Source organism: Beta vulgaris, chromosome 6, assembly GCF_026745355.1.
Source record: "Beta vulgaris subsp. vulgaris cultivar EL10 chromosome 6, EL10.2, whole genome shotgun sequence".
Classification (NCBI taxonomy): Eukaryota; Viridiplantae; Streptophyta; class Magnoliopsida; order Caryophyllales; family Amaranthaceae; genus Beta; species Beta vulgaris.
In genome coordinates, this window is record NC_079207.1 from 26,130,204 (window position 1) to 26,181,746 (window position 51,543).

General features: G+C 38.9%; 2 protein-coding genes and 1 long non-coding RNA gene across 4 annotated transcripts; 1 reads left to right on the forward strand and 2 right to left on the reverse strand.

Moving 5' to 3' along the window:
* Positions 1-5,509: 5,509 nt before the first annotated feature.
* Positions 5,510-15,210, reverse strand: LOC104896344 (phosphoenolpyruvate carboxylase 4). Of its 2 annotated transcripts, XM_010683086.3 has the most exons (20): positions 14,879-15,209; positions 13,728-13,891; positions 13,327-13,441; positions 13,122-13,199; positions 12,956-13,024; positions 12,798-12,876; positions 12,641-12,717; positions 12,460-12,555; positions 11,836-11,977; positions 11,438-11,545; positions 10,491-10,564; positions 10,063-10,290; positions 9,009-9,134; positions 8,804-8,905; positions 8,579-8,725; positions 8,173-8,271; positions 7,959-8,047; positions 7,623-7,749; positions 7,331-7,537; positions 5,510-6,572 (listed from the first exon to the last, which is right to left on the reverse strand). In XM_010683086.3, exons 1-20 carry the CDS (start codon positions 15,029-15,031, stop codon positions 5,748-5,750), a joined length of 3,105 nt encoding a protein of 1,034 aa, XP_010681388.2. In that variant the 5' UTR covers positions 15,032-15,209; the 3' UTR covers positions 5,510-5,747. The 2 variants fall into 2 exon arrangements, with proteins under 2 accessions (XP_010681388.2, XP_048503415.1); XM_048647458.2 differs by lacking the exon at positions 13,122-13,199 and having other exon boundaries at positions 14,879-15,210.
* Positions 15,211-21,400: 6,190 nt separating this feature from the next.
* Positions 21,401-25,306, forward strand: LOC104896345 (nudix hydrolase 1). Its single transcript, XM_010683087.4, has 2 exons — positions 21,401-21,747; positions 24,857-25,306. The coding sequence occupies exons 1-2, from the start codon at positions 21,597-21,599 to the stop codon at positions 25,150-25,152; spliced, it is 447 nt and encodes a 148-aa protein (XP_010681389.2). The 5' UTR covers positions 21,401-21,596; the 3' UTR covers positions 25,153-25,306.
* A 1,700-nt stretch (positions 25,307-27,006) lies between these two features.
* Positions 27,007-29,213, reverse strand: LOC125498992 (uncharacterized). The gene is made up of 3 exons (XR_007275646.2): positions 28,964-29,213; positions 28,805-28,873; positions 27,007-27,506 (listed from the first exon to the last, which is right to left on the reverse strand). It is a non-coding gene; the product is annotated as an uncharacterized LOC125498992 (long non-coding RNA).
* Positions 29,214-51,543: the final 22,330 nt, after the last annotated feature.

Below are 51,543 nucleotides of genomic sequence, written 5' to 3' on the forward strand. Positions count from 1 at the left end.
TCTTGCATGATCGTGTAGGCATCCTTGGTTTCGAACCTCTTTTGGAGGTTCGGCTCCATGGCTGCTACCATCAAAACAAGTGATTGGTATAGACTTATCACTAGCCTTTTTGCACGACGTTTTTCAGCGTCAGTTGATTCATCAGTTACAGGAAGGGGGTATCTAAGATGTCCTCTCGACCCTCAAACCTCAGAACGAGTCTTAAGGTCCTTTCCCAATTAAGGAAATTTTCACCATTCAGTCTGTCCTTTTCCAGAAAAGGACGAATGTTGAAACCGAGAATTGTTGTTGTTATTAGACATGATATCTACAGACAGAAAAATAAGGCAAAGTTCAATTTTATGTTTATAAAGCAACCTAAAACATGTAAAAGGTTTCTAGGTTGACCACCTATTCAAAATTAAAGTCCCCTATGAATAAGTGTTTACAAGATCCTATCAACATGAACACTAAGCAGACGGAGGCCTTATCTTAACGTTACATTATCAAGGTAAGTAAACTCTTTTACTAATTATAACATTTATAACTCTTGTTTAGATGGATAAACATCGCATGTTTAACTATCTCTTGCTTCAAAATTCAAAACGCTTTTGATAATTTTGTTAAGGACAACCAAACTAAGTTGTAAAATTCGCAATTTTACCTTATATCCCAAAATTAATGATAACACCTGCGGAGGCATGACCTATTACTATTAATTAAGGGTTTTATAAGTACTTTATGTTTGGAAAAGCAAACCTTAATATTTACGGGGCCTAAGTTTATTATGTTGTTATGAATTAGTGAACTCTAGCGCATCAACAACCAACATACAATAAACTTATAAGCATTTTAAAGAATAATAAAATGCAAAATAAAATGATCTAGTATGGCCCCTAATCCTAAGAACTAAGCATCAATGGCTCCTTCTTGGACTCTTCATGGATCTCCATCCACCTTTTCCATGGGCCTTCTCTTAATGGCTCTTCTTTGGATTACATAAGTATCAAAATAATTTAAATAATAACTAAATTAAATAAATTACAAAAATACTTAACGATACGCAGATCGTATTTAAAATTACAAGAATACATCACGATACGCAGATCGTATTTTCTATCTTAATTTGGGCCATACTAGTCATACATAGCAAATATATCATAATATAAAAGCCACATAATAATATCACATATTATACTTGCCAATCAATTAAAATATAAAATATTCTTAATTAAAGCAAGAACATAAATAATTTAAGTAATTCCTAACCACCTAAAGATTCTATCCCTTAAAACTAGCCTAATTAATATTAATTAGATTAAAAAAATTAAATTATGGATTGAATTTGTGACTAAGTCAAAAATTAACATAATTGAAATTTACTTAACTTTCTCAAAATCTGTTTTAAAATTTTCCAAAATAATAATAAAAAAAAAAATGCATGTGCCCAAAACTCAGCAGATTATTGTGCACGTTTTTCTTTTATCAAATAAATTTTTTTTTTAAAAGAACCCGTGAATGAACAGCAGGAAGGGCTGCTTTCACGCAAGCCTCTCCCAGAAGCTTTTCAGCCAAAAAATCTGGCGACTCGCCGACCATGTCAGGCCGCCTCTGCCGGAATCGCCGGCAACCCACCGCGAGCCTATACCGGCGTTTTACTACCGGCAGCGAGCAGCGCACTACTTCACACGTCAAACGTGCGTCGCGCGTGGCTGCGCCACCTCCCCTTTTCCGCCGCGGCTGCTCGCCGGCAGTCAGCGTGTCTCTCCCCGGCTTTTGTCGGCAGACCACCGGAGCATCCACCGGCACGTGGCTGCTCCTCTTCCTCCTTCCTTCAATTTTTTTCTTTTCTTTTTTCATTATTTTATCTGAAAGAATTAAAATTACAACCTATTGTAAAATTAATTTAGTGATCTTGATTAAATTAAACATAAACTCTTATATGCCTAATTCATAAAATTAAATTAAAATCTCTATTCTAATTAAATTTTATGTTATTCATATAAATTAATCTCTAATTCATATAAAACATTTTTCACATGAATTGATTTTCATACATAAAATTAAATTAGTAATATGAATTTACTATTCGAAATTTAGAGATCTAAAATCATATTTTTAAATTTCGAAAAAATTAGGGTTTAAAGGGTGAATTATTTCGGCCACTAGTAATTGAAAAAGTAAGTAATTAAATCTCCATTTGATCAATTCCAATTAATTATTCAATTCATAATTCAATTCCTCCCCTTAATCAAATTAAAATTAGTCATACATAAACTAAACTTTATGACCAAAATTCTATATGCATGAGGCTAAAATTGATACCACTGTAGGATTCTATAAGTACTATAAGTGGAATTTCATGAATCTAATTCATAAGCACTTAAAACAGGATCACATGCATATACAATCAAGGATCACATAAAAGTTTAAAATTAACCTTTGTAGCGTGATCAATTTTACAAAACTTGTATAACCCGGATAAAGAACTCCAATTGCGATTCCTCTACTTGGTCTACCAACCCGGATCAACACTCCACCAATGCTAGTTGGAAGGAAGAAATTCTTCTTCTACTTTGATGGAGTTTTATGTGACTTTATGAAGAATATGAGACAAAAGAATAATAAGAGATATCAAGTATATTTTCTTCTATTGCTTAACCCAATATATTATATATAAATATATTTAGGTTAGAAATAGTTCCCTTCTCTACTCCTCTTGGTCGGCCACCCCTAGGGCCCTTATGGGCTCCAGGTTTCTTTTGTTGATCCAAGTATAATGTGTGACATAATAGGATCCATTATATTGGGCTTCGGGTTTATAATTTCCGAACCCAAAGTTCTATAGCATTCTCTAGCAAAACGTATAGACGACCCAATAGAACGAATTTATTATCTCCATAATATGATCCATAACATAATTAGTAATTGCATTTAAGTCGATGACATAAATCCTTCATTATATATAATTAATTCCACAAGTTATGCAGAATTATTGACTTATTGTAACTTTTATTTTTCTCCTAATACATCATCACCTTGTCTTTAGTATGTATTCCAGATTTTTTTTAATAGATTGGCAAGATCATAATCTTTGGATTGCTCTCACACCTTGCCCGATTCAGAGGCCCTAGCATAATGGCGATCATGTACTAAATATAAATATCAAGTCTCCGAAAAATAAAATTGCACAATTAATAGTAAAAAGATCAATCTCATGATTATCAAACAAGTATATATTACACATATTAACAACGTGCAACTCTTATTGTTCTAAACTTGAATTTGGATACTAGAAGACAGACCTAACAAATATGTAGCGTAATCAAAATTGAAATTTCAAAAAGGATAGGAGTTAGCTTAAGTGGGTAGAGCGCTTCTCCTTGGCCTCTGAGGTTAGGGGTTCGATCCTTACTCCTAGCATTATGTTGGGGTATTTCCTTAACATGCTATGCATGTCTTACCAGCCTAATCAAAAATAAAATTGAAATTTTAAAATTTTTGAGACCCCTTATAATTGGGGTCCCCTCTGATGTAGTACACCTTTCACTTGATAATAGATGGCCCTCTAATTATACTAGTAGATGTTAATATTAAAAAGAAATTTCGCTTCAATTGATAGTAAAACACTTGCGAGACTTTTAAACCCTCTTTCTCCTCTATTTATCCTTTTTTTGGTGAACTGTAGCATAAAACTTAAACAGTTGCGGCAAATAGCCGATTATAATCTCCTCTATTTTCATAACATCAACTTTTTATAGATCTTTCCTTATAAATTATTAAAGATAATGATATGTTAGTATCAACTTGTTGTGAGTCTAAGTCCATGTTATTTTGATGATGATAAACACTTTGTGCTGTAACATGTGTGTATGTAACAGTAATCTAAGAAAGCTATCAAGATTGGATGTTCATGAAAGCTCAAGAACTTGAAGATATAGAAGCTTAAGTCTAGTTATATTTTTAGTCATGTTTATGCAATGTAATTAACTTATTAGAATTTTGTGTTAAACTATAAATATGAAATTAGGATGATTAACTATTTACTTGAGTTAAGAAAATAGGTAATTATATTAATTTCATGTTTCTATATAAAAAGGGAGTTTCTAATTTCGAAAATTAGTTTTGAAAGGAAAATATTTTTATAAAGATTTTCGGATAAAGAGTTTTGCAAAAACTGATTTTAAAGAAACGTTTCTTTAAAAGTATTTTCGGAAAAAAAAAAAGGAGTTTTAAAATATCTGATTTTTAAGAAAAAAGATTTTGATAAAGAATTTCGAAAAAAGAAAAAGAAGAGTTGTAAGAAAAACTGATTTTTAAAGAAAAAGATTTTGATAAAGATTTTTGTATAAAATTTGATTAATAGTTGGCATAAGATGTGGAGGAATCCTTATCTTATAAGGAAAGAAAAAAAATCAGTTCTTATAAAAGATACATTTGATATTGGAAAGGAAAAGGTTTTATCCCTTAATGTTAGGAATAAGAATTATTCAATAAGATAATAATATCTTGGAGAATAAATTTTATTCAGTTCATAAGCTATATAAGATATAGAAATCAGAAGAACAGCTTACATTTTCATATTTAATTTCGGAGATTTTGAGAGCTGAAAACTGATTCCCAAAGCACAGAGTGTGGCACAGAGTTCTAGTCAGTTTAGGTTACTATACAACGTTTGTAACAGTCCTCTGTTTTGCTTGAATAAGAAGCACGCTTTTGAGGATTTATTCTTTGTGTAATTTCAATCATCATAGAGAGTTGCAACACTTACGATTAAGTGTTGGGGGAGCACTACTCGAGTTAGTAGTTGGTGGATCATATTCTATCAAGAGTTTGATATTTTAGGATTCAAATAATAAAAGAAGTTGTTTGTATGGACATAGATCTCAGAGGTGAGATAAACCACGTTATTTCCTGTGTCTATTATTTGAATTCGTTGTTTTTGTGTTGTGATACAAGTTAGTTTTCGCAAAAACATAAATCGGAGAGTTTACGAGTGAACAACACAATGTAAGGCATTGTGCCATAGCAGTGTTTTTGCGAAAAACGATTAGATATGTCACTCAATTCAAACCCCCCCTTGAGTGTCACCTTGTACTCCAACACATCTTTTTATAGACACGTTGTAAACATAGGGACGGAGTATTGCTTGTTAGTTAATAAGTGTGGTAATTAGGAGCATAGCTCCTTTGCACCTTGTATATTCTACCATTAAAGGAGGACTTTTTACAGCATGCTCTCTACATGCCGTATGACTACCTTAGTTTTCTGAAGAGATTTTTGAATTGATTTGTTTGTCAGAAGACTTAGCTTGTGGGAAGAACGATGCGGAGTTAATTTTGTAACTCAAATCTCTCGAGGAAAAAACGCCATGTATAAGTACACAAGATCAAATAGACAACGTGTTAGCAGTGCCCCCAAAATGGTGCTCCCACTCCATTGACGGAGTCACGCCTTGTATGTTCGTAGGGCTTGTAATTGATGGTCCAAGTAAGACTTAACGATCATCCAATGCCAAGCAACAGACTACTAGATCTTAAGCTTGCGCATGATGGCATCTCCTGGTGTCAGTAATATTGAAGACATTTCATGCTACAAGTGGCACTTAGAGATGCATAAATTTCATTCCCTGGCAGCTTAAGTGATCTCTCAAGTATCTGATCTACGACAGCTATATCTATCTCATAATGACAATGTCAACCTTATGCTAGTACCTTAGACAAACAAAAAAACGAGTTTCATCTGGTTCTTCAGAGCTGTGGGTGGTACTAACCGGTGTTCCTCATCCCAGCAGCGATCCCATTTATGGTAATGAGCAATGCATCTCTGAGTTTATGATTATCATCATCACGTCTTAACCTCTTTAGTATCTCCACCTGCAGCATATTGATTGGGTTTAGATATGGAAGTCTGTTCTCGATCAGCTTCTTCAAGGTCCGGTTACCTTCCAACGGCTTCTCATGCCCACTCACAACCAGCACATACATCTCAGTAGTCATTAGCTCCTTTCTTAACTGCGAACCAAGTTCTCTCCTACTTTCAGATACAAGCACATCATTATAAAGCTTGGCTATAGGTAAATCAGCCTTCCCCAAAACCATTTCTATAAGGTCTATTGTGCTCTGGAAAAATGGCCATTCCTGATACATTGCTCGCAGATCATCTGCATGCCCCTTTTCACAAGCACTTTTCAAGCCTGCTCCTACACCAAGCCAAGCAGGAAGAACAAATCTTGTTTGTGTCCATGCAAATACCCAAGGAATTGCTCGAAGATGTCCAATTGCTGTTGAGCTCTTTCTTCTTGTGGGTCGGCTTCCAATGTTAAGGTGCCCGAGCTCAGCTTGGGGAGTAGCTTCATGGAAGTAGGACAAGAACTCAGGGTTTTCGTACACAGTGCTACGATAATTCTGGCAACTAACCTTCGAAATCTCCTCCATAAGGTTCCGCCATTTTTCTTCTCTGGGTGGGAGAGGAGGCCGCATTGTTGCAAGAAGCACAGCTGTGGTATAGATTTCTAGTTGCCGAACTGCAATTTGTGGTCGTCCAAATTTAGCTTGCACCATTTCTCCTTGCTCAGTGGACCTCAACGTACCCTGCAAGTTCCATGTACAAATCATTTGATGGCTGTTAATGATGGATTTCCTTCTTGGAAGTATTACATGCAAATACATCAGATTTTGGGACTCTCTTGCATTGTGAGACCAACTTTGAAATTCAAACAAAACTAAGAGCTGACCATTGGGATGAAAGGAAGTCGTAAATGCTTCAACTGATCAAAAAAATGACACTGCGTATCCAGCAACTCAATCATGATTAACTAATTCAAGAACATCATAATCTAGGTCTACAGTTGATAGCAAGGGAGTGGGTAAGTCCAGATGTACCCCGCTAACATTAAACTAGTTCATGTTAGTAGAAAGGTTTTTTTAAAGACTCAAAAAAACTAACATGGATTTCGAATCATGATTAACTAATTCAAGAACATCATAATCTAGGTCTACAGTTGATAGCAAGGGAGTGGGTAAGTCCAGATATACCCTGCTAACACTAAACTAGTTCATATTAGTAGAAAGGTTTTTTTAAAGACTCAAAAAAACTAACATGGATTTCGAAGCTGATGTTGTCCTTGGGGAGGAGCCATGCTTGACTTAGAAAGAACAAGTTCCCCCTTTTAAATTTGGCGTTTTTGAAAGGAAGGAAAAAAAAAAGAACCTTATAAATTTTGGGAATTCGGAGATTATTTCTAGTAAAATTGACATTGCCCCAACAGGACCTTTTTTATTGTTTTACCCCCGTGTCTTACAGTAGGATGGACAGAAAGTAGCTACATGCTAAGCTGTTGAATACATACCATAACAGAACCAGGAGGCTGTGATTGAATGGCAAGATATGTCGGACCACCACCCCTACCAATACTCCCTCCACGGCCATGAAAGAGAGTAACTTTGATATTGAACTCATTGCATGCAGCCACAACATCCTCTTGGGCTTTGTAAAGCTCCCATGCAGCTGTAAAACGACCAGCATCCTTGCCAGAATCAGAATATCCAACCATGACCTGTTCATGAATAATATCAAGCTCCAAAATTTTAGTGACTTCTACAGAATGAAGTATTACATAATTAAATTATGACAAGGTATACCTCCTGATGTCCATTGTGATTCTTAATGACGTGCTCCCTATACCAATCAATTGACAATAACTTCCGGATAACTGCTCCAGCACCCCTCAAATCCTTCACAGTCTCAAATAATGGAACCACCCGCAACCTATTTCAACATATAAGGCATTTACTTGTTAAGAATGCAGAGGTCAATGATAACAAAACTCGCCTCAAGGCATGAACTGATTAAACCAAAGAATAAACTCATGTCTGCTTAAAATGCCAGCAACAAAACACTGCTTGGTTGTGCTAAATCATCAGTTCATGACCAAGTTGAGCAGGGTAAAACTAAAGGCATTCAATAGTTCAACTCACGTTCCACCAATGCATGGTCTGCCCTGCTCCCCACTGTGAGCAAGTCGGGCATCTTTCTGTAGAAGCTCAACAGCCAGTACATCACTTGCCTATAACATAACAAACACAGGATCATGTTAGCAGTTGACTTCATAGTGACACAGGTGGTAATTTCTGGATGCTTTGATATGAATTCAGCACCAAAATCATAGAAATTGTTAATGGTTTGACATACATTCGATGCCATTGAAATTACATAAGCTCCAAGTGAATCACTCCCTAGCTCAGCAGCAACACGGAAAGTGTCTAAGACCTCCTTCACATCAGGAGCAACCTGACAATATCAAAGAGAGTAATGTAGCTGATGATTCCAGGTTTTAAAGAATAAAGCACTAGTTTGTCTATGCACAGAACCAAGAAAATACAGCATCTGATCAGCAGTTAAAATTGACATAATTTTTCCTTCTCTTCTTCCTGGAGCTTCTAGTGCATATATATGTTATCATGCTTGCTGGGTGATCTAGAGTAGGTGGCCTATATTGATTAGTGCTTGTCTGCTTTCTTATGGAACATGCACCAAAATGTATTAACAATTATCAACTAAAATCTCATAGGAATGCAACAAGATATAATGATGACACCTCTATACTTGTTGGAACTAGAGGCCTCTTCCCTTTCAGCTCTTTAGTAAGGAACTCCAATTTTTTGTCTTCATCCCACTCACTGTATGTGCCCATGTCCAAGTAATTTGTAATTGCATCCAGTGCTTCAGAATGTCGGCCAGATTCCTAGAATTATTAAAGAGAAAAATAGACTGATTAATGTAAGTAGGTAGAACTCTTGAAGTTGAAGCTGTGCAATATTACCTGGCGTAGATCTAGTTTCATTAACACCATGCCGAATGTACTGACTCTTCGTATCAAGTCAGCTAGTCGGCCATCAGCTAGCACTCCAGATCCGCATGATTGCTGAATTAGTGACATCATTAAGGCACTAATTATAGAATGAGCAATGGCATGGTGAAAGACCACAAAGAACCACAGAAGAAAGGTGATCGAAGACATGAGTTACCAGAGAATCATAGCATAAAAGCAAGGGTTCCAAAAGTTGTTGAGAGGTCTCGTAGTAATCAGAAAGATCTGCATCACAAGGAAGCTCTTCTAAACGAAGCTCCAAGTGCTGCTGGGTCTTCAGAAGCTGGATTGTAACATCAACACATATACAGCTCAAATAAACCCTGACATATATCATGGACAAGAAAACTAAAACTTCAAACAAAAAATCATAGAACACGACATCAATCTGGTCATATTGATTATATATTGTGACTAATGAATAAGAAAATCTGCCTCTTTTCAATTGTTTTCCATGTATTCCAAAGTTCACCTTGGCGCCGCAACTTGGCCTTCCATTCCACAAGTTTTTAAGCAGATCAAAAGTCAGGAAACGCAAAACAGACGCACAGATATTTTTTTTAATTCTCTATAATGTTTTAATTGAACAAAATAAAGGAATCAATTTAGACATCCTACTCCTTGCTTTATGACACCACCAATCAGTAGCCAATGAGATCACCTTTTTGATTTATTTATTTAATAACTTTTCTTCCTTCCACATTGATGATCCATAGACCTAATTAGGTTGCCATCCAGTACTGGTGAAATTTTTATTAAGGATCTAAAGTTTTACATTTTGTTTCTTCAGTCTACTACTCTACCACATGCAAATGCAAACCAAATATCAAGATTTCAAAGATACTAAGAGTTTGTTCTCTTCGACATAAAACAACTGACTGAATTGAAGTGAACTGAATTGAATTGAAGTGATTGCAACTGAACTGATTGCAACTGAATTGAACTGAAATGAATTAAATTATAACTAATAGAAACGATAATTGGAGCTAAACTGAACTGAACTGATTGCAACTAAACTGAATTGAACTGAGCTGAAAATAAGCAGGAGAGAACAGGCCTTAATATCTTGCCGAGTGACTCCATGAATGTTTCAGCAAGTAAGTGTTAACACTAGCACACAATCACCAAAAAAATATGAGACTATAGATTTCCTACCTCAACAGACTAATTTATAAATTGACCCTAATTCCTACCAGAAGCAAATTCACTACCTTGTCCTTCACATTACCAAGAACAACCCTGTAGGGAGCAATTCCAGGTTTCTGTGGTTGACTTGGCTCCAGAAGTTTCTGGAAACTTGCTCTTCCTACAGAAGACTCTGCAAATAGCTTTCTCTGAGCCAGCAGCTGACTTGAAGAGTTTCGAGGAATTCCTGATGAAGGAGCATTTGAAGATCCAATTCCCTCCTCAGAAGACTTGTGGGGCTTTTTTGCACTGTCCTGATAAATTACAACTATATTATAAATTGTGGTCTTAATAATGGGAAACGTTGGGACACTGCATAAGCAGTATCTTGGTACTAGAAGGTATCTACAGCTAAGACAGGACAGTGATGATTCCTTTTGAAACAGATTTGGAGACTGCAAGCGACATGATATAATCAAATAGCAGTTATCACCCATTTTAGTAATAATAGTACCTGTCGGTTCAGTGGCATGTAATCAGTGCCAGGAAGTTCCAGTTTTGGATGCTGAGAATCCCCATTATTGCAATCTACATAGTAAGTCAAATAATAGTTTTTTATTGACATGAGGGTTAACAATGATAATGATATGCTGAGATAAGAGGCAGATCGTCCATACACAGCAAACAAGGAAAAGGAAGCAACCTCTTTTGTTCATCTGCTAGTAGGGACTAAAGATTACAGTATTTACAGGAAAAGACTGCAGGATGTATATTACAATTTTGTAAATGCAAATCACGCTCAGTAGATATAATTTATACAGAAGACGAGATACAATGGGGAAAAGCAAGTCCGTGGAAACTAGAAACTAATTGTCCAGAGTTCTAATTTGGTACGCCGTACAAGTAAAGCATTAGACAGGGACGAATAGAATTACTAAACAACACTAGATAATAATTGGAGGTTCTTGCACTTGCTCCCATCAAAACAGTGAAAGGCAACCACGCTGTTAAATGCAAAAACAAAACAAAAATTCCTTGAGAATCATTAATTATCCTTTGAGTTTCTAGTGCCTCTAGCTTGATCGGTGCCAGCTGCATATTGCAACTACTGTTATCGAAATATCCCAATTCCTTTCTTGCACTTAATGGAAATATTTGCAATATAGCAGCAGCTATAGATATAATTATATCCCCATTGCCAAATAGAAAAACACAACTGTTGTTCCCCATGGAACTAGTTAGTCACAGTATATAGAAGCAGCACATAGAGACCGTATTGTTTTACAGAAGTACATACATAATAGAAGTTCGACAAAATATAGGATCTACACAGCTTGGATAAGATTCGTGCAACAAAACCAGGGTAAATAGTGAGATTACAATGACATCATTAAACTTAAAGAAAAGCCCAAAAGGGAGCAGTCAAATTTTCTGTTCGAATTGTAAATTTTGCCATTCTACCTGTGTAGGAAGGAAGATTAACTCCAGTGGGTAGATTTGATTGAAACTTTGACTGACTCCTCTGTGTAGGTTGATTCCAACTTTCATACTTATCCTTTGCTGCATTTTCTGAGAGCCAATCAAACGCAGCACATAAATTGTCTAAAGATGGCATTAGCTAGGATGTATAACTCTGCGAAGTTGCCTGATTTCAATGTTCGCTATCCAAAGTAATCTCTAAAATAAGCAACTTATGTAATACAATATTCGCATTACAAACAGCGCGAACAACCTAATTTTTCAGATGGCATATAAGAATATTAAACCAAATCCTCCAACTTTGCTACTCTCGAGCACTAGTATGTGCATATTATGCTTATATCATAAACAAATTCATGCAGAAGCTTGGCAATGCTGACCTTTTTTGAGTATTTCATGTGTAAGCTTTAGCAATTCGTCACTGCAACGGTTCATGGAAAGCTCAAATCTAAGACCATCAACTTCACGAATGTAAAGGTCTACAGCCATCCATCTAGACAACAGAGACACATCTCTTGTGACCTGGAGTCACGTAAATCATTTCAATCAGTGCATGAGAGGCTGTATATTTTGAAGGACGCAATCTATACAAATTCTGCAACAAGTTCACCATCAAATTAAGAAGTAGCAGACCTGCTTAAGAAACATAGTTGCATACAGTTTCAGTTGAACACGTAGGAAAGAGTAGATAGAGATAGACCATAGTCATTACTATAGGGGAACAGTGGTACTTGGTACAATTGATGGAGATTATGATTTGGAGCCTTATATGTTCAGTAATCATAAAAAATCTACGGATACCTATGATCTCTATAAGAGTGTAAAAGTAAAATCTAAGGTACAAACCTATATTAATCCAACTTTGCGACTACATGGTGTACAATCAAAACCAGTATTTTTATCAAGATCGCCTAAATGAGTACAGCAACAGATGATATTCTGAAAACCGGGGATGTTTTCTAGCTGTGCAGACTAATATCACTATCAAGATAATGTAACCTTACCTTGGCAGTCACATTAGGATTTCCATCTCGATCACCTCCCATCCAAGAACCAAACTTTATGGGTGTACATGTCAAGGGAAGTGCCTGACCAGTGTGCTACAGGAACATTACATATAGGATTGAACATCAGAAATCTGTTAGATAAGTCAGAAAGGTAGAGCCAATTCACAGGGGAACGCACCTTCTTTAAAGCATTACTGACACGGCGCAAATAGTGAGGAACAGCTCTCCAGAGTGATTGCTCAACAATATGTAAACCTGCAAGAGATATATCCTGCTTCAGAAAACACAACCCTGAAATACATGCTTCAATGCATCTGAAGGTCCAGAAAAATCACCGGCCCTAGCTTCATCAACTGGAGTCGGTTTGTGCCTTCTAAGCTCATCAGTTTGCCACACTGAAGTTATTTCTCTAACCTTAAGAAAAAAAAATTCCAGATATCAACTAATCAGTTGCAAAAATTTAAACTATGCAGAATTCATTGCAATATAGTACCAGATCTTCAATCAGCATCTCTCTATCTTCATGACCAAGGTCAGGTCTATCATTGTACTCTAAAAGATGCTGCAAGGAACATTTACAGTTGCAAAACTTGTCACAAACTCCGAGACAGGCAACAACATCAAATTTGCAGCCAAAACATCAAGCACCGGAAACTTACAGCAATTCTAATATGCTTATATTGCAAAGTACGCCTATTAATTTGCGTGGGATGCGCAGTTAGAACAATTTCTACCTCCTACAATTACAGGGCCAGTGAATTTTGTCAACAAAATTACATCCATGGAAGAGATCATCAAAAAGAGGTAACTTGCAGAAGGTCATCGAACTTCCCATACTGCATAAGATAACTGCTGAAAACACACCTGCTGACAAACATGGTTGTAAAGGTCATCTGAAGAAACTCCTTCTTGAATCAGCTTACTAAAGATATCATCACATGATTTAGATAGTTGTGGAACATTTTTTTGTTTACGTAACCTGCATTCGATAAGTTCATGTAAAGTTGTTTAGAAAAAATATTCATAGAAAGTCAAGCTTCACATAGTCCTAAGAGGAGATACGAAAACAACCATTTATCTGCTCAAACTCCAATTCAAGTAAAAGCATAAAATAGGAATCACATCTTACCCAAAGAAGTATGTCCTTGAATAATAAGAATAACAATATAATCATGACAACAAGACTTTCTAATGCAACCTCAATAAATATCTCGGCATTTTGTCTCAGTAAACTAGGACCACAAGTCTACAGAAGCATTTCATACCTGTGATGAGTTTCAGCAATTCCCATCAAATTAAGATAATGACTGAATGCTCGACCAAGCATCAAAGCTTCCTCTAAACCCATTTTGGACAACTCTGATATAAGCTGCTTCTCAAGCAACTCAGCTGTATCCTCAATGTCCGCGCTTCTCATGTTACATGCACTCTACAAACAATCAAAACCCAACATGAGCATAGCAATATTTCACACTCAACAAAGACATTAACACATCAATAGCATGTCATTCACATAGAAAAGGCAAAAGGTAATCCATATATATATTTTCCATTATTCCCAGTCCTATACAAGCAGCTAACATACATATTCTCATGCTATCAAAACCTTATTCAAGTACCTTGCGGTATGAGTATGGCTACTTTGCTAAATTTTACTCTAGTTAGCTAAATTTTTGTATCACAAGTCTATTGAGGGTATTTTAGTAACTTCATTTTGTGACGGACCCACAACTCTTATACCTCTTGTTTTAGCTAATTAGAGTATAACCAAAACCCAAATTTTCCTGTAGAATATTCCTTTTTTTTGTTCACCTAAAAACAGAGTCCCACTATCCCATCTCAATTATGCTTAAAATTGATACATAAATTAGTTATTCATTCTTTTACAGAAATAGTAATCAGATACAGAACTTCCAACATGGATCAGGGTAGACAAGGGTCCCATTATGGGGTCCACAAAACATCAACCTCCACCTCGTTGCGTGCTAAAACACCCCTAAAAACATCAGTTTTCACTGTTTATCACGCAGCATGATCATAATTCATAATCTTTTGAGCCAGATCAAGGTGGGAAATTAACTTCCATTCAATATCAATTTACACACATCATAGCAAATGTCAGACGTAAAATTGCAAATATTTTGCCTCATGTAAAATTACGTGATTTTTCTTGCCTCATTATCATTGATATTAGTAACATTTCTCAATCTCTACATCTTTGCTTCCGCTTACACTCATAACCCTAAAACGATCATAAAACTACAAACATAACATTACTTATGAAACCTCAACATAAAATTCATGAAATGTACAAAAAATAAACAGCATTAATCTCATCTGCGGACTGAAATTTAACCTAATAACAATGAATTTCAGATGAAAACGTATACGTATATAAAATAAAATAAAAAAGAACCTCAGCGAGAATTCTGATACGTTCAAGTTTGTGAACGAAATCAGAACCAACTTCTCTGAGAAGAACATCATTAAAAAGACTACGAAGAATTCTGCAATCATCTTCAAAGCTCTGGAAAGAAATTTCTTCAGCAATGTCGTCGGTAGTGTCCATTTGTGGAGCAAAAATGATCAGGAAAAGATTAACAACGAAGGAGAGAGAAAGCAGAGGAAGGGAAAGATCACGGGTTTATGAATGAATGAGGAGAGAGAGAGACAGAGAGAGAAAGGGGAAGAAGTAACAAGTAAGTGAGAGAATGAGAGAGAGTCAGAAGGGAGAAATTTGAGGGGGGGATCTGTTGTGCATCTCTGAATTTATTTTCCCGTGCTTACTGGTAAGGAGCCGTAGAGAGAGGAGCAAGTGTCATGTGTGTTATTGGCGCAAATATTTTGAGTTATGCTGGGAAATATTTTCAACTTTGGTATATATCCAATCCACCATCAATATGATTCCCTGAATATGCTATCCTAATTTCTAGTATCTACTACCTTGTTTTTTAGTGTTTTTCGGCGACTTTTCTAATTTGGTGAATGGAACTCGCAATTGGTGCCAATGGCAATGGCAATGGCAATGGCAATGGCAATGGCAATCAATGAATTGAAATGTTTCCTAGCACACTCAGCATTATGTCTAAGAAAAAGTCTCTAATATGAAATTAACTTTGCTGGTGAGTTTTCGCTTATCGTCGGTTAGAGATGGTCAACAGTGTGGGTCAATTCAACCCAGCCCGCCTCTTGGGCCGTGTGGGCTGAGTCCGCAAATGTCTGGTTCAACCCAACTCGAATCGTGAAATTGGTGGGTGGATCGTGAGCCAGATTTTTGAGCCCCATCAACAAAAGCCCACTACTAAAACCGCTTAGCCCGGTCCATGAAAGCGGTTCAGCCTAACGCAACCCATGAGCCAGACCAACCCAGCCTAAGTAATTATTCAACCAAATTGCGTATATTTTAATTAAATTGTATATAGATATATATTTTAATCAAATTGCATATATAATAATTCAATCAAATTCAAAAATAATGAAATTCTTCATTAATATCAATAATTGCATATATATATATATTAATTAATATTAAAGGTTTTATGTAACAGTAATAAATGATTATACAACTTAGAAAAAAAAAGGGCCTGCCAACCTGCTAGGCCCACGAACCATCAGACTCACTTTTCGAACCGTGAAAACTGGTAACAGACCAGTATGGGCTAAGATGTTTCAGCACATGGACCAACCCACCCAAACCGTGAATTTCACAGTCCGGTCCTAGGCCGTTAAATCTCGGCCTGGTCCACTAAGGTCCATGGACCAGCCCGACCAGCCCGCACCAGTGGCCATCTCTATCATCGGTCTTGATTACTAATTAAATAGGAGGATTTGGTATATCGTAGATGACAAATAACGAAAAGTTAGTCGTAATCACTACAAATTTATGGGACTATAGTAGGGCCAAACACTCAGCGTAAAACACGAGAGATATAATCACTAAATAAATCAAGCATCGAAAACAATCTCAAACAAAGCCACATAGCACGTTATGTAACGCAGTCGACTCTCCAATCATACCACAAATCATCTCTCCCAAACTGGACTTAATCAAACCTAACAACCCTCACTATAATCATGTGCACTCAAATCTCTTATATGTTTAAGGATAAATAATGAGACTCAACCTAAGTCAAGTCGACTCGGATAAAGCATATACTCTTTAAATTTGACTTTTTGACTCACTTTTTATTCAACAATAAAATACATAATGATCAAGAGGACTTTGTAATAGGGTTGAGATTAACGATATGGAAAATAATTTGGAAATTGCGGTGGAAAAATCAAGAAGGAGAAGTATCTTATAATTCAAAACATGATTAAGAAGGATCAAAACAACTCCACGAAACAATCAACCAACAATCTCCAAATATATAAACAACAACGCTTGTCCTAAAGAAATTCAAAATAAACCATTTTCTTTCAATTTATCAACAAATCTTTTTTCACTTTTTTAAAAATTTTTGATTTTCGATGCGCACATCCACATAACATATTTATCTTTTCAACTACACCATAAATTGAGCTTTATCATTTAATACAACCAAACCAAAACTAATAGTCACTCCTGCAAGTTAGGCCTAAGAAAAGAATGAAATGATGTCATAGGCTTGTAATTTAGGATTCAATCAAACAGGGTCAGAAAGGCGCAACGAAGCTAGAGAGGGGATAATATGAAAACAAAAACAGCTCTGGAGCTAAGAAAATATGATAAAGTGTTAAAATAATTATACTCAACTAAAAAGACTTAAACAAGTATTTACATCTCCAGCACTCTTATTACGATACTAATATACTATTTGATGATATACTCGCTTACCCCAATTCTTTTTTAGCTATTATACCTTTAATATTTTTTTCATTTATCACGTTATGACGTTAATTTTCCACTAGACAAAATATACGAAAAGTAACTAAATAAATTATAACATATTTGTTTATTTCAAAAGACCCGAGACATCGCTTAGGCCAAAATACTATTTCGATTACTAAATCTAGGTATAGTTTAGCTTGGACCTAGGTACAAACATGATATAAGTCCAGTTGTACTTAGGGCCTGTTCTCCCCAGCTTATTTTCAGTTCAGTTCAGCTCCAATAAGTTCAGTTCAGTTCAGTTCAGCTCCAATAAGTTCAGTTCAGTTCAGTTCAGCTCCAATAAGTTCAGTTCAGTTCAGTTCAGCTCTAGTCTTTTATAACCATTTTTGTTAAATATTATTATTATGTTGGTATAATTTATTTTACTAATTACTATTATTATTATTATTATTATTATTATTATTTAAATATATATCATTACTATTAAGTATTATTATTATTATTATTATTGTTGTTTCTATATATTTTTTTTATTATAGCTTTACTAATTATTATTACTATTATTATTAGGAGGAACATGGTTTAGGTCAAAGCACAAATAAACCCACTTTTTTTAGCCCATAAACCAATCAAATCGTGTCAAGACGGTTTATGATGTAATTTTCGCGGTCCAACCCAATCATTATTTTTATTACTAAATATTTTTAAATTATTAAATCTAATTATTAAAATAGTAATATTAATTTACTTCTTAGATATTATTGTTATTATATATCATCGTCAAGTATTAATATATTAATACAAATAATATAAAATAATTATTATTAATTATCATTATTATCATTAATTATTATTATTATTATTATTATTATTATTATTATTAATTTATGATTATTAATATTATTTATTTATAACTATCATTTAAAAATATTCAAAATACTACTATTATTATTATTCATTATTATTACTTATCATTATAATTATTATTTAATATTCATATTATTATTGTTTAAAATATTATTTATATATTTATTACATTCAATTTATTTCAATGTAATATAATTCAATTCAATTCAATTCAGTTCAGTTCAGTTCAGTTCAGTTCAGCTCTGATAAGTTCAGTTCAGTTCAGTTCAGCTCTGATAAGTTCAGTTCAGTTCAGTTCAGTTCAGCTCTGATAAGTTCAGTTCAGTTCAGCTCTGATAAGTTCAGTTCAGTTCAGTTCAGCTCTGATAAGTTCAGTTCAGTTCAGTTCAGCTGTTTTATGCCGAAGAGAACAGGCCCTTATGCTTATGAAGAGTGATAAAGCCATAGTAGCTAGTGGCCAAAACGGTCACTAACAAGGACCTTTTTGCAAAAAACATTGTTGTAGCGTTTAATACAAAATTCGTTATTGACTTTTTTTTAGAGATTATAATTGTATTTTTTGACAAAAAGTAAAATCTAACATACACAATCATGGGTTAATTTATAAAAAAAAGTGTCTCAAACTCATAAACAAACAGAGTTTTTGCACTTCGTTGGGTGAAAAAGTTGACAAAACACGCTAATCAATGCAATTTTTTACTTTTTTTCATTTTACAGTTGCACTTTTTTCACAAAAATTAAGATTTATCACATGACATGGGTTGATTTACAAATAACAATTGTCTCAAACACATAAATAGGGGCTGGTTCATATAGTAAGTGTCAACACACAAATAGAAGTTCTTATATAAAACCAATTGCACTTTTTGGTGGAAAAAAACTGACGAAACACGCTAATTGGTACAACTTCTATTTTTTTCCAAATTATATCAATACTTTTTTGTCAAAAAGTAAGATGTAACACACATAGACATGGATTGATTTATAAATAATAATTGTCTCAAATACATAGATATAGGTTGTTTTATAAACAACAAGTGTCTTCAACCCAAAAACAAGGGTTCTTAAAGTCACTTTTGTTTATTTCACATTTTTTTATCGATTCCCGTATATATTTGACAACTTATTTTATTATGCTCAATAATTTTTCCAACATTTCAGCGTCCCAACCAAGAGACCCTTTTATTGTATACTTAAACCCTTCTGGTGTTTTTTGTGTGTTTTAATCTCTAGTGGCCATTTGGGCCATAGTTGCTATTGCATTACCACTCCTTCTATCTTTATAGGCGATATTTATGTCCGCCATAGTAGACACGAAGATATTTACTAAATCTGATGTATTTGATGAGTAATTTGGCATTATGAGTGTTGTGTTTGGTTGAAGAGAAATATGAGAAGCATAGGAAATACAAATTCCAAGGGAAATAGAATTTCCCATGAAACATGGGAAATCACTCACCAAGCCCCCCCTTGGTGAGTAATTTCCTAGGAAATGCAATTTCCTATGGTGTCAACCAAACAATTTTGTCTAATTCCTAGGAAATTAACAAGGGAAAGAATTTCCCATGAAATGTAAATTCCCATGGGAAATTACTTCCCATGTGAACCAAACGAGGCCTTAGTGTCATAGTTATTCGTCTATCAAGTAGTCATATTCTGGCAAAGTATGAGACTGTGAATGAAAGAATACTTAATAGAGTTGAAAGTGAGGACTAAGAAGTATTCACATGTTTTTTTTTTGGTTGATAATGTGAAGTGTTTGTTGAACCATAACCTTACACATACTGACTATATCCATCTTAACACGCTAAGACCCTTTTAGAGTAAGGGAGAAAGGTAAGAGAAACAACCTTGGTCCAATATTGAAAATGTCCCTCTTGAAGTTTGATTCTACAATTGAACCACTATACCAACTTTTGCTTGATAACGAAAAGTGAGAGGCAATATTTTCAATTACATTGGACAAAATACTCTGGCGGTCATCAATAAATAGACTATGGAAATTTAACGGTTTTCTTAGAAACCTAAAATCATCGATTTTCTCACGATATACCCCTGACAAATTTTTTTTGCACCATATACCCTTGCAAATTCCAAATTCACCATAGACCTTTCACTTTTTAAAAAATACATCAACTTACCCTTATGACCAACGGTGTTAGACTTTCGTTAGTAATTAGGCACTAATTCTCTCTAATCATAATTAAGTAACCTAAACCTAAGTCAAACCTTAACCCTAACTTCTTGATTTAATACCCTAACCTAATCACCAACCACCCCCACCCCTTACTCCTTCCCCCCACTGCACAACCACCCCCGAAGCCCCCTCCCATGCATCCTAAAGCTTCGCAGCCCCCCTCCCCTCCCACGCATCCCCGAATCCCCCTCCCTCCCCGCAGCCTCCTCCTCCTCCCACACATCCCCGCATCCCCCTCCCTCCCCGCAGCCTCCTCCTCCTCCCACGCATCCCCGCAACCCCCTATCCTTTGGGTTCAAAAAATATGGGTGCGAAGCTTCAAGGAGGGGGGCCGCGAAGATGCGTGGGAGGGGGCGTTGCAGGGCTTCGGGGAGGGGGAGGGGAAAAAGGGGCTTCGGGGGTGGGGGTGGGGGTGGGGGTGGGCTGGGGGAGAGGGGAAAGGGGCTTCGGGGGAGGGGGCTTTGGGGGTGGGGAAGGAGGGGTTGTAGGGGTGGGTGGGAGGAGGGGGTAGGTTGGAGCAGGGGTGGTGGTTGGGTGGTTAGGGTTAAGGTATTATATTAGGGATTACGATCAAAAATTAAAGTTAGGTTTAGGTTAGTTAATTAGGGTTAGAGGGGGATTAGAGGTCAATGACTAACGAAAGTCTAACACCTTTAGTCATTAAGGGTAAGTGGATGTAATTTTTAAAAAGTGGGGTATATGATGAATTTCAAAAGTTAAAAGGATAAATGGTGCAAAAAAAATTTATCAGAAATATATAGTGAAAAAAAAATTATTATTATTAAATTTTCATAATCATATTTATATATAACAAATATAGGATTGTCCGCTCCAAAAAAAACCAACATAAGATTCTCACTTAATCTTATAATGTTTTGGGATGAAAACACAAATGTCAAGAGATGGCATACAATTAGAGGATGACAATTCGATGAATAATACAAATGAGGACATTAAAAATCAATATCCTTAAAACCTTGACTAAAAAGAGTCATATAATGCTTTAAGAAAAAAAAAAAAAAAAGAAAGAGTCAAATGTATGACTGTACAGTACTATAGTCTATAGTCTAATAGTCTATGATGCCAAACAATTTTGCCTTGTCACTTAAGTATTTAAAGAAAAAGTTTTTTCAATTAAATTCGAAAAACAAAAAATGAGAAAACAACATCATTTTTAAGTTTGAAATACCCCCACACCTCCGCCAAATTCACACTCCAAAGTCCAAACACCAAAAGAGCAAAACACAGAAAATCAAAATGAGCAGCAACGATGCAACAGATTTGATTTTGGCACCAAAAGCAGCGGTGGTTGTATTTTTATTAAAGGAAAAGAAGGTGCTTTTGGGACGCCGTCGCGCCGCTGTTGGCGACTCCACCTTTGCTCTTCCCGGCGGAAATCTAGAGTTTGGTATTTCTCCTCTCTCTATCTCTTCTTTCTCCTCTTCTTCTCATGTCTTTTCATCTGTCTTTCTCTAATCTTTGCCCAATTAGAAACTGTTCTATACATTTTTTTATTTAGATAATATAAAAACTAGTACATTTAATTAATTAAGTAATTTTAGAATAAAAAACATAAATCATATTATGTCTATAAATGAATGAGTTAACTACCTAGTAAGGACCTAAAGTATGAGAGTTTTTTCCAACAAGGACCCATCCAATATTATTAACTTTGTTTTCTTTTTGTTTTAAAAAATTGAAATGGCCCCACCAACTCAATTATTCTTTATCTCTTCCCATATTCCTCTTAATTTGACTTTAACTTTTTTTTCCATAAAACTATGAGTATTTTTATCAGATTGGTACTTTAAGATACATTATTTAATCACATGAACATATTTTAAAAAATTATCACATGTGTGTATTTTCAAAGATTTTCTTTAATCATATGAGTATTTCTTAAAATTTGGACTACTTATAAGTATTTAATAAATCTTTATTGACCATATAAGCCCTTTAGCTAATGTTATATATTCGCCTCTATTTACATCTTATACATTCTTAGAGTAATTGTCTCAGTATAACTCTAAAGAATCGATAATTATCTCTCTCAATTCTTTACCCTTTGGTAATTACTGCGAGAAGTTATATTTTAAAATACTCATTTGGTAATTACTAATCAGACCCTACACACCCGTCCCCCTTTGTCTCTCTCTTAAAATATATCATGTTTGTGTAGGTCGTAGCTCTCATCCACCATCTTTACAAATCCAAAATTTATCCTAAAAGTTAAAATTCTTTTCCTCTTTAGCCTATTTTTTCCATTGATAGTGCAAATTTTAAAATGTATCCTCTCGCAATGTGGGCATTTTTAAAAAATGGTGATACTGGTATAACAGTATTTTTCAAAATTTTATCTTTTTTTTTTTTAAAAGATACAAGTAAAGTTTAGGGAACTCTTCTTTCAAGAGTATACCCTAAACTATCTAAAGTAACTAAATAATTGAAAAAATATCGGACTGAACATCAACTAATTGAGATGGATTTTGGAGATGGTGCCCAATCTTTGAGAGGTAATCCGCAACTCGGTTGGCTTCCCGATAGACGTGAACAATTGTAACCTTCCGGAATGAAGACAAAAGTTGAATGTATCTTAAAGTACTAATTTGACAAAGATACTCATAGTTTTATGAAAAAAGAGTTAACGTCAAATTAGGAGGAAGATGGAGAGCGATAAAGAATAATTGAGTTGGTGGGTCTTTTTAATTTTTTAAACAAAACATAAACAAAGTTAATAAAATTGGATGGAAAATGTAACCTATTGGATGGAAAATGTAACCATGGTTAATTTGAGGTCCTTAGTAGATCAAAAAAATTGTTGAGGTCCTTGTTAGAAAAAATTTGCATAGTTTAGGTCCTTATTGGATAGTTAACTCATAAATGAATAGTACTTTCTTGGTTTCCCAAAGAATAAAGATCCTATCATTCACTATTTAAATGGACTTTAAATATATGTGGAATGTGGTGATTGATCAATGTATGTGAAAAATATTATCATGGGATTTTTTTTATTGGATTGTGACAATATATATTTTTATAATATTTACTAGTATTTTTCAATAAAAGATATGAATGGTCAAACTAGTACAGTGAATGTCGCGTTAAACAGAAGTGGAAGGATATCAAGAAACGGATGGAGTTAAAAGGAATTATTCGTAACAAAAAATAGTAGAAGGATAGTAGGATAATATGTATAGACTTTTGTCAAGAATTGAGAAATTAAATGAAAAGATTCAAGAACTTTGTACCAAGACGAGTTAAGTATACTAAAGGAGTAAAAGCACTAAACTTTGCATAAAGTTGCAGTTTGCTCACCCAACTTTCAAAAGTTGCGTTTTGCTCATTTAAAGTACAACTTTGTTAACTTTTCTAGTTAATTTTGAATTTAATATACAAAAAAACTTGTATGACCCAAAAAACGAGAATGACAGTTATACTTTACAGGACAAATTTTTTATTCCCAACAGTAACTTAATCTGGCTATTTATGGTTCCAAAAAAAATGTGTTTTTTCTCCAAAATTCTCCAATTAACACCTACTTTTCCTTCTTTGTAACATCTCGAAAATTTAAACTTGATTAACATTAATAATTAGCTTAAATAAATTATTTAAAAATTTATTTATTTATTTAATCACTTCTCTAATATATTTGAAACAAAATAAGATCAAGTATTTGATAAAATAAGCTAAGTTAGTATGGTGGTATAATAAAAGAAAATAGAAAAGTACTAATTTTATTAATAACAAAAGAATTAGAAATTTTCCAAAAATGGAAAATCACCATGACCACACAATTATTCATCTTCTTCCTCAAGCTTTCTCTCTTTGTTTCCTAAGACATTCTAGAACACCTTAATCCCCAAGTATTCTTCAACATTAAGTATCTATTAGTTTAAGAAAGTTTAATTCCTAAAATTTACTATAAATAATATGCTAATTTCACTTTTCATTTCCACCCAAAAATCAGAAAGTCAAACACCAACTACCTACAACTTCGGCCACCACCACCACGACCACCCGTCTGTCCATTCCCCTCTGTCGCCCACACCGTCGCCGACCAGCCGCCAGTGCCACCGCCTTCTCCTCCATCCCTACGCTACTTATGGGTGGAAGATGTTCCAACTGAAATTGCTACTTATGCTAATTTCACTTTTTTTCTTTTTGTTTTTTTTGATGCAGTGTATATATCCCAATTATTTATTATTGCTAGGCAAAATTGTTATAACCTACTATGTTGCATGAAAATTTCGTGGACGTAGTTTGTCCGAATCTGTGCTCGGGAACCTGAGGGACACTTTTTCAAAATATAAACACTCGGTTTTCTTTGTTGTGTCCGTTTTATATCCATTTTTCGTGCAAGATAGATTATAACAACTTGGTTAGTATGTTGCAATGTTGATGTGGATATAACAATAGATGCGGTAGCTTATTGATTATGGGTGGGTTTGAAGCTTTAGATCACAATAATTTTATAATTGTCCATTTGCAATTTGATTTATAATAAACCAAATTTTCAGGGGAGAACTTCGAGGAATGTGCAGCAAGAGAGGTGAAAGAGGAAACCGGGTTAGATATTGCAAATATAGAGCTGCTAACTGTGACTAACAACCTTTTTGTGGAAGGGCCAAAGCCTTCACATTATGTGACCATCTTCATGAGATCAGCGCTAGCAAATCCTGATCAAGTGCCACAAAATATAGAACCTGAAAAGTGTGATGGGTGGGATTGGTATGATTGGGACAATCTTCCTCAACCACTCTTTTGGCCCCTTGAGAAAATGGTCAACGATGGCTTCAATCCTTTCTCTTCCTAGAGTAGGTGATCTTATATGTAGTATGTACTTCAAATGAGCCATCAATTTGGATTAATGGGTGATGTTTGTGTTTGATCTTGTATCGATTTCACGTTGTGTTAAAAATCTATTATAACTTATTTGGGAATGATATATGATCATTCTATTCATCTTATATTTATGTAAAAGTAAAAGTTTAGAAAAAGTAGAGAGAAGTTAAAAAAAAATGATTAAGAAAAGTTAAAATTAATTTCAAAAAGTTCATATAAGTACACAAAACCTTAGAAAATATTCAGAACAAATAAGATACGTTCTGAAAAGATAAATTAAAGAGAACAAATCCTATACTTATACTATTTTCGTTAGGAAAATAAATTAATTTCATTAAAAATAAGTTAAGTTTAACAAAATAAGTTTAGCATATTGAGTTAAATGCAACATAATTGAGTTATATATAGTTAATACTTCTATTCTATATCAATCAGAACACATAAAATTTTACGCTAATTACAGTTCCCTTTGGCCATCTACTAATCTACCATGTAGGGGTGTGCACCGTTTCAGGACCGGAAATCCGGGATTGTATGGGGGCTGACTAAGTTCCATACCAGTCTCTCCAGACCGATATTAATCATTCTGGTCAATACACTCACTATACAACCGTTGACTTCGTCATGCCGGTTTCCTTAAGATACCAAGACGGTATCCCCCCTGGGCCAGTGCTCATGGGCTTGGGTTTGATCCAGTATCTATCCACAAGAGCCTACAGGCCTAAGGATAAAACTTCAATACAGGATAAAAGTATATCCCAAAGGAATATACCTGCGTCCAACCAATAGGAGCAGAGTCCTACTTGAACAGGGACTCTTGCCGGCTCCTATAGATACCCCGTTGATCTGAGTCATAAGGTACGTTCACAAACACAATCATACTCCACTTGAGAGCTACCGATTTACCCATTACTAACTTAGGCATCAGAGGGGCGTTCCTCGGTTCAACCCCTGAGGTTAGTTTACATGCTCTATTTTACAGGACTTCGAACCGGCTTACACATACGCAAGAGGTACCGGTTCACACCCTACCATTTATTACATACCGGAACAATTGTCGCTAGAAGGAGGGGTGAATTACACTTTTGAGTCTAAGCCATTTTTTACCAGGAAAACAACACTCATGGATCCTAATCAGCATTTTGGGATGCCGAAAACTGACGAAAACAATGTTCCATCGAGAAAACACCACCAAGATTCTCGACCCCGACGCCGGTAGCTGGATTAACCCGGCCAACCACTGATAAGGGGAGAAAAGCTCATGAAACCCCTCAGGAGAATATCTTCCAAACACTCCAACACATGTTCACTCCAGAACAACTCAGGAGTGCAGCAGAGGTATTCTAGGCCATGGCTAGCCAGACACCACCGACCGGTCCCCCTGCCAAACGACCTCTGAGCAAAGCCCACAGCCCAGTGAGAAAGATGCGCTCACTAGGGACGTGCCGCCAGGGGAAACGAGGCAGGAATGACCAGGATCAGGAGGCAAACTCCAAGACCCCCACGGAGCAGGTTGGGGAGGAAGGAGAAGAGGAAGTTCAGGAAACGGAGGTCCAGCTGTCTTCCCAGCCCCTAAAAGGAAGCGAGTATAGACGTAGGGCGCCGGTATCGTTGCGGAATTCTCCTTTTTCCACGGCCATCCTACAGGAGCCCATGGAGAAGATCAAAATGTCGACATGCAAATATGATGGCAAGACTGACCCGAAAGATCACATATCAGCCTATGAGGGACACATGCTATTGTACAATGATACGAATTCGGTATGTTATAAGGTGTTCCCCTCAATACTGATTGGTCTCGGCCAAACATGGTTCAAGAGTATACCGCCGACAACTGTTTTCGACTTCCGCCAGCTAACATCTATGTTTGTTACTCACTTCGTCAGTAACAAACGTAGGGAGAAAATTACCGGCGAGTTAATGTCCATCAAGCAAGGAGACTCTGAAAACTTGAGGGATTATGTAACAGCCCCCGTCCTGGCTTATATTAAATATTAATTAAAACCACACTTTCTAGCATTAGCGGAAGCAAAAATCATAATAAAATGTTACAGAGGCTGTCACTTGTTGGAGTCAACCCATTTATAAGGCTGAATTGACTCTGCGAGCTAATCTTAAAATAAAACATTCATCACATGCAAAATAAGTTAGTTATTACAGGCCCAAAATAAGATTATAATGTAAATTCAAACATTCTTTATAAAACAGAAGTAATCCGCAAAATATGATCATGTTCAAGCTTGAATCCACTATGATAGTCGAGACATGACTTCACAATAGCTCTTCCATCGGACTACCTTAGCTTGCTATTTCCTGCACAAAAGTCTGCCCCCACCAGGACAGGTTCATAGAACAAAATCAGCTTACGTTGGTACACATATCAACCCAAAAACTAATTATGGTGGCTGAAAATAAATGTATTCACAATCCCAAATTTACTTTGCAAATCCATGTTTTTGAAACACCATATCATCATAAATTTTCACATTTCAAATGTTCACAAGTTAATCACAAACTTCTCAACACACACAAAGTCAAAACGATTTTCTAGTAATGCGAAAGAAGAAGAGTTCACACATTGAGGTGCGTCTAAATGCAAACCTCCACACAATTCGGAGTTAAACTCCTACTTTTTATCGCTGAAGCTTTTGAATAGACACTCACACATATACACACATTCCTCTTCTATACGCAAAAAGAATTTAAAACCATTTATCACAATTTCGAAACAAGTCACCAATATTCTGTGATTGAAGGAAAACTGTTTATTATTTCAATAGAAATGATTGAAGATGGTTATTACAGTAGATAAATGATAATTTGAGGTGCAATATATCATATCAAAATCAAGATTTGATCATCTAATCCCTTTGGTAAAGAACTTAAAGTTATTTTAAGTAAAAAGGATGTTTTCGGAAGCAAGGATGTACTTAGCTTGAATCTCACTTTGAACATTAACTTAATAATTGGAGTTCTTCAACCTTAAACCTACTGGAAATTTTCTCATTTGTAAAGAAAATTATTTATCCAACTTCTCACACAAAACTAACGTACATTCGTTTCTAAAATGCAGTTTTTAAGGTGAAATTCTTCTACTTTGGTATGTCATTGAATAAGAAAGATCTTTAAACAAGTTCTAATACTAAAATACAGTAGCTTAGTGATAAAAACTTTTGAGATAATCTTTTAAAACTTCCACTTATCATTTGCTAAACATAACTTCACAAAAACATGGAAAATTAAGGTAGTTTAGTCACCTTTTTAATGTAAAAATCAACTATCAATTAAGGATGTTCTTAAAATCATGAACTACACATGCAACCTCTTAATAATCACTCAACCTACTGTTCCATCAACCAACTTCATTCCAAAATACTTCAAATTTCAATCACACACAAAGGTTCATGAAAAACAACAAAAATCACATAACTAGTTATAATGTAGTGAAAGAACATACTTTCCCACTTGATTTTTGAACATGAAATGATTAATCCTTATCAAATACAAATATACAGTAGATATTAGTCACCTAAAACCAAGTAATTCATCCTTAAAATCGTTCTAAACAATTTTCCCAAATTTAGTATATACTAGGATTCCAAAGGGGGTTGTTTTAGGTGTACCTTCACTTCTAACAGCAATAATCCGACTTCTACTTCTCCTCAAGGGATGATTCTTGCTTCTTTTTTATCCTAAAGCACAAAGGAACATTCACACCAAATTTCATAAGAAAATACTTAAAGGAAGTACCTTAAATCAACTCAAATATTCATTATACTTACTGTTTCTTTGGTTGAAGGAAATGACCTTTCTTCTTAAACTTCTCGACTCTTAAAGCTCGAACCTTTACCTTCCTAGTATGCACCTTTATGTATAGAACATGAATCAAGATTTGCATGCAAGGATTTATAGAGAGAAATTGAAGAAAACGAAGAAGAAACCAAGTCCTGCAAATACCGCAGGACTGGCGAGTGAGAGAGAGAGAATTGGAGTGTTATGGGCAGCAAGCTTCTGTTGTAATTTTGTGATGAAATTTTTATGCAATTTTGGTATACATGTGAACAAAGGGTGGGTATACTTATACTTCGTAACTTGTTCTTCAATAAGTCAAATTAGATATTTGTTCCTACTTGATCCTTTGCAGAAATTTTCTGCTCTTCTTTTATACTATCCTAAGCCTAAATATTTATATTATATTGCCTACTAGTGATCTAACTTTCCCCAAGATGATTATTTTACTCCAAAACATCCATAACATATACTTCCTTGATTTATCTTAACCCATATATATTAAAGAACTCCAAAGTCCATTCTGTTAAGCACAACCACCAATTGCCTAATAGTTGAACATGATTTCTATCCTCCACTAGTTCTCAATTTCCATAACTCAATTTCTTAAAATAATATATCGATACTAAATGTTCCCATGTAACTTAATAATATTATTATCTTTATATAATTCCTTCTAAGTACTAATTACACACAAGCACAAATTATTTTTGCACACAACTTATCATACGTATTACCTACGTACGATCACATTTAAATTTCACAATTTAAGTTACTTAATCATATACTAATCCTTTATTATTTACCGGATGTTACACGCTTCCCCCCTTAAGAAGTTTTGTCCCGAAACTTAAACCGTACCTTAGAAAAGTTGCGGATAGCGGTGCTTCATATCAGCCTCTTTTTCCCACGTAGCCTCCTCTGAATCCTGACTGGACCATAACACCTTGACCAATGGTATGACTTGATTCCGTAGAACTTTTTCGCGTCGGTCCAATATTCTGATCGGTCTTTCTTCATAACTAAGGGTCTCATCAAGTTGCAATGGTTCATGAGATAACACATGGGAAGGATCGTTGTAATAGCCCTGTTTTTAAGAACCTTTATTTAAAAGCTAAAAGTGGATAAGATCATCATTCTTAATGGTTAAGAAAATTTATGGATAAGCATCATCGTTCTTAATGGTTAAGAAAGCTTGTGGATAAGCATCATCATTCTTAATGGTTAAGAAAGCTTGTGGATAAGCATCATCGTTCTTAATGGTTAAGAAAGCTTGTGGATAAGCATCATCATTCTTAATGGTTAAGAAAGCTTGTGGATAAGCATCATCATTCTTAATGGTTAAGAAAGCTTGTGGATAAGCATCATCATTCTTAATGGTTAAGAAAGCTTGTGGATAAGTACTATCATTCTTAATGGTTAAGAAAGCTCAAAGAGGATAAGAACCATCATTCTTATTAGCTAAGAAGGCTTTGGAAACCAATAGATAAGTTAGAAAGTCCTTGAGAGCCTTAAACATTAAGATTATGAAAATCGTTTGGAGATTGTTTTATCGGGTAGCGATGAACTTCTAGTTAAAGAGCCTTTCGGGGTTGAATTTGAGCTCAGAACCTAACCAAACTTGATATATGACATGCTTAGGATGTCTTAAGGTTAAAATAGTCATTTATTCCCAAGTATTACGTGGCTCAATAAGGTAAATTGCTTACATAGTAAAACCTGGCCAGCTGAAATTACAGCTAGACCTATCCTCAAAGAAAGCTGCTTAGCAGCTACTCAAGTGTCGACTCTCAAAGCCTTTGTATGCATGAAACCAACAAAGGCTAACACCTCAAGCAAGAATCACCCAAAACTCCAAGAAACCGACCTTGCCTAGATATTTCCCTCCTCCTGGGTACCGCCAGAACAGCTATAAAAGGCTGTTCTGAGTTTTCGTCTCCTTTTCTCTTATTTCTTCCTCTTGGACACCCACTTTTCTCTACATAGAACTCTTCTAAACATCCATACAAAGTAGTTCAAGCTTTGGTTCCAATCTTTAGACCTTAAAATCATATAGAAAACCTTGCTGAAAGATCACATAAGTTGCTGTAAGTTCAACAGTTTACACCTCTTGTATTTAAGCTTAGTTTTTCATATCTATAAGCTTGTTGAAACTAATATTTAACATTTTATACATTCAGGGGAAGCTGTAGGAGTAGTTAACAAGTGGATTAAGGAATTTCGTGGCTTTAAGCATCCTTAGTTAAGGTACACACTAATTTGGTTTTACCCTAGAGATTTCCATACCTATAGTTAGGTGATTGTTTCTTTCTGGTGTAAAGCATGTTTATGAAATGAATTTACTTATGATGTGTATTTTATTATGTGTATATATATTGAGTATGTAACATGGATATGACATGCTAAGGTTCATTAAAGATGTTTTATTTGACCTAAACAACACTTATACACTAAGTAATATGATTATGCTTCTTAATGAAATGTGTTTAGTACATGGACTTGTGGAGTAATTGTGATGATTGAGGGGGAGTTGTTATGTTATTGTTGTTGTGGAGTTTGGTTGTGTGGTGAAGTTGTTGTGGTGAAGTTGTTGTGGAGTTGCTATTGTTGTTGTTGTTCTTTGTAGTAGTGTTGTTGGGTTATTGTTGTTCTGTCATTGTGGTTGTGGTGGAGTTGCTGTGAAGTTGTTGCCTATTGTTGTTGTTGCCCGTTGTTATGGTTGTTGTTGTAGTTGTGGTGCTATTGTGGAGTAGTTGTGATGGTTGTGGTAGATTTATTATGTTGTTGTTCTGTTGTTGTGGTGATGTTGTGGTGGGTTATAGTTAAAATAGTTTACTAGTTTGGAAGATGAATTAGTTTGGATATGATTAAAAAGGTTACGATGATGTGTCCTGAGCTAGTATCATGTGGTTTATAGTTTAAGTATATATATCCAAAGTATTCAGTAGACAATATGGTTCATCTTGTTATTATGATTCAAGAAGTTGGAGTGATAAATTTGGGAATATGATTTACTTAGGTTTGTTATGAACATAGTAGGGGTGGTTTCTGTTGTTGGTTGTGTGATGTATTGTGGTTGTGTTGTTCTGCTATTGCGCTTAATGTTGTGTTATTGGGGTTTGGTGTTATTGTTGGTGGTGGAGGTGGTATTATTGTTGTTTGTGCTGTTGTTATTATGTTGTTTTGTATCGTTCTTATTGGATAGTCGTTGTTGATGATGCGAGGGAAGTCATAATCTTAGAATTGGGAGACTGTTATAATTATTGTAGTTGGAGTTGATATGCATGAAGTCGAGTTATGAGTTATGGAATGACTTCGTTAATTTCTATTTACGGGATTCAGTTTGATTAGCATAATGGTTGCTTAGAAGAAGATAATTAGAATAGTTAAGTTTGGTTATTGATTATTGATGTTACTGTGAGGTGGTTTTGGAGGATGGCTATGTAGACGTATAGAATTGAAGATGATATGGAAATCAAGTTATGATGATTGGAGGCTTGGTATAATTGTTATAGAGTTGAGGTAACCTTTAGGTTCAGCAAAATATATTTAAATGCTCCCGTGGGTGTTATATTGAATTTTGATATCATATATCGTTTGTGGTAATGGCAATTATAGATCATCTCTATGAGTTAGTTGTGAATTGTATTGGATTGTTATAAAAGTATCTTTTGTTCAATTATGAATCGTTCGAAAATACTATATTTCTCAAAATATGATTTGGGATGATAATGAGGAAATGATTCGGATATGCGTTAAGACCAGACAAGGTCAAATATGGTGTTATGTTATGAGTATTGAGGTTAAAGTATAACATTAAATATCTTATTTTATAAATATGAAAGTGAGGCATGAATAGGCACCCCGAGTTAGGGCGGGTAGAGTCCCTAGCTGTTGCCTTCCAGGAAGGGCGAACTCCTGGCGTTATAGGACATGTCCGGGTAAGTCTTGCAAGCATAACAATAAAAGGCTGGGTGACGACCCTCAATAGTTTGGAGACAGCTGGTACTGCGTGGTACCCTCTCCACTCGCGTTCATGCCAAACGATTTGATTTTGTGAAACATAATAACTGAGTCGAATGTGATTATCTGTTATTATAACTATGTGTTAGTTTTCAAAATACACCTAAACTTGTATTTTCTATTCAACAGTGTGTACTCAGCTTTGCTGATAGTGTTGTCATTTCTGTGGCCTGTCACTTGGTGGGTGGCAGAGTGAAATATTGTTGCAGGTTTGGTGTTGTGAGCTCAGAATTCTGAAGTGAAGCAAGATAAAGATGTCGTCGTAGCTTATGGATTGAGTTTGTATTCTAGTTAGTTGATTAGAGAACAACTATTTATTGTTCTTTGTAAATAACATTTGGGAATCTAGTTGAGATAATTGTGTTATTTTAAAGGATTTTGTTTTGTGGGCCTATAACCCACAGGTCCAGGATCGTTTTCTAGGTTATGTTTCCGCTGCGAGTAAATGTTTAATTCGAGGCTTATTAAGCAATAATTGTGATTAGTGGATCTTAAGTGTATTTACCTAGTAGCTCGGGAAAACGGGCTGTTACAGTCGTGCACATATTTCCGAAGCTGTGATACATGGAAAACATTATGGATGCGAGACAGTTCAGTTGTTTTAAACATAGATGTTTTCAAAATGATTGATTGATCATGTCCAAGGAAGCTAAGAAATGCTATGATGGTAAGAGTAACATGCTTAGTAGGGAAAATAAATGTGTGTAAATTATGTGTGTGTTATCTAAATTTATGTGTTATGTATCTGTAAATTAGATGTCTGCAAGTGGAAATGGTAACGATAATGGGTCAAGAATAATAAGAAGGGACAACGCATATTGGGTGGTCAGTCATGATGATACTCGTAGGTACCAAGAAGAACCAGATGTCAAGAAGAATGAAGGAGAGGATCCTTTGATATTTGCTAGGGAGAAACTTAATGCCATACAAGAGTATAACCAGTTGTATGGAATTGGAAACCACAACCCTTTCACTCGCCCAGCTATTCAGGCATACACCATCATCAAGACCTTACCGCGGTTTACACCATCGGTGATGTTCCGTTGGACTTATTGGAAATTGCTAACTTTGTTTGTGGCAACACCATCCTTGCTAAACTTGAATGATAGTACTGCTATGGATAATATTGATAAGAATCTGATCAGGTGGGAAGGAACACCGGAGGACGTATTAGATGAGATGGAACAGACTAAGCAAGTGACAGCCTCCGTAACATTTTATTATGATTTTTGCTTCCGCTAATGCTAGAAAGTGTGGTTTTAATTAATATTTAATATAAGCCAGGACGGGGGCTGTTACAGATTATGTGGGACGTTTCAACGCGGAAGCCGTTACCATCCCCAGTTTGCAGCAGGAAGTAGCGGTGTTGGCCCCGATGTCAGGTTTTAGAGAAGGGACTGCCTTCAGAAGCTACCTGGGCCACAAAAAGCTGACCAGCCGAATAGAAGTCTTGGGAAAGGCAAACAACTTCATCCGAGGAGAGGAGTTTGATAAGGCGGTAGGTGCTAAAAGGCCGGCTGGAGATGGAAGAGATAAAGAGAAAGATCGCAAGGAGGATAAATATCGGAAAGATAAAAAACCGGAAAACTGCAGCAGGAGGGAAGAAAAATTCTGTAAAGAAGGGTCAGGAAGGCGAACCGACCGGTATCACAATTACACCCTGTTATGGCTGAATTTTTTGACAGGATGAAATTGACGCGATGACGCGATGACTCAGTGACGTAATACCATCTGACGTGATGACAAAGAAGATGCAACCCGAAGACACAGCGAAGGATGCAAGATTGAGAGCAGTGCATTGAATGGTAACGGTCCAGCTAAATAAGTCAAGAGCATTATAAGCCATAAATTCAGCCGTTAAAACGTACAACATTAAGACGCTGGAGCGTGAGCATAGAAGATTCCCCATGAAACAAGCGTGAAGATTAATGTAATAATTAGTGAATTTATTTTTGTATTCGTTGGGGAAAAAGCCAAGGAAAAAAGAAGGCATATAAAAGAGAGAGAGAGAGGTCATTGACATTTTTTTACGTAATATTGTGAGAAAGACATTAGAGTGAACTAAGCATTCTTGTAAACGACGATCAGTCACGAAGAAAGATAGTGAACTATATTAGTTTGGTGGATCTCCAACCACCCGCGGGTTAAAACCCATCTTCATTGGGGTTTTCCGCGTCACCACTTTTGTGTGTACATCCCCTTTGACTCCCCTTTGCATTCTTTTGTCGCATTAACTTTAACATCATCTGGTTGACACATCCCACAAACTTTAATTTCATCATAAGTGATAAATTTTAGCATAAACAATTTGGCGCCCACCGTGGGGCATAACCAGACCATCTACTATTCAAAATTCGTCAAATGGGAGAAACACCTAACCTCGAGGAAATGCGAAGGCAGTACGAACAAATGAGAGCAGAAATGGTCGAAATAAAGCAAGCTAATGAGCGTCTAACTACCGACTTTACGACATCGCAGGAGAGGATCCAGAAATTGCAAGAGGAGTTAGCATCGTCCAAGGCTTCGAAAGTCCGGCGTCGAGAAAATCTGAATGACATCCCTTTGATGGGGAATCTTTCTGAGTCAGATGATGAAGAGCCTGAAGACGACGAAGAGCCCGAGGATGAAGAGCCCTTGAACAATGAAGAGAGCGACCAAGGCGAAGGAGAAGCGAATCTTATGACAAAGCGCATGACTCAAATCGAAAAGCAAAACAAGCGCTTAATGAAGCTCATCTCCCAGCTCCTTGGAGCCCCAAAACCAGGCATCGTGGAGCATCCCGACGGGTATGCAGAATCACCCTTCATTGATAGGATCTCAAGGGCCGTGCTCCCCAAGAAGCTCAATCTGCCTACCTTAGCTGCTAGTTATGATGGTTCAACCGATCCAGGCGAGCACATTGCGCAATACAAGCAATGGATGTAGCAAGCGTCAATCCCTGCATTTGGTAGAGGCCTGCATGCAAGTCTTTTGGAGCCACGCTCACCGGTCCCGCTCTCAAGTGGTTGGATCTCTCAAGCCAGGAAGCATTGGCAATTTCTCCACCCTAGTCAATAAGTTCTATGAGAAGTTCGAAGGCAGTCGCAGCCTGGAAAAGCAGACGAGCGACCTATATGGCGTCGTGCAAGGACCCAAAGAATCCATTTGGATTATTATAATCGCTTTAACAAAGAAATGATTAGCATTAAAGATCTTGATACTAAGACTGCTATTGAATGTTTCAGGAAAGGATTAATCTTGCGGTCGAAGCTATAAATCGTCTGACGAAGTACCCGTGCCAGACGTTCAAGGAAGTCAAGTCGCGAGCGTTAGCACAGATCAGGTTGGACAAAGACGATGCCATCCTCAACACCATATCCACCCGATGCGCATCAGATACTCCTGCTGTCGGAAGGCTTTCGTCCCTAAGAAGAACAACTGGCGAAGCCACCCTTATAGCCGTTCAAACAGGTAAATAATGTTACTGACTTGCGAAAGTGCAGGTAACAGCGCGAGGACGGAGTCGCCAACCTTCCCTGCTCTAGATCCTACGGATTTCTCCGTTGAGTCGGAGGTGTCGTGAACGCTTTATCCAAAATCGGAGCACCGGTTCGTTGGCCAAAAAAGAGCAACCGTCCGGAGGCGCAAAAAGATCAAACAAAGTGGTGTCAGTTTCATCATGACCATGGCCATAAGACGGAGGAGTGCATTGCGTTGCGACGAGAAGTCGGTTCATGCTCAATAAGGGGCATCTTAAGGACCTCTTGAGCGACAAAGGTAAAGCGTCCTTCGGTAGAAATACCGTGCAGTCCGACCCTCCTGCGTCGCCCACACACGTAAAGGTAATCAACGTCATCTCTGGTGGATCTGATGTATGTGGACTAACGTATTCCGCAGCCAAAAGGCTAGCAAGGAGGGTACCCCTCGTCCGCGTTTATAAATCTTGCAGGTCAGCTGAGGAACGCAAGCTCGAAGCAATGGCGATAACCTTTGACGACGACGACGTCTGCGACGTGGAGCATCACGACGGATTAGTCATATCCCTGACTGTCAGCAACTGCTTGTTGAAGCGAGTGTTAGTCGATGGGGGCAGCTCAGCCAACATCATATTCAAAAGCGCCCTCGAAGGTATGGGTCTGTGCGATAAAGATATTACTAAAAAATCTACTGTTTTGGTAGGTTTCAGTGGAGAGGCTCAACATACTGTCGGAGAGATCACACTGCCAAAGCTAGCCAAAGGCGTCAACCTGCCAACCAGATTCAACGTTGTGGACTGCCCGTCAGCGTACAATATCATTCTCGGTACCCCATGGATACATAAGATGAAGGCCGTCCCTTCAACCTATCATCAATCGCTGAAGTTTCCTACCAAATGGGGCGTCCAAGAATAAAGGGCGAGCAGAAGTCTGCAAGGGAATGCTATAGTTCGTCACTCAAACCCCCAAAAGCGACTATCTAGCAATTAAAGGATGGGTCAGCGCCCGACGCCCCCAGCGAGCAGGACGTGGATGAAGTGATGCTCGATCCATCCATCCCCGATCGTGTCGCCGAATCGGAGCGACATTGTCGCAAGAAATACGAGGTCAATTAGTTGATTTTTTGAAAACTAACCAAGATTGTTTTGCTTGGTCCCATGAAGATATGACAGGAATCAGTCCTGACGTCATTACGCATAAGCTCAACGTCGACCCCGCTCACAAGCCTGTAAAGCAGAAAAGACGCAAGTTCGCTCCTGAAAGGAACCAAGTCATCAATGATGAGGTCCAAAACTGATCGATCCGGAAAATCCGCAGGTAAAGTACCAGATTGGCTAGCCAACGTCGTGGTGGTCAGCAAAAAGAACGGGAAGTGGAGAGTCTGCATCGACTTCACAGATTTAAACAAAGCATGTCCCAAGGATCCTTCCCCTCCCTCATATAGATGCAATGGTCGACGCGACGGCAGGTCACGAGCTTTTAACGTTCATGGACGCGTATTCCGGGTACAACCAAATATTGATGCATCTAGACGACCAAGAAAAGATCGCGTTTGTTACTGATAAAGGTATATATTGTTACAAGGTTATGCCTTTTGGTTTGAAAAATGCAGGTGCCACATATCAGCGACTGGTTAATCAAATGTTTAAAGATCAACTGGGGACATTATGGAAGTGTACATCGACGATATGCTCGTCAAGTCCAAGCGAGCAGACGATCACATTCAGCATCTATCGGAGGCTTTCGACGTATTACGAAGGTTTGTCATGAAATTAAACCCTACTAAATGCACATTTGGAGTGTCCGCAGGAAAATTTCTAGGGTACGTCGTGACACAACGAGGAATTGAAGCCAGCCAAGATCAAATAATAGCCATCATCAACATTCAGTCCCCACGAAGCGTCAAGGAAGTGCAAAAGTTGACTGGTCGCGTAGCTGCGTTAAATCGTTTCATATCTCGGTCATCTGAGAAATGACCTATTTTATGACGTCCTGAGAAAGAACAAGGGCTTCGAGTGGACGCAACAACACGAAGACGCGCTGCAAAAACTTAAAAGCTACTTAGCGTCACCGCCATTATTGTCAAAACCAAATATCGGGGAAACATTGCAGCTCTATCTCGCGGTAAGTAACGTGTCCGTCAGCGCTGTCCTGACGCGGGAAGCGGAGAGCCAGCAGCTACCAATCTACTATGTCAGTAAGTCTCTGCTAGACGCGGAGACCAGGTATTCTTCATTAGAAAAACTCATTTTAGCCATAGTCGTAGCTGTTAAAAAACTTAGGCACTATTTCGAAACACAGACTGTTGTCTTTATGACTAATTATCCTATCCGGTCTGTCTTGCGACATCCGGAATTGACAGATCGCATGAGCAAGTGGGCAATAGCACTCAGCGTGTACGATATCCAGTTTCATCCAAGAACCGCTGTCAAGTCACAAGCTTTGGCAGATTTTGGGGCAGACTTTAGCCCAGAGCTAGAAAAGATCGCAGACGACGAAGTCGCAAGGATTAATCAAGTGAACGACGACTCCTAGATATTGTTTGTTGATGGATCTTCTAATTTTCGTGGTGCAGGTCTAGGCATTGTGCTAAAGTCACCACAAGGGGGGAAGATAGTACGAGCCATTTGATTTGAATTTAGAGCGACGAATAACGAAGCCGAGTACGAGGCGCTCATAGCTGGAATGACGTTAGTAGAGGACATGGGAGCGAAAGCATTGAAAGTCTTCAGCGATTCACTGTTGATAGTCAGCCAAGTCAAAGGCGAATTCGCAGCAAAAGACGCTAAAATGGCCATGTATTTAGAAATAGCTCAGAGTAAAAGTAAAGTGTTGGATTCATTTGACATTTTGCAGATACCTAGGAATCAGAATACGCAAGCAGATGCATCTGTCAATCTCGGATCTTCTTTAAGGGACGTGTCGTTTACGTCCGTCCCTATTGTTCATTTGACAAGCCCTGCTATCGCTAGGAGCGTCGGGGACGCTGTCACAACAACGACCGATCAGCCTCGAGACAATCATGGGGTCGTCAGTAATGTTGATAATCTCGCACCAGAAAGTGACCCTGACGACGAGGAAGTAAGTGTCAGTTGGACAAAACCATTTTATGATTTCCTTGCTAACGATGTACTCCCAATAGATAAGGCGGAAGCACGCAGAATTCGATTCAAGGCGTCGCAATACGTACTCACTCAAGGAGTACTGTTCAAAAAATCTGCCGCGGGCCCCTACCTACACTGTTTGGAGAAGGAGCAGTGGGGGCAAGTCCTGAAGGACATGCATGACGGCACTTGTGGAAATCATTCAGGAGGACGCAACTTGTCCAACAGAGTATTGCGCATGGGCTATTATTGGCCAACAATTAGGAAGGATGCAATAAGGTATGTCGCCAAATGCGATAGTTGTCAACGACATGCAGGTATGACGCACAAACCCTATGAACTTTTGCATCCTACTCTAACACCTTGGCCTTTCATGAAATGGGGCATGGACATAGCTGGGAAATTACCTCCAGCCCCAGGTCAGAAGGTCTTTATGTTGGCACTAACTGACTACTTTTCTAAGTGGATTGAAGCAGGTTCTTTTCAACAGGTACGCGATAAGGAAGTGATTTCCTTTATATACACTAACATCATTTGCAGATTTGGCGTCCCGTCCGAGATAGTATGCGACAACGGGTCGCAGTTCATCAGCAATGATGCAAGACGCTTCTATGAATGGGGCATAGCGTTGCTAACGTCAACACCAAGATACCCGCAAGCCAATGGACAGGTAAGAAAGGTAAATGGGCGGAGGCGTTGCCTTCCATCTTATGGGCTAACCGCACGACGCCGCGCACTGCGACTGAACAAACTCCATTCTCACTAGTCTATGGTTGTGAGGCTGTCCTGCCTTCGGAGGTGAGCGTCCCAACTGCGAGATGCAGCCTAGCGACGGAACGTCAGAACAGCGATGAATTGATAAACGACCTAGATACCATTGAGGAGTTGCGCGACGACAGCGTTGGTACGCATGGCGGCCCAGCAGCAAATAGTAGCGAGGAGCTTTAACAAAAACGTCCAAGCCAGATCCTTCGTCGAAGGAGATTGGGTCCTGAGGAAAGTATTCCAGAACACACAAGAGGCTAACGCTGGTAAGCTAGGTCAGAAGTGGGAAGGACCATATCAAATTAGTAAAGTGGTGGGTCATGGAGCCTACCAATTGGTCCGACGTGACGGAAGCTCCGTGCCACGTAGCTGGAATGCCACACACCTCAAACGATACTACTTCTAAAGCTAAGTGATACGCTCTGTTTTCCCAGTTTTTTTTTATTTTAAAAAAAATACATATCTACACATAGAGATATAGAATAGATGGCAATACTATTATGTCGTTCGCTAGTTGTTAGCGACCATAGTGTTCTCTCACTGGTATTTGTTAAGTTGCAGGCAAATTGTTTCCATCCAACTTATTAACGTCCCAACGATTTTCACAAGGCATCAGGTAGACTTGCATCTTACCACCATAAAAAGTGTTTTGGTCCACTATTGCCTCAGCCGATGTTACGACAGGTGCACAGTCATTTTAAAGTCATAACTACTGATGACATTTCAGCCATCTCCCTGACGAACACATGTAAGTTTTATGTATTTCCTACGTGTATTCTAAAAGTCGTTTAGTCCAAACGATACGTATGAACGACCAATGATAACTTTTATTAAGTCCAAACGATACGTCAACGACCAAAGATGGCCTACTGAACGCCTGACTAATCCTCTAGAAAGTCAGAATAACGACTGAGACACATGCATGTGAACACAGTAGAGACATAAGATTATCTATGTTAAAAGTTCAAAAGCAACAAAGTAAACGGTCACCCCCACAGGCGACCCAAAAGGAATAACGATAAAATTTAAAAGAGTTATGGTCACCCCCATAGGTGACCCAAAAGTATATACAAACAGTCACTCCCTTGAGTGACTTAAAACATAGTTTGATTAAAAGTTTAAACGAAAGAGGCATGATGCAAGGGACTAAGAAATTAAACGTCAGGGATCTTCTCAGCTTCCTTCTCCTTTGACGCTTCAGCTGGCAAGACAGTGACTGGAACTTCCCTTTCAGTCTCAGGGTCAGGTGGCACATCTGACGCTATGAACCCAGCACAAGACGGGGCGTTTTCATCAACCTTTGATGAAGAATCCGCCGTCGCAGCCAAATCCTCTTCATCCATAAGATCTTTCATTGACCCCATGAATTGGATGTATAGGTCAATGTCCTTTTGCGGCGTCCATGACGCTGTCTTCTTCATCAGAAACTGGTGCATCAGCTTGGCCCTAACCCTAGTTGTCACCTTAGCCTCAAGAAGATCCATCTCGTTCTTCGGAGCGTCAATACTCGCCTGGAGAGCCGTGATCTTCTGACGCGAGGACTCTTCCAGCGTAGTTGCCCTTTGCCTAATTTCTTCCAGCTCCTCCTCGTTTTTCTTCAGAGTTTCCTTCATCTTCTCCATAGTCTCCTTGCAAGACTCCAATTCAGCACCTTTGGACTTCGCGTCTGTTTCCGCTTTCTCCATCCTCTGCTTCATGGACAGATGACCCTTCAGCAGAGATGAGAGATGAGATCTCCCTTTTTGCCTTTAGGAGATGTTGGGAAGACTGCGTAAAAGAAAAAGGATATATGTCATTCAGAGGGTATGAGTCATTATCATAGCAGCATAGTGTCCAAAACAAAGATAAAGCAAAATGTCCATACCTGGAATAGGAGCTCTAGCCCATCTGACATCATGCGAGGAAGAGTATGGTCCTTGATCCTTTCCATAGCGCTGGAAAGAGGAACCTGTCGGCCTCGGGCCATATAGACCTCTCCAAGGACATGAAGTCGTTAGGGACGGTCACAAAATAGGAAGGCCCACTCTTGTCTGGAGGAGCTAGGAAGTCAGTCTTGCGCGTCTTGGACGCGACGTCATGTTCGTCGTCCAAGTGAACGACGACCACCGTGTCCTTTTTAACGACGTTGATACATCGTCAGCAGAGGACTCCCTCTTGCGCTTGCGCAACAGTTCAGCTAGCGCCTGTCCATCCAAACTCCCCCTTGGACGCGACTGAGATGAACCTGTCCAGAAAAGGTTAAATCGTCAGTATGAAACCATCCCTGATAAAAGTCCTACCTAGGAGTAAAGTGAAAAAAAAAATAGACTGTCCAGAAGCCATAGATGAACAACTGTCTTGAGAAGCAAAAAGAATTTTTCTGAACTGCCTGTCCTCCTCTGACACCTTCAGAAACTTGTCACAGAGACTCTGAGATTCGTCGCGATGGGACAACAGTTTTGGGTTAAGACCTGCAGTAGAAACGATGTAAGAGTGGTGTTAACGACACATCACGAATTTAGAAAGACTAAAAATACACACCTTCGGTATTCCAGCGCCAACCAGAGACGCCCGGCTTCCCTAGCGACGATCTCTTCACAAACACAAACCTGTTTTTCCAACCTTTCTCATTTGACTGTATCCCCCGACCAGAGGCTCTAACCTCGCCTTTGCATGCAAGGCTATCCTATTTTTCGCTTTAACCCTAATTTCATAATGTAACAGCAAGTCGTGAAGGTGAAGGCTTCGTCCACGACGCCGTCACCTGTCGATGATGCTCAGGATCCTCCAGACCTTGGGGCATAATCTGCCCTGGGCTGATTTGGTAAATCTGCATCAGATCCCTTGCCAGGGGGTGAAGGGAAGTCTAAGACCTATTTTGGAAGGGTATTCATAGAGCACTACCCATTTTGGGGGACACGATTCTGGGGGTTTGTCAGGATCAGCATTTCTAATGACAATACTCTCAGGCAAATTTCCTAAGTCTAAAAACCTTAAAAGATCCTCTTCTGACATCGTTGACATTCATCCTCATTTTCTACCCTTAGTTCTTCCAGCTTTCTCTTTTCCCTTTCGATTTCTCTTGTGTTTTTCACGAAATCCTAATGCTGCGTCTACTAGGTGCCATGAGAACAGTAGAGGAAGAGAAAGTAGAGCGAATTAAAGGAAAAAAACGAGCAAAAAAGTGCGAAATTACCTGGTGTCAGCGATCAGTTTTCCGATGAAGAGAGTAAAGGAAGTTATGGAAGTTGCCTTACTTAAAGAGAGAGAAAGATTTGATGAAGTAGAGTAAAAGTTATGATTTCTCACCCGCTTAAGTTATTTATGCCAACAGTGAGCAATCATGACAATCGTGCCAACGTTATAATTAAAACGGCTATTTAAAAACAAAACTACCTTTTGATTTTGAGACTCTTGACTACCAAAAATAACCGCTCAAAGCAGATCTCCTTTCCATCCATGCGTCTCTCTGGAAATCTTTTTTCTTTAAATTGACAAGGGCGAGATTTCTTGCGATTTGTGATATCTTAATGACTTGAGTAGAATTTCATTTGATTCACTGATTTTTTAACAATTGTGTCATGGGCTTTGTGCCACCCCAACTCAACAATTGGGGGAAAACTGTTATGGCTGAATTTTTTGACAGGATGACATTGACGCGATGACGCGATGACTCAATGACGTAATACCATCTGACGTGATGACAAAGAAGATGCAACCCGAAGACACAGCGAAGGATGCAAGATTGAGAGTAGTGCATTGAATGGTAACGGTCCAGCTAAATAAGGCAAGAGCATTATAAGCCATAAATTCAGACGTTAAAAGGTACAACATTAAGACGCTGGAGTGTGAGCATAGAAGATCCCCCATGATTCAAGCGTGAAGATTAATGTAATAATTAGTGAATTTATTTTTGTATTCGTTGGGGAAAACGCCAAGGAAAAAAGAAGGCATATAAAAGAGAGAGAGAGGTCATTGACATGTTTTTTACGCAATATTGTGAGAAAGACATTAGAGTGAACTAAGCATTCTTGTAAACGACGATCAGTCACGAAGAAAGATAGTGAACTATATTAGTTTTGGTGGATCTCCAACCACCCGCGGTTTTTTACCCATCTTCATTGGGGTTTTCCGCGTCACCACTTTTGTGTGTTCATCCCCTTTGACTCCCCTTTGCATTCTTTTGTCGCATTAACTTTAACATCATCTGGTTGACACGTCCCACAAACTTTAATTTCATCATAAGTGATAGATTTTAGCATAAACACACCCCTTTAACAATATCTAGGGCAAAGATATTCGAGCTGAATAAAAAGGACGACAAGTGGCAAAGGCCCAGAAAGATGTATTACAAGGGTCGGGATAAGTGTGAGTTCCACAGGGACTATGGTCACGTGACAGATGACTATAAAGACATGAAGGACGGGATCGAAGATCTCATACAAAGAGGCTATTTCATGCAGTACCAGGCAAGAGTTGACCAAAAGTCTCCGTCCAAAGAGGATGAAAACGATAAAGGAAGTCGGTGAAAGACAGGATCACCGAAATCCATGTTATCTCTCGAGGGCCGACGTGGGGTGGAAGCCTACATGGTGCCAAATCTAGCTTGAAAGAAGTGAGGCACCAAGTAAACTACCATAACACCGGGAAATGGCCGCACCCCCATCCATGTCGTCCGTGGCTTTTACGTCAAAAGACGCTAAGGGAATCATCTACCCTCATGATGACCCCTTGGTAGTATCTCTGCAAATATCAACGGCAATGGTCCATCGCGTATTAGTGGATGGTGGAAGTTCCGCCAACATCCTTTATAAAGAGACATTCGCAAAGATGGGCCTCGAAGCTGCATGTCTGAAGCCGGTCTCATACCCGGTCATTGGTTTCACAGGAGCATCTGTCGTTCCGGAGGGAACCATCAAATTGGCAGTAAACCTGGGAGAAGAATCCCATTCCAGGGACTTGATGGTGGAATTCCTCGTTGTCGACGTCCCAGCCGCATATAACGTCATCATCGGACGACCCCTGATCCACGATGCGCAAGCGGTAGTCTCCACTTATCATTTGAAATGAAGGTAAGCCAGAAAGGCTTAGAAGAAGCCAAGAGTCATCCGGGGCCTGCTACCTGACGACTCTTAGAAACTCAGACCATAAGTGACCGGCAGAGTCACCACCGTCCGCAAGAAAGAGACGCAGGACAGAGAACAAAGCTAAGAAAAATCCGTCGATGGAAAACTTTGAGGCAAGGTCGGCAGATCAGCCGCGACCTATCCCGGAAGGTGAGACAGAGGAAGTAAGCTTGGAGTTGGAAAGGCTGAAAAGAACGGTGAAGATTGGAGCAGACTTGGCGGCAGAGGTCAAGATCAACCTGATAAGCCTCCTGCGAGATCATGCCAACATCTTTGCCTTCTCTGCAGATGAGATGTCGGGAATTGACCTAGCATTTATGGTCCACCGGCTGAATGTTAACAAGGACGTCATGCTGGTAAAGCAAAAGAAGAGGAATTCTCTACAGAAAAGAATGCGGCCATCAAGGAAGAGGTTGATAAACTACCGGCGGCAGACTTCATCGAGCATTCGAGCCGTGCGACTATCCGGAATGGCTAGCAAACGTGTTTATGGTCAAAAACGCCAATGGGTCATGACGGATGTGTGTTGACTTTACCGATCTCAACAAGGCCTGCCCAAAATACTGCTATCCTTTGCCCAGGATCGACCAGTTGGTAGACTCCACCAACGGCCATGCCGTATTGAGTTTCATGGACGCCTTCTCCACATACCATCAGATCAGCTTGCTAGAATCTGATAGAAACAAAGCGACCTTTATCACAGAGGCAGGGGTCTATGCCTATAAAGCCATGCCCTTCGGACTCAAAAACGCCGGTGCTATCTATCAAAAGCTGGTAGACAAAATCTTCGAGCATCAAAAAGGCCGGAATGTAGAGGTATACGTCGACGACAGCATAGTGAAGAGCCTCACAGAAGAGGGACATATCGTCGATCTGGGGAGAAACCTTCGACACCCTCCGACAGCACTAGATGAAGCTGAATCCTAAGAAGTGCGTATTCGGGGTTAGGTCCGGCAAGTTCTTGGGCTTCATGGTGAGCGAGAGGGGCATAGACGCCAACCCCGACAAGGTTAAGGCCATCAGCAACCTCCCGGAGCCAAAGAGCATTCGGGACATCCGGAAGCTGACAGGTAGAATGGCGGCCCTCACCAGATTCGTCACAAAGTCGGCCGAAAAAGCATTGTCGTTATTCAAAATCCTTAGGGGTAATAAGTAGTTTGAATGGGGGGGATGAGCAGAGACAGGCCTTCGAGGGGGTCAAGGAGCACTTCAAGAAGTTGCCAACGATAACCCGGCCAGAACTTGGAGACAAGCTACAGTTATACGTCTCGGTATCTAAGAAGACGGTAACGACATCATTACTGGTAGAGAGGCAGGGGCAGCAAAGCCTCATATACTTCATAAGCCATGTCCTAGCCGGAGCGGAGCAGAGGTATGAGCTGTTGGAAAAAATGGCATATGCCGTACTTATCGCGGCAAGAAAATTGAGGCCCTATTTCGACTCCCATACCGTCCAAGTCCTCACTAATCAACCTCTTGAAAAGGCCCTCCACAAGCTTGATGCCACCGGCAGACTGCTAAAATGGGCAATAGAGCTCTCTGAGTTCGACATTGAATACCGTCCTCGCACAGCCATTAAAGCTCAAGCACTGGCCGATTTCATTGTCGAGACAACCTATGCGGAAACATCAGACCCAGCCGGCATCCGGCACATAGAGGTTGACGGCTCTGCAGCGCAGAGTGGAGCGGGGGCTGGAGTAGCGATGACGTCCCCAGAAGAGAGATCTTTGAATACGCCATCCCGTTCGGTTTCAAGGCCTCAAACAACGAGGCAGAATATGAAGCAGCCTTGGCCGGACTAAGTTTGAGCATTGCGGCTGGCGCCAAGAAAGTCCGGATGATCACAGACTCACAGCTGATATCGAGTCAGATCGAAGGCACATATGAAACCCGAGAGCCTGTCATGCAGAAATATCTCAGTTAGGTCAAAAGCATGACGGCCGGACTATAGAGCTTCGAGATCAAGCTAGTACCAAGAGCGAAAAATATGGCGGCCGACGCCTTATCAAAGTTGGCGAGCTCAAGTACTAGTGACAAGAAGCGGAGCGTGATGGTGGAGACCTTGGCGGAGCGGAGCGTCGACACCCCCCCATCCACCGTGAATTCCATCAGCCAATGTGCATAATGGTATGACGACATACTGGCCTATAAGCTGGCAGGTACTCTCCCGGAGGATAAGATGGCGGCTAAAAAGCTTAAAAGACACTCGCCTTGGTACTGCATCTTCCAGGCCCAGTTATACAAAAAGGGTTTCTCACTCCCTCTCCTAAGGTGTGTAACGGCTCACGAGGCCACAAAAATAATTGAAGAAATCCACGAAGGAGTTTGTTTGTGGGAACCATATCGGCGGAAAAACACTAGCACTAAAAGCATTAAGAACAGGCTTCTACTAGCCAACTATGCTAACGGACGCACACGCCTACGTCAAAAAGTGCGACAAGTGCCAAAGGTCCGCACCAGTAACAAATCAACCGGCAAATGATTTGCGACCAATCCTCAACCCAATCCCTTTTGCTCAGTGGGGGATGGACATTATAGGACCCTTCACACCGGCGTCAGGGGGAAGAAAATTCCTAATTATGGGTATTGATTACTTCACAAAGTGGATTGAGGCAGAGCCAACCGCAAAGATAACGGCCAACCAAGTAAAAAAGTTCATCTGGCAGAATGTCGTTACGAGATTTGGGATTCCTATGGGAATTGTCATGGACCACGGAGTTCAATTTGATTGCGGCCCCATCAGGGACTTCCTGAGACCATACGACATAAAGTTCGCATACTCGTCAGTATGCCATCCTCAAAGTAATGGTCCGGCAGAAGCCGCCAATAAATAAATCCTGAACGCATTGAAGAAGAGGCTGGACGATCTGAAGGGCGCCTGGGCGGATATGGTGCCAACTGTATTATGGTCCAACAGAACCACCGAGAAGGAAGCTACCGGCGAAACTCCCTTCAGAATAGCTTTTCGGGCAAAAGCGGTGCTGCCGGTCGAAGTAGGTCTGCCCCCAACTGGCGGATCCTGAACTATGGCCTAGAGATAAACGCTGCACAAAGAAGATCTGGATATTTAGCCAGAGGCATGCCGCAGAACTCAAGTCGGCAGCATATAAAGACCGGATCAGCAAAGCCTATAACAAGCGAGTACGAAGCCGGTCAATCACAAAAGGAGACTTAGTACTCCGACGTACGGCGACTACCGGAAAAGCGCACGTAGACGGAAAGCTTAGGGCCAATTGGGAGGGACCCTACTTGGTCAAAGAAGAGATCCATATCGGCTTGAAGACAGTCAGGAAAGCTGATGAAAAATCGCTGGAATGCTAGCGTCCTCAAGAAATACTATGTGTAAGTATGTGTAGACAGTAATAAGGCATTGTTGCCAGTAGGATTTACTTATTCTCAGCGAAGGGCGTTGTAGCCCTTAGATGCATTATTACATTGTTATAGGCACTAAATCCGACAAAGCAGGGAAGAGTCATTTTATTTAATAAAATGAGCATCTTCTACAACAATCAGTGTTCTCTAACTCTCTACACTAACTGGTCAATGACCCTCGTGGATCTGCCGGATAAAATAAATACTCATTAATAATTAATCGGTCAATGACCTTCATGGATCTGCTGAGTTAATTAAAGTGTCAAGCCGGTCAATGACCCTCGTGCATCCGTCGTATTCGTATAAAATAAATATGCATTAATAATTAACCGGTCAATGACCTTCGTGGATCTGCTGAGTTAATTAAAGTGCCAAGCTGGTCAATGACCCTCGTGGATCTACCAGATAAAATAAATATGCATTAATAATTAAACGGTCAATGACCTTCGCGGATCTGCTGAGTTAATTAAAGTGCCAAGCCGGTCAATGACCCTCGTGGATCTGCCGGATAAAACAATTTCTGATTTTACAGTTAACCAGTCAATGACCTTAATGGATCTACCGAGTTAACTAAAGGGCATAACCTGTCAATGACCTTCGAGGATCTGCCGGATTACTCCTCTTAAACGTTTTCATAATCGGTCAATGACCATAATGGATCTGCCGGATAAAGTAAATGAAAACCTAAATTAATCGATCGACCTTAGCAGGTCTATGGAATTAATTAAGATGCATAAGCCGGATTGAGCAACTACTCTAACAGGTGTCCATATGCAAACAAACGATAAAGCAATAAAGTCGTCGTATTGAGACGGCATAAAAGGTTAAAATCATAAAATATATTTCATCAAAATATCAATTACAACCTAAAAGTGTTTCAGAAATACCGACCACAGGCGACCGGACTTACAGGGAGGGCAGAAAGAAAATTAAAATTCTACTTTGCAGGTTCCTCTTCCTCAGAACCGTCAACCACCACCATCGGATCCGTTGGCTTATCACTACCGACATTTTGATTTCTCGGTATCGATGGCGGCGTTGATGGTCTCTTGACCCTGATCCTCTTCAAACTCACAACGCGGATCAGCGTTGGCAATGTCGGCCTCAATAACACCGACATCCAGGACCTCGTCCTCGACCGGGAGTTCAAAATCCCGGCGACCATGAGCCTCCTCTACTTGGGACCAATCCAAGTCCGGGAAGTTATGCTTAACACATCTCATGGCCGCAGCCCAAATGCCATTGTACCGGTTGAGCAAGCGAGAAACGAAGTCCATAGACTTCCGATATTCCGCCACCTTTTTGTGCTCCCGGTCGGTGGCCTCTTTGATCCGCTCGCTCACTTTACTGATTTCGACATCTTTGTTAGATAGAACGAAGGAGTGAGCTTCAATTTTCTTATTGGTGGCGTCCAGGTCCGCCTTGGCTTGGGACATGTCAGTTGCAGTCTTGGCCAGGTTTGTCTTTGCAGTGGTCAATTCCGACTTCTTGTCGGCCAGCTGCTCAGCAGTCTTATTGTGGGCTTCCACCTCAGCATGGTAGCCCCCTGGAAATGCTGGTAAAGATCGCAGATTTCTTTACCCTACCGCGCCGCCTGTCATAAAAGAAAAGCCGGAAACAAAGCATTAGCAAGATTGACAACTTAATCGCATAAGAGATGAGCAAAAAGAGTACGAAGTAGAGGTCAAACTCACCACGACCAGATTGTGGGCATGGACTGCAGCAGCAGCCCTCACTTTGTCAACCGGCAAGTCATACTTCAGTTGAAGACCCTTCACCAGCCGGTATCCTAGATTCCCCCCTTCTAAAGGGCAGTCCAGCAACAACGACTCATCGTCTAAGACGCTGAGCTTTGGTTGCAAGAAGGCCCTATCCTTAACAGGGGAACGAGTCCACCTCTTCTGGAGGATATCGGGTACCTCCACCTCGGAGCATTCAAGGAAGCCCGGTTTCCTCCGCTTGGCGAAGACCCGCAAAGCCGGTATCATCGCTAGTAGCGTCAGCTATTTGTAAATGGCCGGCCGAATCAAGGAACTGCCCACTTCAGCCACCCGACCTTTCATTAGCGGGGCAGGGGGTTTTCGCCGATCTTCTTAGCCGGCGCGGCAGCGGGTGATTTGGAATCCCCTTTGCAGACTCCTTAATGGGTTGCTTGGCAGGCCTTTTGGGTTCCTTCTCTGGTGTACCCTCAGCCTTGCGCTTCAAGGACGATAGGATGGGTTTCCGATGAACCTAGGGCTGGCAATCAAGTCGGGTTGGGTCAGTTTCAGGTTGACCTGATTTGTATTTCAGGTCACTTACCCCTGACCCAAACCCGACCTGATTTATATTTCAGGTTGAAAATCTCAACCCAAACCCGACCTTATATTTTTCGGGTTGACCCGAAACCAACCCAAAATGACATGAAATAAAAATCTAAATATCCAATGATCAAAAAACTGCCAACTTAATTCAAAAGGTAATGTACATGTAACATGTTTAAGTTTCAACATTCAAAGCCGGAAATTTCAGGTTGAAGTGAGTTGGGCTTGGCCTAATATTATAACCTAACCGGCTAAGGGCTAACCTAACACAATATAAGTTATTTTTAAATCAGGTCATTTCGGGTTATTTTCAGGTTGAAAAGGTCAACCTGAACCTAACCCATTATATTTTCAGGTCGGGTTGGGTCGACCCATTTTCTTTTTCAGGTCGAAAATCTCAACCCAAACCCGAAATTTTCAGGTCAGTTTCAGGTCGGGTTATCAGG

Excerpts from the sequence above, each read along its gene's own strand:
- LOC104896344 (XM_010683086.3), bottom strand. The coding sequence starts at position 15,031 with ATGGACACTACCGACGACATTGCTGAAGAAATTTCTTTCCAGAGCTTT. Across the intron at positions 12,718-12,797 it reads AGTTGATGAAGCTAGGGCCG|GTTTACATATTGTTGAGCAA; the intron begins GTGATTTTTCTG and ends TATCTCTTGCAG. Across the intron at positions 11,978-12,459 it reads ATCCTAATGTGACTGCCAAG|GTCACAAGAGATGTGTCTCT; the intron begins GTAAGGTTACAT and ends ACGTGACTCCAG.
- LOC104896345 (XM_010683087.4), top strand. The coding sequence starts at position 21,597 with ATGAGCAGCAACGATGCAACAGATTTGATTTTGGCACCAAAAGCAGCG. Across the intron at positions 21,748-24,856 it reads CGGCGGAAATCTAGAGTTTG|GGGAGAACTTCGAGGAATGT; the intron begins GTATTTCTCCTC and ends CCAAATTTTCAG.